Consider the following 72,089-nt stretch of genomic DNA (forward strand, 5'->3'; position numbering starts at 1 on the left):
TTTATGTGTGTTGGTTACTATTAGTGGAGTTATCTCTCAGATAGGCAGCCACTCGCGTTGCATACCAGGTTATGGGAACCTTTTGAAAGAGCTTTAGTACGCATACACATCCAAAATGAAATTCTAGCATATAAAGCAGTGGTACATGCTAAGTCTGCTTGTGAGCGAACAATTCACATATGGCATTTTTTCCTGTGTTGATCCTGGTGTTGCTGGCCACTGGACAGCAACTTCTCAAACTGTATTAGCAGAATTGTTTAGAAAAGGTTGTCTTGGTTGTATGAAGTCTTGACACCCTAAAACTGTGTTGTAAACTTAAGCAACCTCCTAGCACAGGAAGTTGGTTTACCAGATGGAAAAATACAAGGAGTGGATGCTTGAGGGGAGTACTTTGTTTTCTGGGAAGATACAGTAGTAACATCTTTGGTAAAGTGGGCATCTCCAGAACTGCAATGGTGAATCTTCATAGGCTCCTTCTATTGTCAAATCTAAAGCTACAGAAATGAATATGGAGAATAAAGCTATGTAAATAACCATGGGCAAAATGCTTTGAACTGCATGAAGTAAATGTTACTTTGAGGCAGTGATCATAAAACAGGCCAGTTTCATCCTTCTGTGAGGAGTTGCCAAAGGCTCCTCTGAGTACCATTGAGCTGGCAAAGTAAAAATCCTTCTGATGGACTTTCGTCTTTACTGCCGCAGTTGGCAGTAGCTGAAAATGGTGACATGGGGTTAGGACTGCTGTGTGGTCTAAATTCCTGGCTGAGGGTGAAAAGGAGAGCTGGGGCTGCCTCTGCCACCTGGCACATCTACCGGTGTAGTGGAGTGGAGGAGTTGTGTAAGAAAGGTATTGGTCACCCTGTGGGACAGGGAGCTTGAGCCAGCTGAAGGGCTCTCCTGTGCTGGCAAGGACTGGCCCATACTGGACTGCTTGAGCAAGAGTGTGACCAGTGGGTTATTGCCCTCAGTCATGCTCTTGAGGCCACATCCAAAATGGTGCCCCGTTTTGCACCTCTCCTGACAGAGTGAGGCTGGCAGAGACATCACTAAGTTGATAAGGGACTGTCCTATGGTGTGTGGGGGGAGGTGAAGAGAGATGGCTTTGCTTGACCTGGAAGGGGGAAGGCTAAAGTGGGACCCTGGTGACGGCTCTGGAGTGGGGCCTTGCAGAGAAGGTACAGTTAGGCACTTCTGTTTCCCAGGATGAATGTGGGGGTGTGGAGAAGAGCTTCTGTGATTGACTTGAGCTGGTGAGCCCTGTACTGGCTGGAAGGGGACAGTCCTCATCACCGTGTGACCTTCAGGAGGAGCTGCAGGTGTTGCTGCTGTCGTCTTCCTTGTCACTGGTTCTCATCTAGGGCTGTCCCCTGACCTTGAGGTCAGGTGAGCGGCAGTGCTGGCGTAGGGCTGTACTTTCTGGCTGTAGCACAGGCTTGGATATTCCTAAACTAACTGTAAAGCCACATCCTTCCTCTTGCATGTGCCTGCTCTGACATGGTAGTGCAGCTGCTTGATATGTGAGTTCAGCCCAGCCGACTGGCAGAGCAATCCTGGCCGCTTACATAAGCATCTTAAAAACTGAAGCTGGTCACTCTGGGCCTCTTCTGTTGCTGAAGTGACACAAGCACATCTAAGATGAGATTCATGTAACTATTTTAGATCTTGTCCTAAGTGGCTAAATTTAATATTTTGGTATAGAAGTTATAATGTATCCATTGCCTATTTAAAAAAAAAAAGGCCTGAAGTGCCTGTCTTAAATGTAGGTGTTTGCATTTGGTCAGGTGAATCTTGCATATGATGGGAGGAATGTAAACTTGAACCATGGAATGCACACAGTCGTCAGAACTTCAGATAGGCCCTCCAGGTGGTGAAAGCAGGGCATGGGCATGGAGAAGGGCACAATTTCAATATTGACTTCTAAAAAACTCTTGCATCTGCTGCATGCTGTCTGTTACTAACTGTTGAAGTACTAAATCTTGGGGAGTGATTAATACTGGAATCAGTAATTGTTCAGCTGTGTACTAAATGAAAGGTATTTAGCTTTTCAGGTTAAAAATGGAGATAACAACAAGCCTCTGTAGATCCATAAAGGCAGCTCTAGTAATTTTAAAGTGTAAAGTTCTGTGGAATTTGCTGTAGGCACTTAACTGAGAAGAAGGATTCTTTAAATATACTCAGATTTGAAGGGGCTTTTCGGCCCTTTCCCCCCCACCCCACTTAGTCTATATAAATGGATCATATGTTTTAACTTGCTGATTAGAAGCCTAATGTCAGCCTCTCAAATGTAAAGGGTGTTAAAACATAATTATTTGGGAGATTAACAAGGCTCCAGTTGCAGGATAAATTAGAATTGTGGTATATTTCCTGTAAGTATGGTTTTGTATTTCTTTGACTCAAGTAGGTTCAGTGCAGTTCTGTGCCATGTTTTGAGTTGGCACTTGTTTTGGATTATCTGTATGGTGAGTCTGGTTAGATAACCAGTCTGCTCAAAAACCAGCTTTTTTCCTATCTGGATAAGCTTCTCATATACCTGCAGAAACAGTCACAAGAGACTGCAATAACTTGGAGAAGGGACGGATGATCAGAGTGGTTTGGATGCATCTGGATACTTGATCATCACCATGTTTGTGATGAAAAAAGCATGGCTTTTCTTGCTGTGGTTGCTCTATATAAAATGTACTGAGCAGCCTGGCCAGAGTCCTGGGAACCAACCAAGCACAGCACACAGATAGAGAACACTGCTGGAAGGAACCCTGATATTCAACAGCAAAACTGTGAGGTGCTCTCATTGCATGCTAGGGGTAAAACAACTATAAAATATCATGTAAGCTCTGTAAGATGGGAACCAGTTCAGAATGGACTGACTTACTAATTTTGTGAATCTACTGTTTGAAAAGCTGAGAAGTGAACACCACTTTCCTGTAGATGGGGATTAGAAGCAGCCATCTAACTTGCTGAAGGGTGGTTCTTCTATTTTTAAAACTTAAAACAAGTGAAGGCTAAATTACGTAGCTCCAGGCACATTTTTTCTGGTAAGTAGTAATCAAAATCTAATGATTCAAGCTGTGAAAGCTTTTTAAAGTTCATATGAAGTTTAAGCTGATGGAAATTTATCTTTTCTTTAGGAAGAGGAGTGTTTTGCTGCTCTTCAAGAGGAAACTTTGAGACAAAGGCATTTATTTCACTTGTGTGTTTTTCATATGCAGACTTTTAAATAGTGAAACTTAGCCACCCAATAAAATGATTCCAAAAAAGCTGAAGATTTGCAAGAATTTTGTATTAGCCTAGCTTCTTACCAACAGGTTGGGATATGCTGATTTTATTTAAAAAAAATCTCTGTAATTTTGCAGTCTAAAAAAGAAGGGAGTGTCTGTTTGTGGAGCTTTTGCCAGGAAGGTATGTTGTCTCATGTTGGCCTAGAGCTTTGCACTTACCTCCATGAGATGGCAAAAAGCTATCAGTCTGTCTGCTTAAAGCCGATTCCTCTTGCAAAAACCGTTTCCACAGCCGCCACTGTGTCAACACCATTCAGTCATAAGTGCCAACTCCAAAGCAGGCTGATCAATGGAAATGCTAAATAAAGCAGCAGAGCTCTTGCCTCAGAGGATGTGTAAAACCAGCTTTGCCAGTAGATGTGTGCCTCTGTTAATGCCAGCAGAAAGGTTTGCTGTTTGTTACCTTCTAGTCCAACACCGCTCTGTGCCTTCCTTGCTCCTTTGCTTGTGGGTCATCTTAAACTCTGAGTTTCTCAGCTTGTCTTCTAGATGAAGCTGCTTTTTAAGAAATGAATAAGCAAAAGGGTTTAGCTTTTCTGAAACTGAGAGCAGAATCCATAGGAATAAAAACTTCATTGTCTTAAATTGTAACTAAATAACAGTTTTGGTTGTTGGGTTTTTTTAATGTGTTTTTGTTTGGTTTTCTTTTTTGTTTTTTTCTTTTTACATATAAGGCATCAAGTTTATGGTACTTTTTAGTACTGTTAGAATTGCTCCTGCCTCAGGTATGAGATTTTGAGATGTGGCAGCTGGTTGAGGATCAGAAACAAAACACCAAGTCTACTGCCCATTGACATACATGTCTGTGAAAGCCTGAGGAAGTTCTTGGCATGCCTTAAATTAAGCGCATTAGGTTTGCAGGCACAGCTCTTTTAGTGCTTTCTTACAAGGTATCTCTTTCACAGCTGATAAGTAAAATGATGTCTGTACTCCCTCTGCTGGCTCTGCAAAAGTAGCTTTCATGAACCTAAATCATCAAGTATCACCTCTTACAAATATGCCTATGTGAAATTCTGAGTTAAGAACAGTTAAATGAATGGAGGAGGGATTTTCCTGAAAAATGGGTCAACAAATAGTTACTGAAAGCTAATCAGGTGTCTCAGATGCTATCTCCTGCTATAATGGTAAACACTGGTGTTGTATATACCTTTGTAATTGTAGTCTGGTCTGTTTTTGTGTATCAACAATTGGATGTGGCTATCCAAATTAAGATACCAAATACTTGTACATCTGGTCATACGTCTGAGCCCTGTTTTTGTAGGCATTGTATGCTAAATGTACGTAGAGGTATGATACCTGGAAGCCTCCCATGGGGGAAGAAAACTTATATACTTCCATAAATTACAGTGCTCCGTACATTTATTTGCTTATTCTGAGACTACTTGTTTTTTTCTATGTGAAGGGATAAAAATTCTCAGCCAGAATGGAAGAAGTTCGGGGCTTGAACAAAGTCTTGGTATAGATAGGTGTTATGTACATAATCAAAACAATTGCTCTTGGAAGTCAGTAGACATCTTTACATGCCAATGTAATTAATTCTGTTTTCTTGCTTTCTGATATGATTACTCTATTATACTACTATTCTAGTTAATTTTGGTTTGTGAAATTCAGTGATGTTTGACAGCTTCAGAGGACTGAAAGGATAACCTACCCTGATATACTGGTTAGTAACTAGATAAGGGGAATAACAAGCCAAACTGCCTTTTTACCACCCCTGAGCCTTGTGGAGAGTCTGGCTTCTTCCTGGTTGCAAAGTCTGATGACGTTTTCTGGATTTTTGTTCCTTCAAGGTACATTTCTTGGAAAGCACAGCCTTTTGTCCAGATGTTTTACTTGTATAATTCATGACTATCAAATGTTCCAGAACAGTAAGACTACTGTGCAAACCCAATTTAAGAATTCAGTAAACACAATTTAAGAATTCAGTGCAGCCAAACACTGTGGTTCCTCCTGTTGAATTTCTCTTTGGGTATGCTTGTGGCTGTCTGCAGATGTCTTCAGGCACTGCTGTACTCAGATGGGACTTTTTAGCTGTATAAAAATAGGCCAGAGGTTAGAACAAGTCTTCCTCTCACAGCAAGTGTGTTCCCCCTACTGAATATCCTCCTCTTCCACATGCTATTGTGGATTAAGGTCTTGAAGTTTATCCCTATGACTTGATTATCCTCCACTTAGTATTCAGAGTGGTTTTTTTTAATTTCCAAAACTGTATTTTATAAATGTTCATTTTAGTTGACAAATAAATCAAAAATTGTGGACCTCTGTAATGTAGGCCAGAAAATATAGCTTAACAATGTCTGCCTTCGACCCTAGTCTTGTCAAGCAAGAACAACTGACGATTCTCAGTGCACAGGGAAATGCTTCCATTTTCTAGGAAAACCTAGTGGTGTATTTCAGAAACCTCCAAATTCAGGAGTCAGAGATTCATGATCTTAATATATCTTAAACTAATAAAATAGCTTAAAATAGCTTGATTTAGGCTTCCATTGGACAATTTTGCCATGATGCAATTGTTTAAATACTTGAAAATATTTGCTCTGTGAAAAATACTTTGTGACAGCTAATGGCTTATTTTAATAATAGTTGCTCAACAACAAGGTGGTGTTTTGGTAACTACACACTACTTCAGTTTTTAGGAAGAAAGCTGTCTTGAAAGCTGTTTAGCTTAATTATGTGCATAAAGCGTCACACATCAAACTTGATTGTGATTTTGACAGACAGCTGTTTAACTGCCTAAAATTGTTTGTCCTTTTACACTTTGATTCTGGATTCTGACTATATATTGCTTGATCACTTTGCTGAGCTCCTCTAATTATATAACTGCTCTAAACTGTTCAAATACCGGTAAAATGAGTTATTCCCACCCTCTGCCCCCAAGCCCCCCCGCCCCAAAAAAAAATGCCAACCCCCCAAAAAACAAGAAGAAAACCCAAACAAAACCAACCTCCACTCCAATTTCATGCTGTATTGGTTAGAGTGAAAGATTTCAAAGGGAATGGATACATATTGAAAAATCTCACCCCAGTAGCAGGGCTAGAGCAACTTGCTATTAATAATCTAGAGAAAGCTACTACTGGTATCAAGTCTATGAGTACAACATACAAAAGTGCATATAAATATTAAGTGTTTGTTCTGAAGGGGAACTGGGACCATTGTTTATAAGCTGTGCTGTTATATCTGTGAATAAACATGAAGGATAATTAGGATTCTGCTGGTATAAATTTTTTTGTCTATTTTGAATCATCCCTTTTCTTTAGAAAAGGAAGAAACGTAAAATAATTGAAATAAAATAAAACTAAGAAGTCAATGGGTTAGCGAGCATGGTAGAATTTGGCTGTCAACCTGCTTGTCATGGTGTACAGACTTGAATATGTGTTTAACTTAAGGGAGCCACATTCATAACATAACTTTGAAATGAGGTGTATGGTTGGTTTTCAATGTGTAGAACTCCTCAGTAAGAGGTTTCACTTCATCTTCCTGACTAGTGTTTGGTACCATCAGGTCTGAAAGTGTGAAAAACAAGTCTGTTGTTACTAGCAGACTTCATTTTTGCACCAGTTTCTAAATCTTGTCTCTCTCAGGTAGGGTTTTTTGGAAATGCTGCTAAAGTTATCCTCAATTATAAAGATTTTCAGATACTTCTTCCTGTATTTCCTGTGACAAACTAATTTAAGTAAATCATCCTTAATGGGACTGACAAGCAGGTTTTTGGAGAACAGTTCTAGCACAGCTGCTTCCTAGTAGTCTACTTTCTCTTCTCCATCAGAATTGGAGATAGAATGCTCCTTTAAGCTACAGTGTATTGAAAGTGCTGAGAAACCAGGTGATGGTATACTGTGAGAAAAACAAATACAGACTTTGCTTAGGAAAGTGCAGCACTGGGAACAGAGAAACTTCTATGCATCTTTCAAAATTTCCTCTAGAAAGACTAAATCCCTGTCTGTGGGAGTTTTGGTAATTCGTGCTATCTTTTGTTTCATGGTACTGTGCTCACTTTCGTTTTTGTGATGTTCTTCTCAGTCACTTCCCTCCAATGGGGAAACAGGTATTTCCCTGAGTCTTGCTAATCTCAGGCTAGCTGAAGCTCTTGTCTTCCATACTCTGCTTAAACCTGCATTCTACAATAAGAGAAACTTGTGAGTTGCAGGGTTTTGATTAAAAAATGTAATTGGCTTCTACCTTAACAGGGTGTGGTCTGTGAGCCCCTACTTGGCTCTAGGGGGAAAGTACGTCATGCTGAGCTGAGGTGTGCTACAGTGAGATGTGCAATGGCACTGATCCTTTAAAGAAGTTCATTGGTAGCCATGAGCTGGACATACAAATCTTGGTTATTTAAAGAGTTTGTTTCTTCAGCAGAGACCAGTTGGAATTAGTAAAACATGCATAAATGCAGCAGGATGCTTGAAGTTTGTCACTTGAGTGGAGAAGCTGATATTGCCCTTCCCAATTCCCTGTCTTCAGAGATACTGTATGCTATTGGTATTGCTAGAAACAATGTGATTGCAAATGGTGCACAATGTTACTATGTGTCACTGTAAAACAAACATTTGTGGGAAAAAGCTTTATGTAAAAGAAACAAAATAGGTCTGAATTTGCTGAGTCAGAATGATGATCTGTAGTCTTCATGGTTAGGTAGACGTGGCCCTGAGGCAATTAGTTCAACTGCAGCTGAACTAATTGCATTAGGCTCCCCATTCAGAGGCCATTTTTGGAAGGAGGAGTATTAAGCTTATCGAACTAGCCGCTAGCAATTACTGCTGAGAATTCAGAGCTGCCTTAGCAGAAGACTGACACCTTGCTATGTATGTCAATGGTAGTTATGCTTCAGGCGCCTGCTGGTTTCCCATGTTAGTTCTGATAGCCTTGTGCTTTGATAGGCCAGGGGAGTTAGGGGAAACAAATATCCAGTCCTCAGCGCTGGAGAAGTCCAGTTGGTTGGTATGAAGATTTTCAAGGCATGGCCTTTCCCTTCCTAGGGTAGCATTGTGCCAGAGCTAAATTAGACACCTAGTTCACCTCATAATTTTAATGCTTGCTGATTAAACTGGAAGCAGAGCTGTCTGCAAATTGCATTAGGATCCACTGAGGCTAGTGAAGACTTAAGACCTTTGGTTTATGGGAAACTGGAGAAAGGATTTCCTTTACTGGGTGGAATAGCAGTTTTAAATATTATCATGGAGCATTGTTTCGTTGGAATTTTTCCCCAGTCACTTTTTTCAAGTTAACTAATCATGCAGCTGATGTATTTGTAATCTCAAAAACCTAAAGAGTTATGAACAATACAGTTCTTCACACCTGAAGACTTCAGAAATGAAGCTGCAATTGTTAATTACACATAGCCAGTTTGTACAGCAATTTTAAATAGCCTACAAAAACTGAGAAAGGAATTAAACTTACTAAATCTTCTTGAGCCGTTATCTGACAGTCAGGTGAACTTGCTGTTCGGTTCAAATGGTGTTTGCCCTTGACCAAAAAGTGTTGTATCGTGCTACTTGTTAAGTGGCATGTCACTTTATGTGAAATAACAGAGAGAAGATGAACCTTTCCTTGAATGGAGATTAATGTTATCTTAAAGGAGCTAGCAACGTAGCTCCATGATGAAGGTGCTTCCAGCATTAGCTGAGTGTGTGTTGCTTAAGTTGGCATATCCAAATTGTTTGTATAACTTGTACAAATAAATCAGCAATTCTGGCATCTTGTGAAAAAACTTCTTTAGATAGTAGAAATGCTGATATTTAAGTTTTTTTGGCTGAAGGAAGGAGATCCTTTTTGGACAACTGCTTTCTGCACCAAGCTGCTGTGAGTAGCCTGCTCACAGATGAGATGTGAAATGCATAGCTACCATCACAGCTAGCAGAAGGGTGGAGACTTGGGAACATGCATGGTACGTATTTACTTCTTGGATCTGGAGGGGCTGAGAACAAAAATTGTTTTTAAAGGTCATGGAAGTGCAGGGAGAAGGCAAGAGCAGCGGAAAAAAAAGTATTAGTAAAGGAAGAAGTGCTAAAACGGTTTAGAGTGTTGCGTGTCCCATGAGAGATGGATTTAGAGCAGGACCGAAAATGAAATACCATCTCTCAGTGGCTGAGATGCTGTAAAGAAAAATAGAAAAGAGCACAGGAAGTTACGGTTCTGAGCCTCGGGTTGCCTGTGTGACTGTTGTGACAACAGACTTTCCACAGTCTATTACTTCATTAACATAGTTGCCAATTAATGTAGGTGGCTTTTCCCAGTGCAAAAGGATAAGGGTGGCAGGTGTAAGCTGTAGTGTCAAATAATGAGAGCTGCTTCAGGACCTCTGTGGGTAGAAGTGTTATGCCTTTAAATGTAGTACAGCCATACCTTTGGTCACCTGAGGATGTGACAGACTTGCTGCTTTCATTGTTAGAATTACAAAGTGCTATGATGAGAATCTCAGCTTTGTGCATCCTGTCTACTGACACTGCTTTAACATTCCCTATGTTAAAGAAACAAACTGCCCAGAGAAGTATTTATTACCTTATATTGAGTGGTGGATGTATACTGATCACAGAGCATTTAATTTAACATCATTCTACAGGCAGATAGCAGTATCTATATTGCAGTAACGGTAAAATGTGTGCAAAAAACCAACCCTGCATAAATGAGAAAGTTTGGAGTAGCTAAAAGTGTGTGACAGTGCAGGGAGCATGACAACTTAGTTTTTAAGTGGGTGTCAGACTTCAGAAAGATCGAAAAGTATAATCGTTCGGAAGGACCAGTTTTGAAACTGGAGATGTACCTGAGGGATAAAGTCATATGTAGCCTCACTAAATGGCAAAACACATCAGATAATACCATGAGGCACGACCTACTGAAGATGCTTCTTATACTGTATAGGAGAGAAGGCCCAGTAGAATGGATTAGTGCACTAATGTCTCAAAATTTACCAAAAAGAGCTAAAGGGAGGACCAGTATAATCATAATGAAAATTTTGCAAGAAATTCCACACTTGTGTTTCTGCAAATCTGTGCAGTGGTTCTCAAATTCAAATACTGAGGTAAAAAACCCAACCAACCAAAAACCCCACAAACAAAAAAGAACCCTTGAATCTCTTGCCACCACCAGCAGAAGCAGTAAACTTGTGCAGTAGTTGTGAAAGTGCTACTCAAGTGTATAGAGTCGTTATGATATTTGAATTGAAATCCCTCTGGTTTCTTATGAATAGAAGATGGCAAAAATAACTACCGTTTTTGAAAGGAGTTTTTTCAGAATGGCTCTTTAGCCAGTTTACTTGGTGTATTTCTGGCAGGCAGGGATTAATAACATGCAGGGAAAGCTAAGATAGTTTTCAAAATACAGATTTTTCAAGAAGTAAGGGTTTTTAAGGGTTTGAGGATAAGGATAAATTGTGTTCTTTTATTTCTGGAAGGCTTGTGAAAAATATGAATATGAAGGTTCTTAAACTGGCTTGTTACATGCCACGAGAGAAGCTTCTTAAACTTTGGCCACAAGAGGACAAAACAGACATCCAGCTTAGCATCAGAGTGTGTGCTCATTGAGATGGGTGACCACAGCTGATGTTTGTTTTATTTTTTTTTTACATTCCAAACCATTGCTTGGTGGGGATGGTGATTTTGAGGATCATAAGGGGAACCTTTACCACACTATCACTATTTGTATATAATCTGTTTACAGTTCAGTGAGCATATAGGATATTTTGTTTTACTGTTTATATATAGCAGTAAATTAGTGCCAAGTAGCAAGAAAAGCTTTAACACTTACCTAAGTTAATTTCACTTACCTAATAGAAAGGAAGTGGTCATGTTCAGAGTGACTTTATGGAAGTAATTAGGCTTAATCTCATAAGTATAAATATTTCCTAGTAGTTTTAAAACTACTCTTAAATTTCTCTTGCAGTTTTTTCAATACAAGAAGAATCAGGTAGGGATGGACTTTTGCCCTTTGCTTGAAGGCTCACAGCTCTGGGGAGCTTTTGGCACCTCTGATATCAGGAGACACGGTCACAGTCAAAAGCATACTGCTCTGCTTATATGGATATTAGCATAAAAGAATAGTTTCTGGAAGAAAGAAAGGGGGAGTGTTCAAATCAGGAGGAAATGGTAAATGTCTAGTTCTGGATGAAGTGCCATATGCAATTTAGCTCAAAAGGTATTGGAAGCAAGGTTAAGAAGAAGTAGCAAAAATTAGAGGTTTTGTGAAAAAATGTGAAAAGATTTCTGAAGACTAGTAAGGTTTCTCAAGTAAGAGAAAGTAAGATTTCTCATGACCTGTAGGAATAACTGATGAAGTCAGCTGCTGTTCTGCTCTGAGTCATAATTATTGTCAGACCTGACCAGCTGGATGCATTGCTTACAGGCATGTACTAAGCTTTAAATGCGACAAGTAACTGAAATCCAGGAATCCATTTCCATCTCTGTTGGATGAAATTTGGTACCATCTCACTTTACCTTATCTTGAAACTTAGTTGTGTATAGTGATGTCGTATGCCTCATTTAACATGCACCTGTCAGATTTTGTGACCAGAACACATCTTGCAGTTTTTGGAATGCCAGTAAACTCTGCTGTAGTCTCATGATGCATAATTTTAGTAAGTAGTTTGCTATGCTACCATCCTTTTTTTTTAAAAAAAAAAAGTTCAGCTTTTTGTCTTGTCATTTTTGCCAAAATGGTTTTGATAAATATTGACGAGAAAAGTGTGGTAAGTTGCTCCTGAATTTATTAATGTGAATATCTGTCAATAGATAACTTACTGCACACTTAAAAAAAAAAATCCACTTTTAGGCTTATATATTAAACAGTGTAATTATCCTAAATAAACATTTTTGTCCCAAACTGTGCAGGATTAAGCAACTTTAAATACTCAGTCATCTTATTTAGGACTCAGTGGATCTGAAGTAAAGGAAAGTATCAATGGGCATTGGGAAAACACTTTTTTTTTTTTTCTTTCACTTTAAACACCAGCAGGTTTGCCTTCAACCATCAGCTGCCTTAGTCTAAATTTTGGCAAGTCTACTCACCTCAAGTTAGCTGAAGTAGCTGACACACATAGTAAATGCATTTTAGGTACTTGAACACGTTTAAAATTATGCTGGATGGGACAGAGTCCTATCTAGAGGTTAAAACTTTTTTCCTCCTGGGATTATAGTCTTAACTTGGAATAACCTGTTATTGCAAGCAGTCCTGTCAAATTTAGCCTTAGTTTAGTTTGATGTCATCACAGAGCAAAAAGTAGATGAGCATAGTAGAAAGAAGTTCCAGGGCCTATGGGTGGAGAAAGGAGAAGCTACCTGAGTGTTGATGAGAGCTGTGGACTGCAGAGACCCTTCGAGACATGGCTCTGTTAATGGATGTCTGGAATAAGTATTTCCAGTTTCCAGGAAAGTGTTTTAAGTAGTTAAAAACTTAGCTCTTTTGCATGATTTTGTGTCTTGAAATGTTTAGCTTCCTATGGACAACTCAGCATTGTAATATAAAATAAGAGATGATGAAAACCTAGTATTTCAAATACATGGGAGACTCAATGCTTTCTCTAATGATCACACTGGTTTTGTGCTCTTGGGTTTTCCAGGATCTCTCAAAGTCTGATGATCCTTGAAAGCGTTCACAGGTTTTTCTGAAGCCCTTCTTGTTGGATCGATTTGTCTGTTGTTGGATCAGTAATATCTGTTTAGTTATCTCAGAAAGCTAATTATTAGTTTAAGCTTTTGATAAAATAGTTTTCCTACTCAGAGTATTCTATACAGCACATTCTGATCTTGTTTCTTAATCCAGCTGCCATTCAACTGGAGTTGAGTTGTGTTGTGAGTGTGGAAAGGCTGTGGCTTGGACAAGGCGGGGCAGTACGGACCTGTGCAGCTGGTTGACAGCATAACACAATGTCTGCTTGCTTGCTGGGCTCCTTGCAGAGGCTGTGGAGCAAGCCACTGCATAAGAGGAGGTCATTGAACTCACCTTCAATACTTAAATGATTTTTTTTTTCTTGCTGGTACCAAAATAGGAGGGAAATTATGCAGAAACCTGTGTGGGAACACTGCTAATTTGTATTACTACCAAACTGACTTCAGACTACTGAAGTCCTAATTTGTTAGCCATCATTTCAATAAGAAAAAAAATTTGGGGTCTTAAAGCCAGGAAACCACTGCTGGATGAAACTGCTACTACAAGTCTCAATCACAGTAGGCAGCAGCAATCCATAAGTGCCATAAATCACAGAGTATTTTCGGTTGCAGGGGACCTTTGAGGGTCATCTGGTCCAATCTCCCTACAATGAGCAGGAACAATACCAGTGTTTACATCCACTGGAGAATCTAAGCCAATTTTTATTTCAGATAGGTAAGTGCATCTGCTCCCAAGAGATTAAGCTTCAGAATGAAGTCAGATTTCTCTTTGAAAACTAAGGAAAAGTCATGACCTTTGGTGAATTTAGCGTTTATAACACAGAAGCTGTAATAAGGGAAACTTGTCATTACAACACATTGGGCACATTTGAGGCTGAAGATGATATGTTAAACTTTGTTTGTGCCCTCTCCCTCTTAGCTCTTCAATCTACTTTTACTTGTCTCTTCATAAGCTGCTTGCACTAAAACAACAGCATGCCACTGAAATGATTTAACTCCTAGTTGTTCAGTTAGGCACATTTTAACTTATGGGATAGTGACCTGTAAATGCATACTGTTTTGTATTAACATTTTGTTTTGTTAGCATTCATTCATATTTCTTGTGAAACAGATGGTGAGTTTCTGTAGCCTGTCAAGTCAGTGTGAGGGTGTGTCTTTTACACTAAGACCCTCTAGAGCAGAAGACATCAGTCATTTTCTGTGCGATTCCCAGGTTACTTTCTAAGTTACAATTACTTTCCATTATAATAATATTCTATTTTAATAGTATTCCGGATAACTTCTTCCCCTTGTCTTTCCTCCCTCACCCACAACGTTATGTGATGGCTTGAAGCTGTGGAGCATACCTACACTGAAGTCTGCCAAAGGCATATTATATATTTTTGGTATCTTAAAAGCTGTATTTTGAAACAGGTTAAAAGGCGTGACAACTGAAACATATGGGACAGTTTTTATCACAGCAACCTTTTGGTATGCAGATCTGTCTGGTACTCATTGAACTAATTAGATTAAACAAAGGCTTTCCTGAGATAATCACTTTGCAAGCCCTTTCCTATATTACAGTGCCCAGCTTTTTTAGTGTGTTGTTGAGGGTCAAATGCTAGTACCAGCTAATGCTTAATATCTGAATGCATAGTGTTTGAGCAGATGTATAAATTAAATTGAATTACACAAGATCTATAGTTACCCAAGCTTTGACTTTTGAGGTATGAGTTTACCTTGTTTTAATATTGATTAAGAAAATTGCATTTCCTGTAGGTTGGTGAATATTACATGTAAATCTAACTATAGGAAAGGCTTGGGTAGGGGTCCAAGGTATGCTAGGTCCTGTGCATCTGGGTAATAGTAATTGTGCCACTCTTAAACTCTACACTTGTCAGTGCATGGCCTCTGCGAACTATCTCTTCAAGGCAGCCTTGATTTTAATGACTGTAAAACACATATTATAGCTTTCTTTCAAATAGACGGAATGACTAAATACTAAATCACTAATTATTAAATACTTTTACCTGTTATGAACTCCTTTTTGAAGCCTAATTAATGTTCAAAACTGTCTTGATGGTAGCTGCTTTTTGGGGCAGGAGGTTAATGTGAGTCTATGTTTAAAGTGTCATTACAGGAACGCTTTAAGAAACATGTTGCAGCTTCTAGCTTGATCAACACAGTGGAACTAAATAGGCTTGTAATCTATAGTCTCTTCATGCTTTGGTAAGCATCTCTACATGTAGACTTCTGTTTAGAGCTTGTCCTTTCTCCAGTCCAACTACAGAGGCTTATGAGGTAGTCAAACTTCTAATATTGACAAAATTATCTAACCTTTGTTTCATGGGTTATGGCTTTGAATTGTTATCTTTGTCTGGTAACAAAGCACACTCCCTTAGCAATAAATATTAATTTGATTTGGATAAGAAAGTTAAGCTGCAGTATTCCTCATAAGCAATTGCAATGACATGATATGTCACAAAGTTATTACAGCCACAGAGCAGCAGGGTCTTTTCGGAGAGATTTGCATAAGTAGCCAAATCCTGCCTATGGGAGTAGGTGCTGCTACTCAAAGGTGCCTCTGCAGCTTAAGTTTTTTAGTCACTTGAGTGTGAGAGACAATAGCTTTAAAGTTGTTCCTTGTCTCAGTGATATATAGACGAAGGATTATCCAAAAGTTGATGTGTCTAATGAAAGACTCCTCTAAGTCATCCTGTGTGCAGCTTGTTAAAGCTGGACACTAACACATAATTTCAACTGAATTAAACTTTAAATAGACTGGAACTTCAGCTAAATGACTTTTAGCTTGATAATTGTTCTTTGAATTTAAAATTTGAGATATTAGCAGATTGGAATTTAAGAGGTGAATTGCTTTGAACTGTAGTGCTCCAGAGCTCATGCTACTCAAATAATGTATTTCAAATGGCTGCTGCAAGAATTGAGAACTGGAACAGTGGTCAAAACAAATAAAGTATTTCATTAGTTGATAAGGTAAATGCTATTAGATGATCTATGTATTTCAAAAACCACTTTCTTTTATGATACTTGAATTTCACTGTAATGGTTTCATTATGCATCGCCACTAATGTTACAAAAGTGGACTGTTGAAAGTTGCTTCACAGGAAGTGATTGGGTGTTGCAAGATTTTACATCAAACTGCATTAAGAATATTTCTTAAATAAAGTTTCTTTGCTGTTTCCTACAGAAAAATGCATGTTAAACTAAGTCCATTCTGTACCTGTGTGACAAGAAGCTATTGTGCTGTCTGTTGAAATGCTTGGTGAAAACGGGCTACCGAAGCAGATTTCTTCTGGAATTATTTCATGTAACAATTGATAATGTTTAAACAACTTTTATGATTTGGAGCAAAACTGCTCTTACTCAGTATTAAGAATTTGAAGAGTCTTCATGCTGTTCTTTTCAATCTTCCACAACTCTTTCCTAACATGGTTGTGCCAAATAATCTGTAACACTGCTAGCACTGATCTGCAGAACCGCACTTTTTTGTGGTGTTGATGTAAGCTTACTGAATTTGTCTGTGAACCTTAAGGGTTCATTGGTATGTTAGGGTGCTATTGAGGTGCTTTGGAACATCTGAAAAGCCCTTTCAGTATAAACACTGTACTATTACTAATAAAAATGGATTTAGATGCATAGAGAGGCTAGAAATTGGAGTGCAAAGCAAATTGAGTTATGATTAGGTAGTGTTACTGCTCTCAAGTTTACTTGCATATGAAAGCAAGTCTTGTCCACTCGATATACATGCAGAGAGTGAGAGAATAAGTCTCAGAACTTTTTGATGACATGTGAGCAGTGACTAGAGCTGTAGCTTTTCTTATCCTCATCTCTTGGATTTGGGTGTATTTGGGCATCAAGTGCAGGGCTCCTGCTAGAGGCTTGAACAGAGCTTTTCTTAATTAAAGTTGAATCAAATGTGATGTAATTGGTTGTGGGGCATTCTGCTTGGTCTATTTTTGCCTAATTAGCAGCTGCAGCATCTTCTCCATAGCTATACAAACTCATTTGCCTGATCTGCTTCTTGTTGTACTGTCATAGCTTATGATCAGATGCCAGCTGATAAATCCTCCTAGGCTACCAGCTGGCCAACAGCATCCAGCTTTTGGGCATTAGATAACAATGTGGTACGTCTTTAAAGAAAAATCTTTCATACATGATTTGCATGAATTTCTTCACTTGCAGGATACTCTAACAGGACACATTAGAGTCAGCTACGTATTAATCAAAACTACATCCTAGCATGCAGGTTAACACCATCATCATGGACTCTTCAGCTGTCGTAATATTTTTTGGCAATTAACAGAGAAAACAATTAAGATTTAAATTAATTTTTAAATTAGTTACTTTGATGTTATAGGATGTTGAAGTTTTTTGCGTATTAATATGGGTTGCTTTATCCTTTTTGTCGCTCTTCGGAAAATGGCCATAGACAGTGCTTTTCTCAGAGTCTCCTGTGATGGGAAGAGAAGAGCAGTTTTAGTTCTGCTGGAGACGAGACAGTCACTTGTAGTCAGAGGACATCAGTTCAGGGTCTTCCAGCATCAGTGGTTGTCCTCAGTGAAAATGAAGTACTGTGATACGGTGCTTTAAATGGTAGATTTACTGTAGCTGAAACTGATTGTTTCCAGAGCAGAGATCTGAGTTGTTCCTGGAACCAAGGCCTTAAATTTCAGGTAATTAGGTGCTTATACCTGGACTTAACATAGACACAGTGGTTCAGCTGAACAGTCCCCTAACTCAGCAGGGCAATAGCTAGGAATTTTTTGTTTGACTCTTTGCCTTTATAAAGCAATGCAGTCAGTGGTAACTATTTCCCTTTGCTAGGTATATGACACCTGAGAGTCTTGTTGACCTGGAAGTGTCTGAGTTATTGTTCATCTGAACCTGTCACTCATAATGTTTTGCAGGGCAATATATTGTTACATGTGCTCATCATGCACCATTATGTCGATAAAGCTGACTTACACAATCAGATGTCTGTGTTTGGCACACAGCAGATCTTTATATAGGCATGAAGAGTTTGTGTGTGCACTGTACCACTGTACTATTGTGTAGATACATGTGTACATGCAAGGTGTGTCAGCCGAGCAGGAATTATATATAGAATGCCTGTGCAAGTTTAGAGTCCTGTGGGTAATTGTTAATTTCTCAGCTACAGTGCATTGATAATCAGACAGAAGAACTGCTCTCAGTCTCCTTATCCCTTCTTTAGGAAGGTGGCAGGTATTATGCAATTTCCCACTCTGTTCAGAGAACTAAATGCAGATACTATGGGAAGCTTGAGTTGGGATGAAATGGGCTGGAGCAAGGCTAAAACTGTCTGGATGTGAAAATGTTTTAAGACTTAGGTCTGCCTGAAGATATAATCCTACTTATAATACAAGAGTACTGCATGGGCTAGCTTAGTGTTGAAATGGTTTTTCTTGAGGTTTGCACAAATGAATTAATGGGAACACACAAAAGCTTGCTCTTCCCAAACTATGAGGTGAAAACCTCATTGAAAACTGGGGATTTTTAACTTGAGTATGTTCTTACCCTATGTGATATCAGTTGTGGATGCTACAAACTTTATTTACATGGAAACGGATTTAATTTTAGGTGATTTTAAAGGCTTCCTCTTGATGATGGACTATATGGACATGCCAAGGAAAATGCAAGTCTTAAAGACAGCAGTTGTTCTAAGAAGTTAATGGTTTAAGGAAATAAAATAATGCAAGGTTGTTTTGGTATGGGAAATGTCCATTTTATACCTTGTCACTCTTGCCAGCTGAATGCAAACTAAAAATATTATAGGAAATTAAGAAATTTGTTCTGTATCCTCAATACAATGAGTAGGGTTGTCTTAGGTATTTCAGTGTAGCTGTTATGTAACTGAATATGTGTTTATTCTTTCCCTAGATTGTACATGCCTTTTGGTTTTGGGGAACAGAACGCGCCATGGGACAACCTCAAAGATCTCTCCAGATGGGATCTCTTACTTGGGTGATGTGTCTGCTCTCCTGACTGTCTTAATACCCAAAGGATTTATTTTCCTTTTGGAAATATTTTAAGTTGAAATCTTGTTCCTTACTGGAAATCGTCTACACTAAAGACTGCATGCATCATGGGTGACATGGCAAACAACTCGGTTGCATATAGTGGTGTAAAAAATGCTGTAAAAGAAGCTAATCATGGAGATTTTGGAGTTACTCTTACAGAGCTCCGTTCTCTTATGGAACTTCGAGCTGCAGATGCACTGCATAAAATACAGGAATGCTATGGAGATGTACATGGCATCTGCACAAAGTTGAAAACTTCACCAAATGAAGGTAAGCCAATTTTAACACTATTATTGAGGAAACTCCATTTAGGAAAAACCTTAGTCAGCAAACTACTTGTTTTAATATAACCAAGTTTATAGAAGTATTTTAGTTACCATAAGAAAATATTGCTTCTTATTCCTCTAAGGCAGAGGTATTCCACAGTAATAAATAAGTGAGAGTTTTTTTCGATTGGTCTAAATGCATGTGAGATGCTGTATTAGTGGTGAAGTTGCACTTTGGAACAAAATTCATTGGTGTAGGCATCCACATATGAAGTAGCAATGCAACATAGCGATGTTCAACTTATTGTGAAAGCATAAATTTTGTGAATAGCTCATATGACCTATAGTTCACAATTCAGATCATGCTGTTGTAGAGGCCAAGGTTTTAATAGTCTAATGCAGGACTTATTAATGCTTTGGTGTTGCCACCTAGTTCTTGCATTCCCTATTGCAACAATTTTTAAAACTGGTGGCATCTGTTTTCTATTTGTGCTACACTGAGTTCTTAATAGCAGGATCTAGTTTTTAAATCTATAGTATTTCTGTAAATTTCATTTGAGCTGTCCGAAATAACTATCAATACAGCTTTAAGCATTAACATGTACTGTCACTCTTAGTTGAAGGTTTACAAAGTGATTACACAATCTTATTCTCTGGAAATAAGCATCTTTAAAGTCTTTGCCGTGTTTGACTGAAGTAGCCTTCTGTTGTGTGGCTACCTGATGCTTTTGCTCTCTAGGGTTACTACTCCAAGACAGACTGTACAAATGTGAATAAATAAATAAATAAATTTATCAAGTCTTCTTCCTGAGAACCCTCCAGAAGTTTTCCTTAAGGACCTGGCCATCTCTTACTACTTTCTTCCAAGCTCTAAGTGTCAACTTGTGAAAAATGCAAGTCACACTTCATAAAATATTTAAACTGTAATATCTACAGTAAACTGTAGATAGATAAAAGTACTTAAAAGTAACTGGAACTTATTGTGAAGTCCTGCTGTTAGGAGTGATTGAGAATTACCAAAATCAAGATGTCAGCAGATTGTGGTGTCTCTGCATTTAAGCACTCACATAGCTTTTAACCAATGTATTGTCATGTTGGTGGCAGTAAAATACCTGCTGTCTTAATCCTGGAGAGCCGTTGCTTTCTGTTCTTCACAAATGCTATGGAAAGATTTGTCTCCTTGGACCAAGAACAGCCTACCAATGCCGTAAGGTACCTCTGGGTACATTTGCATTTAGCATGTTTTGTCCTGGTCTGCTTCTGAAACCAGATTTCCAGACTCCTGAAATTATATCAGTACATGAACTGGGTTTCTCTTACCAAACTGAAAGTAGCCAGCTGACATGGCTGACCTACCAGTGAATGGGAGTAGACCAATTTCAGGATGAGGAAGTTTGTAAAATATAAGGAGTGCAAAATTCTGTTCCTTGGCATTGGTGGAGTTGTGAAGTATGTGTGTGAAGCACTGCAGTGTACAAGCAGTGTAACACGTTAGATAGGACCAGTAGTCTCCTGTTACCCTGTCGACCTGCTGCATAATACTGAAAGGCAGTTTCCTTTCTCAGTGGAAAGGGATATAGTTTTCTATAATCAGGAGTTTAACCGAGAGTTGAATCCTGTTTTACAGTGATCTACAAGGTTTAAGGTTCATTATTACTAGGCGGGCATACAATTTTAGATAGTCATGATGCACTAAGCACCAAATACCTTGTAAACTGCAGGTTTCACTTTGTCTCTTAATGTAACAAACAAGTTGACACATGGGAATGATGAGTCTCAGCGTACTAAAACCAGAAAGGGTTAGATGACCTTTCCTGCAGATTGATTGGGCAGTACCAAGGACTGCGTGATCAAGGCCTTTCCCTTTCAAAAGGATTTGACATTTAGATGTACGCTGCAATCAGTTAAATACAACAACTAGCTTGATAAAAGGGCACCATCTTTTTAAGTGTGAGAGAAGTTCATAAACACACCGAGGCCTCAGCAGTTGAATATGTTAATTAGCTTCGAAAAGGTTAAGTAAGATGAGTTAGAGCAGTGTCCTCTACAGAGGTATCATTTTGACTCTGAATCACTGCATGAATCTTTAGAGAACCAGCCTCTCTGTCAGGTAAGCTGCTATAAATTTCTCAGGGAGAGTACTGGAGAGATCTTGTAAAGGTAGAACTAGGTCTTCACTTTGTCAAATTCAAGTTGTAAGTATAGAAAGGGAGACATTTCTAATGGAAAAAAATCTAGGCAAGATCTGTGCAGAAAACTGCTACGTGTTATATTAGTGTACACTAGAACTGTGTTACACTAGTTCTAACTCTTTGTAATCTTCAAGGCCCTATGACACTTCTTCCTAATTAGATGCTTTCCTTATGATATGAAACACTGACCACTACGCAATTACTACTGGCTTCATAGGAAAAATACAGGTAGTTCTGATGTGCTACATAGTGGATGAGTTCATCTTGTTACTATGAAGTTGTTGATAATGTAATATCTGTTTTCAGACAAAATTTGGGTCAGACCAATCTGATTTGAAATGAGAAATGGGAACAGTCCTTTACCAGTATTACTTAAAAAAAGGACACTGAGTAGACTTTACTGCTTACATGTATACTAATGTGCAAAATGAATGTTTGACATATCTTTAATGGCAAAAGCCCATCTTATATTCTGGACAGATAAACCACCATCATAGTTTTGATTGTCTAGTAACTTCTAGATTTCTGATAAAAACTGTATATGAATATTGTATATTAACTAGTCCCTTGCCTACACCATCTATAACGCTGCTGATGCTTTTGAGAAAGCACGCAGGATCACCCTTGAGGAGAAAAGGCAACGCAGAAAGATTCGTGCCTTGCAGAATATACCACCTAAGGAGTCTTTCTGCTGTACCTTTTACAACCAGACATGCCTGTCTCGTATTGGCCTTTTCAGCCACCAACGCGCTTGTAACAAACGTGGGTAGAGCCCTCCCCAAATCTTCGTTCGTGAAGCCCAGCCATGAGTCCCTTGCCTAATATTTTTCACACTTGACCTCAAATAGCATAAATTACTGTAGTTAAGACACATAATGAACAATATAATGGCAGTAGTTTTGACCTCAGGACTGTAGAGTGTTAATTGTGAAATTGCCAGCTGTGTGTTAAATGCACCAAGTTCATTAATGGTGCGTGGTGTATTATGGTGTATACTAAAATTACAAATAATTTTTGTCTTTGCTAGACTTACTAACATTTGCTAAGTGGTTCTGATAGTAGCCTAGACCTTATATGGCCTTGTTGAGAAATGCTTTTCATTCTTCATAGACCCGTGCTGTATTTCCAATGTTCTACACTGTGGTACCCTGCAAAGGGAGGAGGAAAGTGATGCTGCTGACACCATGTAAATAATCTTCCAAACTTTACCATGTTAAAAGGAATAGAGAAGTGATATCTATTGCAAAATCACAGCATGACCCAGCCATTTGGAATGACCAAGCTGTCCTGAGTCTCTGTAACATATAGCTTGATTTTGAAAATAGTCTTGTGGTGCTCTTTGAGCTGAAAGTATGCACCTTAAAGCTTGAATTGCAAGAAGTGTAGTGTTATGGCTGATGAGGACAATTGTTCCTTTGTATTAAACCTTCAAAGGCATGAATGCAGGGTGAATCGAAGAGTGTTAGAATAAATCTAATGTATTATACACACAAAGAGTATGATTAATACATTTCACTTTTGAAAAGATCTGCCCATAATATTTTGCTTTTCAGTTAAGTGATTACATAGCAGTTGTTAGCTTTTAAAAGTGAGTTTTGCAATTCAGTAGTCTTATCAAGGTGTCTTCACAGAATCACAGAATATACCAAGTTAGAAGGGACCCACAAGGATCTTTGAATCCCGCTCCTTGAAATATCTTGTGATGTCTTGAAATATCGTGTGATGATTCTAGTAAATGTCCATTACAGGTGTTAAGTACGCCACTTATTGTTGAGAGCAAGTTGCAGTGGCTACTGTTCTTATTGACTACCTAGTACATTTGCAATGCCTTTATCAATAAGCAGTTGGGTTAACTATTAAAAAAATTGTTTCTAAGAGAATAGTTGTCTTTAAGCAGGTACTGATAATCTTGGGGGCAATATGGTTGAAGTATTGAGATCTTTGGTCTGAAAAGCATGGCTGGATGTTTGACCATTTTGCTTTGAAAAATATGCCAGTGGCTTCATTCTGAATGGTGGGTGAGACAACTGTTACAGGAGTAAACAGGAGGGGTACTTACAGAAGACCTTGAGTGCATGACCTTGCACTGAATATTCTTGGTATTCCTTTATTTTTAAGGTCTTGGCATGCAGTACCCTTTAGTGAAAGACCCTTACTCTTGCCTGCTAGTGTCTCTTAAGGTTGGCACAAGAATTGAGATAGAGGAGGACTCAAAGAAGTATGCTATATAAGAAAGAGGATAGGTACAGAACTGAGGTGACAGACCCTGCACAGTGGTAAATACAGGCTCTCTCTGTGTGAGAGAAGATAGAAAGTGAAGCTTCAGAAGACTAAAAAACTACTGTCCAGGTGGGAGTAGCATCATAAAATAGTTACCTCTTTCCACATGATGCCTGGAGAGCTTCAACAACTGTTAATAGTATTTTATATAATAAAAAATACACTAATATAATAGTATATTATTATAATATGTGATTATAAATGTTTCATTAATTTTAGGATCCTAGGATGCTGTCTCTTAATACAGAATCCCTGTAGTGGGAAACAGTACTACCTTCACAGGCTGTGGTCTTGCTAAAGCTTTATGGTGCTACTCAGTCTCAATAGTTGTAACTACTAATGATCTTGTCTTGCAAACGTTTTTACTTTGAACAAAGGTATGAGTGTTACTATTACTCTGTTACTATGTCATATTAAGTGACATACTAAGCAGGTAGACCATCAACTTTGTTTTGGCAAGGTGAGAATTATAAAATATAGCTGTTTTTCTAAAGTGACTGACTTAAAGGTGATACGTACATAATTATATTTGAGATATGGCTTTTTGGTATTGTTACTGAAATATGGAGTGGGACTTGATTCCATGAATGGGAAACATCAGTCACTTCTAGTGGGAGGGAGAAATGCATAAAGTGTCAACTAACTTTGTCTTATTGTTAAACAGGTTTAAGTGGAAATCCAGCAGATATAGAAAGGAGAGAAGCAGTTTTTGGGAAGAACTTTATACCTCCTAAAAAGCCAAAAACATTTCTTCAGTTAGTATGGGAAGCACTACAGGATGTTACATTAATTATATTAGAAATTGCAGCCGTAGTATCCTTGGGCCTTTCTTTTTACCAGCCTCCAGGAGGAAATGAATCATGTAAGTAAACTTTTTTTTAAAAGTAGGTATCTACTTTATTGTACTATTGACTTTCCTGGTCCAGTGTGCCTGTACTGTAAATCTGATGGGAGACAGTAAGTCAGTGGAAAAGCAGCTTATTGTTCCTTATTTGAGAGCATACTACTAAAACTCTAGCTTGCCTTAAAAGGGCTACATGAGATTTCCCTGGTCATGATCTGGTATCATTCTGACCAGAATAATGCCAGAGGTAAATTGCAAGCAGCAGGAGCAAGGACTTTTCTTAAATCCAGCAATGTTTCTGTGCAAGTGGGGTTTTTTTTAGCTTTGCCTCAAATATTTAAGAAATTTATAATTTGCAGTCATGGGCTTTCTCTGAGGAGTCAGCAAGTCTTAAATTTTCCTTGATTTGCAATATGACACTGGTAACTTTCTAATTTAAGAAATGAAGATATATTTATGCTTCTAAACAGAAAATAAAGGGATCCGGCCTTCATTGAACTGAATTTTTGCAATGATATCTGACTTGTTAAGACAAAGTGGGATATGTTAAGAAAGCAGAAGGTGATTAACTAGTCTGGCATTCTTATGCCATCACTTAACAAGATAATAAGGACAGGTAACTTTCTATATTGACTTCTCTTGTGTTCAGATAAGCAGGGTGGTTTAAATTCCTCACGTTGCTCTAGCTTTCAGGTTCTTTAGCTTCTTTATGTGTTACCCTTATGGAAAATAAAGGTAAAATCATGAAGAAGGTTAGCACAGAAAATGTTTAGCAACTATTAGTAGTTTCTTTGTTTTGGCAATTTTTTTTTATTGTTGAAATAACTATCCATTTGGACTTAGTTAAATCTAAAACCTCTTTTCTGCAGTATGTGGATCAGTAAATGTTGGTGAAGAAGAGGAGGAATCTGAAGCAGGTTGGATTGAAGGAGCAGCAATCCTCCTATCTGTAGTTTGTGTGGTATTAGTAACAGCTTTCAATGACTGGAGCAAGGAGAAACAATTTCGGGGATTGCAGAGCCGTATTGAACAAGAACAGAAATTCACAGTCATCAGAGGTGGTCAAGTCATCCAAATACCAGTAGCTGACATAATTGTTGGAGATATTGCACAAGTGAAATATGGTAAACATATTTTTAAAGTTGAACTTTCTTTTAGTTTTAAAAAAGGAACAGCAGTCAACATACCCAGTGATCTTTTGTAGGTGACCTTTTGCCAGCTGATGGTGTACTCATTCAAGGAAATGACCTCAAAATTGATGAAAGCTCACTGACTGGAGAATCTGATCATGTTAAGAAATCACTGGACAGAGATCCTATGCTGCTATCAGGTGTGTAGCATATGACAATGCTTGAAGAAAGTGGCTTTTTTCTAGGGTAAACTAGTTTTTTAAAATGTTGAGGTTAAAATCTAGCGAACTGTACCTTGTTGACTCCTAGAAGTATCCCAACCCAGTGTTACTGCTACAAAACTGTCAGAGGGAACAGACTCTTAAAACTGACAAACATTTTGTGTAGCTGCTAATGATTTTCCTTTTCAGATAGCTTTGGCGATTAAAGCTTTAGAGGAGCACAGTGGTGTATATACACATTTTCATTTTGTTAATGTGAAGTTTGACTACTTATTTCCTTAAAGTACTTATGTGATCTGCCATATAACTGCTGAAGTCATGGTGGAAAACCTGATTTAATCTTTCAGGTACACATGTGATGGAAGGCTCTGGAAGAATGGTGGTAACTGCTGTAGGTGTTAACTCTCAGACTGGAATCATCTTCACCTTACTTGGGGCTGGAGGAGATGAAGAGGAGAAGGAGAAGGAAAAAGAGAAGAAGGACAAGAAAAGTAGGCATAATAATCTCAAATTCCTAGGGAAGGAGGGGTGAACTCTTGAATGTTACTAGATAAAAACTTTCTTTTTAGTTATCTGGAGCCAGAAATCATTTTTTAAAATTCATACTTTCTGTAGGTTTCACAGGAAAAAAGACCAACTCGAGTCCAGTGACCTAAGAGTGCTACTTTGAACTCTTGTTGCATGGATTTTTAATTAAACTTCAAATCTCATTGATCAAATAGAGCTTGGAAAGTTTACAACTCCTAACCAGCCATGCTATTTATAAATAGTTAAACCGTCATCTTCTGTAACTTCAAAGTACATTCATGTTTAATAGCAAATATTTGTTTATGGCAAACAGGTTATTATATAATTCAACCTAGTAAGGATCTAGTTCTGCATTTGACGGATAGAAAATGCCCCTTTTAGGGCATTCTTCTGGGACACTTGAAGGGAAAAATGTATCTTTTATACTGCTGTGGATAGTTTAAGCATATATGAGACTGATTTTAATAAAAGATGAGCAGATGGCTTCTCCTGCAGCTCCTTTTCTTCCAGAGGTGAAGTTTTGAATGCTCAGAGGCAAATCCCTGGTGGCACTTTTCTTTAATCCTTATTTTCGGAGGGATGAGGGGCTTATAACTGAGTGTATTTTGGAGCCCTTCCGTGAAGAGTGGAGTGGGCTGTCTTCCTTATTATAAGGTTACTTATCTAAGCTGTAGCCTTTACCCTTAGAATCAAAGCTTAGAAAAGTTAAGTTTTTAAGTAATGTTTTGATAATAATGCTTACAAGGCATGTTCAGGACTGGTACAAATGGTACAAATTTTTCAAGAAACTGCTATGAAGTCTACTGGATGGGACTGAGTCTGAGGGTTCTTGACAGCAGAACCAAAAAACATAAATATAAATCAAAATATACTTTTTCATCAAAGGAATATGAAACAATAATGGAAATTATACAGAAATGTGATTAAGAATCTCAAGGGTCTTCAAACTAAGGAGTCAAGTGTGTGGTCTGTGCAAGAATTGGGATTGAACTCTTGTCTTGACCTAACACACAAATACTTTTCAAGTTTCTAGAAAGATCAGAATTGTAAAAAGTAGTAAATTTCTTCAGAAGGTAGAAAAATGGTTTCAAGAAGAATTGAAAGTTCTAAATGAGTTTCAAGCATGATAGTGAAGACCTGCAACACTTCCGGGGATTAGTGTGAAACAGTTGACATCCTTTGCTCTTCCCCTTACAGAGGGGATGAAGCAAATGACAGTACCGGCTGCTACATCTGATATGGAGAGGATTATAGTTTTTATTAATATTCTGTCAGTGTTTATTATTCTATAAGCAGAAGTCTCTTTGACAAGTGGTGTTTTGGTGTATCCTAAGGCCTCAACGCTTGCAGGGGTTTTTTTTTTTGTCTCCCAAGATAGATAGCTTCCTCTTTCCCTTAAGTTAGGTGCATAATAAGATTCTCCTTGGTAAAATTCAGGTTAAACTAAATTAGCCTCTCTGTGAATGTTAAGGAGATTAAAGGGACTATATTTAGTTGGCTGTGTATGGCTTGGTGCAGAGTGAAAGCAAATGTACAAGGAGATAATGTATGAACAAGGAGCTACAAGTAACTCAAGTGTAGAACTTTGCTCTTGTAAGAGAGAGAGGGTACCTAGGAAGGAAAAAATACTAAATTAGGAAACAATGACAAGTTCTTTAGAAGTCTGAAGTGGTATCTTCTGGAGAAAATGAACATGCTATTTTTTTTTCCTCGGCTGTTGAGGGAATGCTTGGGGGGAAATCTTAGTTATAGAAATCAGACTATGTGTCTACAGTAATAGTGTAATGGAGGTGTTAAATGTCGTGCCACACACACTTGATAACTTGATTTTCTTCTACCTGAGTACTCTTGTAAATTTCAGTCTACATAACCTAGGGCCAAAATTTGGTGAGTTATCAAAGCTACTGAAAATTTCTGGGTTTTGTTCTAAGTTCCTCAATTAGCCTTAGAAGTAAAGTTTGTCACTTGCCAAGCCCCCCAAACAACATAAGATGTGTTGGTCTTCCAGTTACCTTTAATGTTTCACTTGTTAAATTCTTTCATTATTTTGTCGTCCTTCTTTATGATCTCTTGTTGAACTCTGTTTCTGAACACAGGTAGGAGTGATATTTTATTATGAACTCAAGCTAGTCTTATAGTGATGTATCATATTTGCTTACAGATTATGTTCATGTAAATAGAGTTAGCATAGATCAATAATCCAGTGGTATGCCTCTGTTAAACTTTGCTGTAGATTTATAAATATTTTATACTATGGTAGCTTCTGCAATGTTGTACAAAAAAAGCACTGATTCTGGAAGTGAGATCCTGCAGTTCATTTGCAGTAGTAATCAGATACTGGTGGCAAGTGTTAGAAAAGCAGAGTAAGATGGAGGCAACCAGAATCACTTTTATATAACAAATATATTTCATAGAAAAACGTATCAACAATCTTTTTAAAGCTTTCCTCACAAGCAGTAAGTGTCTGTGTCAGTAATTTGTGCAAACTTAACCATGGTAGATTAACACTGCAGCAGTTTTGTATGGGAAAAGTAAAGTCCAAAAAACTGATAAGAGCTGTTTCTCTGAGCTGACTTACGTTTTACTTTTTTTTTTAAATGCAGTTGCTTGTTTCAGCAGATTAATGTAGTCATTATATATAAACGTAAACTTTAAAATGAATTCTGCACAGCCAATTTAAAACACAACTTGTTCCTCTCTCTGACAGGTAAAAAGCAAGATGGAGCTGTTGAAAACCGTAACAAAGGTAAACGCAGGTTCTCTGATCCTTTCTTGCAAGTCTCTATTTTCTGAGTGTGTATGTAATGAATACAGACTTTCCTGTAAAAATACATATTGAATCCATAGATCCAAAGTGCTTATGCTAAGGATGGCATTAAGTGAAACTGCCCAAAAAAAATACTTAACTGAACTTTGGATTCCAGCACCTACACCCAATACACTTCTTTAAACATTCACATGTAGTATGGCCTGTCTGGATACAAGAATACACAGTACTGGTGTTAAACTCTTTAAGTACCACTGATTTGGGGGACTCCTCAATGGCTAATTTTTTTTCCTACCTTCTAGCTAAAGCTCAAGATGGTGCAGCCATGGAAATGCAACCACTGAAGAGTGAGGATGGTGGGGATGGAGATGAGAAAGACAAGAAGAAAGCAAACTTGCCAAAGAAAGAAAAGTCAGTTCTCCAAGGCAAACTCACAAAGCTTGCAGTTCAGATTGGCAAAGCAGGTATGATGTCTCAGTACCCTCCTTATGCTGATGCTATGTTGGAATTAAGTTTGAACATGCATAGTTTGTGAGGAGATAAAATAATCAAAGCACTCAGGGCTAGCTACTTACCTTAAGTGCAAAGTTCTAATGCATGGAAATATGCTGTTTGCCTGAATATGCTTATGGCCTCTCAAACTGTGTCATGTGGATGGCTTTTATTTTTCCTTGATTTAAATAGATTCAGGCTTTCAAGTGCCAGCTTCCAGGAGAGAAAATTCCAGCTTCATAACATTAGACAACTGTTAGGAGTGATCTTTTTAGATAGGATATGGCAATTAGCAATGTATCTAGAGAATTACAGATTGAGTGAAATCTAGGAAATGTGGTAGGGTCAACTAGGTTATCTCTGGTACTTTCAGAGGCTTAGGAATTTCCACTTAACATACGCCTTGCTGATATGTAACTTTTTTTTTCTATGAGATAATATTCAGCTTTCTTGTCAAAATATTTAGTAGATTGTTGCTGCTTGAAAGTAGACTAAAAGAACAGTGAAGTTCAGTGTAAATTTTAGGCTATATTATCTAGTGTGTGGTGGTTTAATTCAAATATTTCAGGATTTATTTTTGTTCAGTAGAATTATTGAATGATTCAGGCCAGAAGCAACTTCTAGAACCTCAAGAAGGGCTGACTTCAGCATCTGTGTCATTAAACTGCTACAGTCTGTGGACGAAGCAATTAAACTTACAGCTGTAGCACTCCATAGTTATGTATAGCAATGTTAATTTTTCAGAGGAACTTGTACTAACAAATGGTGAATAAAGCTTCCATGGTATGTTTAGTATAAACTACTGTTCTTGTCAAATGTGTTTTTTTCATATATTTCAAAAGCTCTTGTTTTCCTTTATGTACCTTTTGACCCATTGTAATTACCCATGTACCCTTAATACCCATATACTTCATGTATGGATTTTTCTATCCTGCTGCTTTGAGACAGTGCATGCACTGAAGCACTCTTCTGAATCAATTAGCAGTACAATCATTGAAGGCCTGCTGAATTTTTTCACTTCTTATGTCTGCTTAGTCAATTGACTTTATGTATCCTGCTCATAATTAGCTGTATGCTTTTCAATTAAATGGAAGAAAAAATTATTTTAGAAATTGCTAGGTGAAATGCATGAGGAAATACATGCTTTGGAAGTTGGAACATCCATGAGAACTACCTCAATGTTTTGACTTGGCTGTTTAAAATCTTAGTTATAAACTAGCTTCTATAAAGGTAGAAGTATTTTGTACTTGACTTACCTAGTCTGTCTTGCCAAATATTTGAGTTAATTTCTGAAAACTTTTTATTCTCTTTTTAACAAGGTTTGTTGATGTCTGCAATCACAGTCATTATCCTTGTGTTATATTTTGTAATTGATACCTTCTGGGTTCAGAAGAGACCTTGGCTTGCTGAATGTACACCAATTTATATTCAGTATTTTGTGAAGTTCTTCATTATTGGAGTTACAGTCTTGGTAGTGGCAGTACCAGAAGGTCTTCCACTTGCAGTCACTATATCTCTGGCTTACTCTGTTAAGGTAAGTGGATAGAGGGGGAATAGATATTAAAGGTAGATCGGTGTATTCATCAGCTCTTAAATCTAAACTGACTTATGCTGCATCACACAGATATAATAGACTGGGAAGAAGCTTTTCTTGTTGCCATAAACTACAAAGAATTCTACTGCAGTACTTTTCCTCATCTCTGAATACAGGCTAACTTGAACAGTGAGGATTGCCAGCCTGTTGTCACCAGCTAAAGATGAATGGGTTCAGTACATAGCATTGTACCATTTATTTACAATAAATAGATGTTTAAGAGTTTGCAAATAACATTCTTCTATAAGCTTGAACTTCTACCTAGCTGAACTGTTAAGCAGCTGCTACAAAAGCTTCCAGATTGATTCTCCGTGAAGATGGAATACTGTAAACCACTTAGCTTTCTGTTTATTATACAGCATGTTTTTTAACTTAAGCTCTTTGTTTTCTTAATTTTCTTACTGTTTCAGCATGCTGAGACTATTTATTTGAAAATCTAATTATAAAGACAATCAGTTCTTAGGGTATGTCCTAAAACTTAACTTATATCACTGACTAGTAGTGGCCTTGTTGTATCACTTGAACTTAATCTGCCTCTTGGAACAGAAAATACTATACAAGCCTGTTAAGTTAAGAATTTAAAGCAATATTTAACCTATGAAACTTGTGTAGTCCTCACTGTTTTAGTTGAAACATTAGGCTCCCGGTTTGTACTTTGGTTTAAGTCTGAACCTAGTATCTTGGTAGTCTGTATTATCTGTGGTTCATGTAAGTCTAACACAGCTTATTTGATCTTTCTTGTAAGCAGAAAGACTTTTTAAACATTGTATCTGGTAAAGCTCAAACTTTACCTCTCTTTCTAAATGTCATCATAAACTATTTGCTCGTAACAGTTGGAATAGTATCAGTAGTCCGTGTGACATGCAGATACGTGAGATTAAGACTGTCTTTATGTACTTTGTTCAAAATGAAGTTTACTGTGACATAATAGACTTAAAGGAATCTGTAGTGAATGTGACAGCTGCAAATTCTTCCTCTGAAAGATGCCAGATAACTTACTGAGTGTTTTCTGAAACTGCTGTGTAAGACTGGACTTCTTAAATGAGAATTTCTGAAGTGTGAAGTAATGGTTATGAATCGCTGCTAACTGCTTTTATTTCCTTAGAAAATGATGAAAGATAATAACTTGGTGAGACATCTGGATGCATGTGAAACAATGGGCAATGCAACAGCGATTTGCTCAGATAAAACAGGAACATTGACCATGAACAGAATGACAGTGGTCCAAGCCTACATCAATGAAAAACATTATAAAAAAATTCCAGAACCAGAAGCTATTCCAGAGAAAACCATGGCTTACCTTGTGACAGGAATTTCTGTTAATTGTGCTTATACTTCCAAAATACTGGTAAGTGGATTTCTTCATTCCAGTCAAGATAACTAAACTTCCTCAAAAGATGCAAATTGTCTGGGGGCCATGTGGTAGGCAGTTAAGTTGTGGCACAATGCAGCATAAGGTGTTTTGTACCTGCTGTAAATTTCTGAACTCTTCATTTGAGACTAAATGGAAGAAAAATAGCTTATTTCAGTTGCAATTGGTAATTCAAAGATACAATCTCAGGAAGATAACTTCCCCTAAGTTCACAGTTGTGTCTAAGTTTGTTTTTATAAATGAGACTCTTTACCTTACTTGAAGAGCGTCTTGGCTGGATTTGAGTGCTACTTCAAAATAAATATATAAGCGTAGTACAACATTAAGCAGACTGTAATGAAAAAAAGTAAGTATAGCTGAGGATCTACATGGACTTTTTTTTTTCCAGATACCATTCTATAAGTTTGTAGGCTTTAGAATTGTACTATATTTGCTCAAATCTTGAGACTTGCAAAATATTTTGAAATTTAAAAAAATTTTTGAAAATCTTTGAAATTTAAATACTGGACTATTTAGCATTTTTGCGTGCATTATTTTCTAAAACTCTGAACATAGCTTCATTGCTGTAAATATTCCAATGCATTACCTAACATTTTTTAAGGCAATAAAAAGTAAAAGTAGTAATTAGGATTTAGTAAATAAATTAGTACTTCAAGATTTAGTAGAAGCCTCCACTATAAATGCTTTGTATACAAACTGCAGCAAAAACTCCGTCCAAAAGCTGCTTTTCAGCCAATAAAAATGGTACTTCTGTAAGAATTTCCTCAATAGCTGTACTTGAGATAGCAAGTCAAGTTTAACAGCACTGATTTTTCTGAAACAAGATGGAAATACTACTGATGAGTTTATAGCATGTGAAGAGTTTCACAGTCTGTTTTCTAAAGCCAGGGAAAAAAAAAAAAAGGTAGCTGCATGTAAATTGACCGAGTCCCTTCCTGCTATCATTTTAACCAAATTATGTCCAATGCGGTCAGAGTTAGTCTGCTTTACAAAATCAGAGAGGGCTAAAAGAGACTGCTTGAGATCCTCTGTCCCAGTGCCCCTGATCAAAGCAGGATCAGCCAGGGCATGTTGCTCAGGGCTATGCCTAGTCAGGCTCTAAGAATCTCAAAGGATGGAGACTCTGCAATCTTTGGGCAGCCTGGTCAAGTATTTGACTACCCTTAGAGTAAAAAAGTATTTCCATATGTTAAAATGGAATTTCAAGAGCTTCGGTTTGTACCCATTGCCTGTTGTCCTCTCACTGGGCATTACTAGGAAGTCTAGCTTGGCTGTCTTTACATTGTTCCACCCACCTGCCTTATTCAGGCATTTAATACATTCTCATACGTTTCTTCCCCATAGTCTTCTTCAGACTGAACAGTCTTGGCCCTTTCAGGTTCTCCTCATATGCCAGGTGCTCTAGTCCCTCCCTGTATTATCTTTGTGTGCCATGGGTGTACTTGTGCCTGGATGTTGATACCTCTCATACTGGGGAGCCCAGAACTGGACACTTTAAACTGCATGTTATAGTGAACATTTTGAAAGTGCAAGTATTCAGTATTGCCAAATTCAAAATCTTGCAGCTCTGAACAATGCAAATGGATCACTGGCTTACAATTAATATAGTTCAGCTCTAGCTGCCTATGAGTAAGCACTTCTCCCTTTTTGCTGCAAACTACACTGCAGTGTTATAGCTATATAAGCTCAAATATCTCAAAAGAAATACTCCTTTACTTATAGGACTAGTATGTGCATATCCCACATTGTTGAGATAAGAAACTTGTTCTGGTATTAAAGGGTTGGAAACTTGATTCTGAACTCTTTCCAGTTAAGTAGGCCATGGCCTGGAAAACAGAACTTGTAGTGAGACTTAAGAAGCTTAAAGACTTAGTTTGTTCAGAAGAAGGCTAACCGGTGATGTGATCGTAGTCTAAGTCATTGAGGAAGAATTATTACAGGAGAGGATACTTTAATTTAGCAGAAATAATGCAATTTAGCTTGCTTAAATCAGTTCATGTGAACTTACCTGTATTTTTAGAATCGAAAATAATTGTTCAGGGCCTACAGTTGATCTGATAAGTATTTCAAGTAATAGAAAATGCCTTTTAGAAAGATTGTGTTGATTGATACAAATTTAATGGGTGATTTTTGTTTCTGAGAAACAGAGTGAAGGATCCTAAACAGGTATGGAAGTTACTTTTAAAAAAGCAGCAGTACAACTTTGGATCATGACTCGTAGAAATTTATAAAGTAATCATTGAAAAAGTAAAACTTCCCCATCCCAGAGCTAAACTTGGCCTTCCTTGTTTTCTGAATCCTGTGCTTCAGTGGTTTATAAGTTAACTTCCTATTCAATGATGGCTCTTGTTCTTCTCACAGCCTCCTGAAAAAGAAGGTGGCCTACCACGTCATGTTGGAAATAAAACTGAATGTGCCTTGCTGGGATTGCTCTTGGATTTAAAACGTGATTATCAGGACGTAAGAAATGAGATACCAGAAGAGGATTTGTACAAAGTGTACACCTTCAACTCTGTTAGAAAATCTATGAGTACTGTGTTAAAAAATTCTGATGGCAGTTTCCGGATATTCAGTAAAGGTGCCTCTGAGATAGTTCTTAAAAAGTAAGAACAACTACTACTGTGATTCAGCACTTAAATTTGGCTAAATGTTGTGATAGGTGAGGAGACTGACCTGACGTGCTAAATAACATTGTACCATAGTCTGTGAAATATTTATCTCCCTAATCACAAACAAGTGCAGCAGTCCTATACCCTTAGGGTTGCAGCCAGCATCATAGCTTGTCTCCTTGGATTGTTTGACTTGCTACAGTAAGGTGGGCAATTAGCACTTCAAAACCCCTGGTGGTGATTAATTGGAACTTGTAAACTCTTCTCTGATAGCATCTATGAATTGATCTATTCTTTTGTTAACCTATTTTACTTTTAGGTGTGACTGGTCAAAATGCTCACCTGTCTTCCAGTAAAGTCCCAACAGCTGATTCTAACAGTCCTAAATTCCAGGAAGGACTTGTACCTTTGAACAGTGATTACTTCTAGCATACTGTTAGTTAGACTGTGCAAGTTGATGTCCAAGTTGATAATTTTAATGGGAGGTTGAACATGAATGAAGAAACTTGAGGGGCTTTAATGTGACAAAGCAAATTGCTTCCTTATCCATCTGCCCATCTATGGAGGATTTATTAGAATGAGATTAGACTTAGTGAGTGATTAGACAGCACTGAGACAAACCTGTATAGATGTGAAGGCAGCTGTGGTAACTCCTAACTAGGTAAAGAGAGACATCAAACATGTATGCCTCATGTCTCTAGGAACAGCAGTTTGTAAGGAGGCTGGTTTTGGTTCTAAGGTCGAACTATTTCTAGTCTGAGTAGCACATTGATTATGTTAATCAGTTCAATGTACCTTTTTGCTTGCTAGTAACTCTCCAAATCTTTATCTAGGAAAGTTGTAATGCACTTAAGAGAAAAGATTAATTCTTCCTTCTCCTCAAATTAGTGCTTAGAATAAAATGTCAATCTGGAAAGGACTCTTGTTCCTTTTGATGTGGAACTTAAAAGTCCATGCATTTTTTGCATAGCTAGGTTTTAAACCAGATCTCATTGGTGAATAAGCGTGCCTATATTTGCATTACTTCTACCTTCAGAACTATTTTGTAAGTTATTATATTGAACAGTTGAACTGTAGAAGTTGCTAGATGTCATTCATCCCAGACTCATGTGGCCCACTGAACTTCATAACTGAGTTAAAAAATAAATAATAAGGGCATTTGTCAAAGAACAAGAAAACCTAGACTGATTTGAATACTATTGGAATAGTATCCAAACTACTTCAGAGTATGTATCAAATAGGAAAAAGTCTTGTCATCATAAGCCACTTGCTATGCGGTGCTTGTAGCCTGGTTTGTCAATTGTGCTGCTCCATCTTTATTATAACAAGTATGACTGTTCTTGAACACTGAAACTTAAACATGAGCATTTATAAGATGTAAATGAGTTACTAATAAGAGTAGAAGAAATGCAGAAATTCTTTCAAGTAGAGCACTTTTCTTTTTTCTTTCCTTAACATGAAGTCAAATATTTCATAGAATATCCTGAGTTGGAAGAGACCCACAAGGATCATCCAACTCCTGTCCCCTCACAGGACAACCCTAAGAATTACACCATGTGCTTAAGAATATTGTCCAAATGCTTATTGGGCAGGTTTGGTGCTGTGACCACTTCCTTGGGCAGCCTGTTGCAGTGCCTAACCACTCTCTGGGTGAAAAACCTTTTTCTGATATCCAACCTAAACCTCCCCTGACTCAGCTTCAGGCCATTTTCTCGGGTCCTGTCACTAGTCACCACTGCCCTTCCGGTTTCCCATGGGGGAAACTGTAGACCATGATGAAGGCTCTCCTCTCTTCCCCAGGCTGAACAAAAGGAATGTCCTCAGCCATTCTTTGTACGACTTCCAAACTTTCACTCCAACATATCCAGTTTATGGCTGCTTTTTCACATAGCTAATGAACAGTAATTCTCTGATATAAAACTGTTTACTTAAGCCTCTGATTCTGCAAAAGGTTTCACTAGATGCTTAAGTTTAGTTAACTACTGAACTACTAGACTACTATTGGCACCTGTTTCTGTAAATGCTGTGCTAGTTAGGGCCTAATTGCTCATTTCTACATGATCTGAAGACACAAAGACACCTCTGTCTCCATCTCAACCTGTAACATCAGATAATAGTTTTCTAAAAACTAAGCCAGACACCTACTGAAGAAAAATTTGGCCCAAGAAAGTTTTTTTCTGAACAAAACCACTTCCTTCTTAGAAAGCCAAGAACTGAAGGCATCTTACCAGACCAGAAGAATTTGTGGCACATGGAGTTTATAGTGAGGATGTGATTCAGGTGAACATAGCAGTAATCAATGGGTGCTTCTGGCTCAGCCTTCCACTTAAAATCATTCTTATGTTGAATATGCCCGTGTTTCTTCTAGCAGCCTGAGTTTTGGGGGCTTTGTCTCATAATTACACCTGATGTAAGGTTTCAGGACCACTACATTTGAACAGATAACGAAAATCAGGAAATTCAGATGGACTTCAAATTTCAGTTATGATGGATATTTTAAAACTCTAAGGGACTGCTTCATTTTAATTTTCTGTATGAGGTGGAAACATTCTAGGGAATTCCCTAACTCCTTGGACTTAAACACTTAAATGTAATTGTAGTCATCTTGGCAGATCTGCCAGGTCTGAACTTTTTTTTGTTTGGTGCTACATTTGTACTAATTTGTAAAACAAATATGTATGGTGTTGCTTTATGGCAAAACTTTGCAAAGGGCACATGAACAAGACTAATTTTCTTGTTCAAAATATTTGATAGTGTTATATTCATGGCACCAATATAGATAAAGTATATATGCTGTCTATGAAAGCAATGGCATCTTTGGCATGAAGAAACGTAACTTAAAGAACATGTGCTGAAATGCTAGAGTCTATAGTGTTAAATCTAGTCTCTTATACAAACATTTAAATCAGTTTAAGTATTTGTTTTTAATTTAATATTTCACATTACCACATATACCAGATGCTTTCTGAATTCTGAATTTAAACGGGGGAGGAGGGGTGCAAACCTTTCTACTCTTAAAGGTTAGCAGTACCAGAGTTTGCTTTTAGTGTTGTAAGTTTAGTGTTTACAGCTGTTAAGCAGCATGTGCATGTTCTAGAATCGTGCTGTACTTCTGAGACTTGCATAGCTGTTAACAAGGTGAGATTATTTTGTTGAACTGGATTGCCTGACTCAACCAGCGCAAACACCGCTCTGTTTATATGCAATACAGAAGTGGATACTTCTGGGAGGTAACTAATGTTTGTATCCTAAAGTCATTAGCTTTACTTTCATCCTAGGATGACTGGCTCAGTTCACTTTCTACAGAAAGTACGTTTTGCATTTGGGAAGAAATTACGTGCGTATGAAGATTACCTTACAGATGCCACTACTGGCTTTTTTTTTTTTGTGTGTGTGTGTGTCTTAATGAAAACAAAGCTTATGGAGACTTACTGGACTTGAGTAATAAGCCATTGAATAGGCTGAACTTCTGGTTAAAATTTGATAACTCTTTAAATCTTTATTTCCAGGTGCTTCAAAATACTGAGTGCTAATGGAGAACCAAAGGTATTTAGACCTAGGGACCGCGATGATATTGTGAAAACTGTAATTGAGCCAATGGCTTCTGAAGGTCTCAGAACCATCTGCCTGGCATTCAGAGACTTCCCAGCAGGGGAACCTGAGCCAGAGTGGGACAACGAAAATGATATTGTTACTGGTCTGACATGCATTGCTGTTGTTGGGATTGAAGATCCTGTGCGACCTGAGGTAGGGTCACTAACTAAGCTGGAGTAGTTCTGTTACAAGAGATTCATGTTTTTCATCATGCGGAGAGTACAAGAAAATAAACTGCTATTGTATGCCTTAAGCATAGTTAATAAATGAAAATCTAATTTCTTGAGGGGAAAGTTAATGGAGCTATAAAAGCAGATTAAAACTACTTAATGTCACTTATACTGTGTTACTGAAGCTCTGTAGAAACTAATAACTTAAGGTGCTTACTATGCAGGGTCTCAGTAAATGGAACAACTTGACATTTTTTTTACCTCTTGGAATATTAGGACTATTTGGTTAGGATAATATTAGTCTTTGTGCTGGTTGCCAGCTTCTCATGGGAGATGATGGAGAGAGGTGAGTTTGTCGCCTGAGAACTGTGGGTAAGGAGTTTGGCTTTGGTTGAGGTCTAAGGAGGTTTTTCAATAGTGAAAGCTTTTATGCCACATATAAGCTGATCTGCACTGTTGTCACTTTACAGTACAAGTCGTGGGTGAAGTAGTGGAGTATGAGCTGTAGTTTATTTCACAGAATCGTAAATGAAATGCCAATACTCAGTACAGCTTAACATATTGTGAAGATTTTTGTAGTATTTCTGAATACTGCAGTATTTGAAAAATTGCAGGGGGAAGGGGAACTGACATGATAGAAACACAAAACCTCTTTACCAGAATTGCCATTTGTGTGTTTTCAGGAAAAGAATTGTGATGTGCTACTTAATTTTTTAAAAAATTTCCATAACTACAGTCTTCATTTTAAAATAAGAGTTATCCTGGCCTGAGCCATAAACATTCTTTTCACTCACATGTCTAGATTTATTCAGCTAATGTACAGTCTCTGAGCCTGTGGGGTTTTTTTTCTTTTTTACAGGTACCTGATGCAATAAAGAAGTGTCAACGTGCAGGCATAACTGTACGTATGGTCACAGGTGATAACATTAACACTGCTCGTGCTATTGCATTAAAATGTGGTATTCTGAATCCTGGTGAAGACTTCCTGTGTTTAGAGGGCAAAGACTTTAACAGGAGAATACGCAATGAAAAAGGAGAGGTAAACATACTGACTATGTCAAGTGCATCCACAGATATCTAAAGTGTCCTAACTGTAAAATATAACCAATGCTTTTTTTGCAGATAGAGCAAGAGCGAATAGATAAAATTTGGCCAAAGCTTCGTGTTCTTGCAAGATCTTCTCCCACTGACAAACACACTCTAGTAAAAGGTAAGTAAAAACTCTGAGCTTCTAAGTAAAGCTAGATTTATTTTTTTCCCTGCTTCTAGGGGAAAAAGATAGGACTAAGTGGTGGGAAACACCTGTTAAGGTGTTGCCAACTGATTTTTTTTTCTGCTTGAGAAATAGAACCAAGTATAGAACTATATTTTGTGATTGTTGTTTTTTTGTTAGGGGTTTTGGTGTGTTTGTTTTTTTTGAGACTGAAGAAGACAAAAACTGGCTTTCTCTTTCAGGTTTAATCTTTGCTGTGTTGTCAATTTAGAGCTGTAACACTGCTATGTCATTTTATTGCAGGTATAATTGACAGCACTGTCTTTGACCAGAGGCAAGTTGTAGCAGTAACTGGTGATGGTACCAATGATGGTCCAGCTCTGAAGAAGGCAGATGTTGGATTTGCTATGGTACGATTTTTTAAAAATCTTCAATATTTTATCAATAACTTACCAAATCACTTAAGATTAAGAGCTTAACATACAACGAAGTTAATGGAGTCAACTTCTCTCTCACCTAATATTAATTAGTTTTTCTTCCAACTTTAACATGTTTTCAGTTGATGGAAAATGTCCTTGTGGCATTTGCCATTGAATAAAATTTTAAAAATGCAGATTTGCAGTTACTTGCAAATCAAAAACCTTTTACACCAAAGCTTGTTACAAAGTGTCAGAACAGAATTACAGATACTGAAGATATCTGAAATGAGATATGTTCAACATAAAGGGACTTACAGCAGTAAAAGCATACTGTGTTGACTTAACTTAAGCTTATATGCAATATGGAATGAACTTAATCATCTTTCCCATGAAATGATACATAGGAACAGGGAGACTGACAGTTGATGTTTAAACTGGCTTTGGAGGCCATATCAAGTACATCTGAAGCTGCAGCATTTTATGACAATTTAGGGTCTGCATTTGTCTGGATGATTCCTTAGATTATGTGGCTTTCTCAGTTTAAATTCCCAACTACCCTTTTACGTGGTTGCTAAACCATGTCTTGGCTTTTAAGCGCTAATACTAGATAGACTCATGCCTTAAGTATGTAGGTTTCATCTTTCTTGTGCTTCTTTCAAGATACAGTAAGATAGATTCCTCAACCTTCCCTTTGCCACAAGATTCCGTCTCAGTCTTAAACTGAAGACGTGCAGTTTGGTGCTAGCAGGTTACTGTAGTCTTTAAAAAGGCATTATTAAGCATTTGAAGGGAAACAAAATGAAGACCACACTCCTCCTACACCACATGCAGATGCACTGACTCAGATTCTAATCTTGAGAGAAAAAAATGGGAAGAGGAAGAGCTTCACATCATTCTCAAGGAGCATTTTTCAAAAGCATGACTTACAAATTTGACAGCTACATCTGAAATTTTCTCTAAACTGTAACAGTGTTGTCTTAATGAGTGTTCTGCAACTGTATAGCTGTTGTATTTGCCACTGTCAGGGGCCAATTTGTTTTCCTCTTCTAGAACTTAAATGTTTCCTGCAGTTGCTGTCTGTGTTCATCTGTGTAAGAAACTGTTTTCCATAACTGCTTATCTAAATAGCACTTAAAGTATACCATCCACTGTATGATATCTAAACGTGTACACATAGCTGTGCAGGTCACTCATATCATTGACAAAGTAATATATCAAGAGTAAGGATCATTAAATTTGCTATCGAGTTAGAGGTTTTGGAATGCCAAAAGCAACATAAAGATCTTTGAAGTAGATGTTACACAGAAGTCATCTTAGTTGTTTGGATACTGTAGGAGACTACAGGTGCTTAAAATTTAAGAATGTCATATTGCATTGCAATGCATATGCAGTAACATTGTATATTCCACTGTTTGATGCCAATGTTCTTCTGCAAAAGGTTTTTTGTGATGTTTATCATTCTACTGTGTTCCGAGCACTTGTGTTACCTGCTGCTGGAATCCATACAGGAAACCGTTTAGGGCAGAGCCTGAACTGTGTAGCACTGCACCATCTGGTGGCGTTCAGCTTGAACAGGGTTCAGCAACATTTCTTTGGGGAATGGGTGTGTCTTTATCATCAACTTGGGGATTTCTATTAAGGTCTTTATTTTAAAGACATGACTTCTTTTGTTTATTTGTTCAGATTTTGCCATGCTTGAGTAGAACTTAATTCAGTAGGCCTTTAGATACTTACATTAAAGGGATCCTTCCAACATGGTACATCAAAGTGAATGCTGACCAAGGATGTAATGATAGCTTTTATCACATAGGTCTCATAGGTTTTATCACTGGCATCTCGTTATATTTCATGGTGTTTTTCTTTTTCTACCAGGGTATTGCTGGAACAGACGTAGCTAAAGAAGCTTCTGATATTATCCTTACAGACGACAACTTCACAAGTATTGTTAAAGCAGTTATGTGGGGACGAAATGTCTATGACAGCATCTCCAAATTTCTTCAGTTCCAGCTTACTGTCAATGTAGTAGCAGTAATTGTTGCTTTTACAGGAGCATGCATAACACAAGTACGTACCAGTAGTGGATTGTTTCAGCTAATAAATGTTGAAAATGTCATGACTGATTAACTCTTGTCAAACTTTCAGTTAAATTGTAGTCCAAAGAACATAATGCTTTCCAGATCATGCCAGTGTTTTATAATAAATGCCTTTAATGGTTGAAACTTGTGCACTTCTACTGCATGGTTTATGTATCTATCTTTATAGGATTCTCCGCTCAAAGCTGTGCAGATGCTGTGGGTAAATCTCATAATGGACACATTGGCTTCGCTTGCCCTGGCAACAGAACCACCCACTGAAGCTCTTCTGTTGCGAAAGCCTTATGGTAGAAACAAACCTTTGATTTCTCGTACAATGATGAAGAACATTTTGGGTCATGCATTCTACCAACTTGTTGTGGTATTCACACTCCTGTTTGCTGGTAAGAATACTGAGGCTTTATGAAGTTATTCTCAATGTTGTAGAGAGATGTGATTTTTTTAAAACTATTTTTTGTTGTAGTGTGTGTAAAGACACTAATTAAGCTGCTGATAAATGCCTTTTATACACAGGTGAGAAAATTTTTGATATCGATAGTGGAAGAAATGCACCTCTGCATGCTCCTCCTTCAGAGCATTATACTATAGTATTTAATACATTTGTGATGATGCAGCTTTTTAATGAAATTAATGCCCGAAAAATTCATGGTGAAAGAAACGTTTTTGAAGGAATCTTTAACAACGCTATCTTCTGTTCTATTGTTCTGGGGACATTTGTTGTGCAGGTAAGTAAATTCTTGGAGGGCCGGGGAAAATGCATCTAGTACACTGATGTACTTGCTTGCCTGAAATGCCAGTCAGCTAGTGCCAGGGATTTAATTTCTGCAATGTGAAAAAACTTCGGTGTTAGACTTGCTATAAGTCACTTGCAGCTTCATGGTGTTTTCAGGTAAGACCTCTTTGAAACTGGTAAAACCAGAATGTAAAAGAACTTGTACCTTTTGAATTTTCTAGTCCTTCAATTTGACTTTAGTGTTCTAGTCTCTTGGCAAAATATGAAGTTGTGTGTGTCATCTATCCGTTCATCCCCTGCCCCCAAATCTTCCTTATAGTATCTGCCTGTGCATCTGAATGACAGTCCATTTAAACAAGCATAGAAAAAGTACAACTTGTATTTTCTTAATGAGATTAGGACATGAATAAGCTTTAGAAACTTAAATATCAGTCTTTATCTTACTAGTGCAGAAATCAGTTATATGTATTGGTATATATTTTAGAGTTATCTGTAGAGGTGCTGTTTTAGGTGAAGAAAACTGATGTCCAGGTGCATGTACGGGGATTTGTAAAAGCTAAATAGTTAACTCAGTATATGCTAACAAATGAAATGAAATTATCTTAAATTGATTGGGTTAACGAACTGGTGTTGAGAAACACCCAGTTAAAATTCAATCTAAAGAAAATAGTTTACAAGAAATAGTTTCACCTTCTAAAGGGCCTTAACTTTAATTAATCAGAAGAAATAACAAATCAGTATACTACTTTATTTCAGAACACTTTCATTTTAAATTAACTTATTGCAGATGTAAGATTTAACCTACCCATTAATCTTATTTTTAGGGTTGCATATGCAGCAGATTAACTGTTGTGCAGCAAAGCCAAACATTTAGAAATTACTCATACAACTGTGTTCCCTTTATAAACTTGGTGGCCTTCCCAAGTCCTGAGTTTTTGTCTGTGTTTTATTCTGTGTTAATAAAAGAAGATACTCTTTGGCTTTTCAGCTGTCATGTGTCCTACTTAATGGTCAATACTGTCTCCTTTTCATGCCTGCCCTGTTACTTTAAATTGTTGATTCTCCAGGGCAGACTTTCATGCATATAGTTCCTATACAGAGGGATACCTTGCTTATTAGAGTTCATACAGCTTGTTGTAACAGGTAAGTCAGTAGGAACTCAGTTAAACTTTTCTGCCCCCTTCCCCCACAATTCCTATATAGTTGTCACACTGCGGTGATTTAAATCTGACATTTAACACTGATGGGATACATAGTAATATCCTGTAGATTTACTTCTGAAATATTTCATGTCTTACACATCTATGATTTCTATTAATACAAGTTTATTAATCAAATTAGTTCTGAGATGGGTGTTTATAGGAGAAATAATCACTGTAAATTTGTAGCATCAAATACATGCTGTAACTGTGAAATGAAAAAACTGCAAGCAATATGAAGGACTCAACAGGTTTTTGTGAGTGTGACGTTCAAAGAATGACTGAGTAGTTCTTGAAAGACTGAAAAGCCTAAAAGATGGCTTAGGTTTGGAAACCTGCTCAAACTGCTGAGATAGTGGAAGAGTATGCTTAATAAGATGAGAAATCTTATGTTCTAATGCAGAGTTGCCTGTAGTGATCTTGACACATTAGGGAATTTTTTAGTAACAGGTCACTGATACATGTTTAACGATGTTGCTCTTCACAGATAGTTATTGTGCAGTTTGGTGGGAAGCCTTTCAGTTGCTCAGAACTCTCAATTGAACAGTGGCTGTGGTCCATTTTCCTGGGCATGGGCACACTACTCTGGGGCCAGGTAAATTAGCATTTTTCAAAATGCCAAATATCTGCTTGTATTAGTATACTTTACATAGAAAATACAAATACACTAGCATTCAGATCTTTCAAGTGTACTGTATGTGGGTATGTGGAATTAATGGTAAATGCTGATGAAAATTGACTAGTTCAATAGCTAGAAAGTCCTTAGTTTGAATACATTTCATAACTAGGTTCTGTGGCTGATTTGTTGAGTATTTTTAAACTAGAATCAGCTGTAGTTACCTTTTAGATATGAAATTATATCTTCAGCCAGATGAGTGCTAGAAAGTTTTGTAAGAATACAAGATGGAATGAACATGTTAATGTTGAAATACGTTTAACTTGGTGTTAAATTTTTTTTTTTTTAAAAATCAGAGTTGTTAGACTTGCTAATATTTTCTTGATTTCAAAATGTCCTGGAGTAGCAAGAAAGGCAGCAAAACTCAAACCAACTTTCTCTTTAATCTTCACTTGCATAATTGTGAAATAATTGGAAAGTCTTTCCATGTATTAAGCTATTACATTTTGACTTACCCCCTCTTCCCCAGGGTTTCATTACTATTGCATGTATGACAGTGCTTGTAAGCAGCTAGCTTATTTACAGGAAACTTTAGAGTTATGGAGTTTTCTGTCATTTAATGACAGTTGTTTAAACTTTTCATACCACATGAAGAGTTTTTCATTACAGTTCATTTCCTTCTGTTATGTAAAAGAGACTCCATGTTTCAGCATAATATTGGTAGGGTGTGTTTTAGTTGTAAATACATACATAGATGCATATTCTAAAAGTGGGTACGCTTTTTAAGAAGGTTCTCAAAAAAAATAATTATTTAAAAAATCAAATAGAGTCACTCTGAGGTTTAAAAGTAGCCTAGAAGAGAATTGAGACGGCTTGAAATACCTTTGACCCAAAATGTCTTGCGAGGGCAGAGCTTCCCTACTGCAGTTTATTCTGCTCTAGCATCTCATTAAAGTCAAAGAGCTGGGAGCATTCATAGTAGCAGTTTCAGCATGAAGGGCTGTTTATCTTGCTTTTGGAGCAGTCTTTTTTCCTCTACAGCTGTGGAAATGGTCCCCTAAGTTTGCGATGATCAAGGAAGGCAGACTTGGAATTGATGTGGAGCTGCTAGATGGGATGTATGAAAAGATGACGCCCCCTAACTACATAGTTCACCAGAATAGCCCTGAAGGTGGGCATGAAAAGGAAAGCTGGAACAGCCAGATGCAGCTTTTGATTAGCTTAGGATAAATAAACTGCTATACCCCAAGTAGCAAAGTAACAGTTTGGGATACATGCAATTTTAAAAACATCACTCGTCTTGGAAATGGATTCATAACTTCCAGGTCACAAATGAATGAGTGTCTGTTCTGTATTTCTGAATTAATTGTGGCTACTTTAGGTCTCATTTGAGGTAACACATCATGCTCATTAAACTGGTGGAGCTCTGAAAGCTCTAGATACAAGTATAAGCTACAGAATTAATGACTTTTTAGCTTCAGTACTGCTCCTTCCTGGCATTGTCAGGTAACGTTAACATGGAATTCTTTGTCCCTGGCAAGGTTTTTTTGTAGTCCAAGTTTAATTTCACACCTCATTTGAGGTGGTAAGGATATTCACAGCTTTGCAGCTATTCAGCTGGAGTGATCGCTCTACGTTGATGCATTTATGTAATTGCTGTTTTCAGCTTTGCTAATTGTATGCAGGATATCATGCTAAGCCTTTTTTTTTGTTGTTGTTAAAAAAAAAAAAAAGAACAATCCTGATTTATATATTTCATTCACTGTTAGTTGATTTCAACAATTCCAACCAGCCGTCTGAAATTCCTCAAAGAAGCTGGTCATGGAACACAAAAGGAAGAGATTCCTGAAGAAGAACTAGCAGAAGATGTAGAGGAGATTGATCATGCTGAGAGAGAATTGCGTCGTGGTCAGATCTTGTGGTTTAGAGGCCTAAACAGAATACAAACTCAGGTATGGTCTTGAAAAAGGTAGGACACAGTGGGTTTTATGAGGGAAATCTCTCCACCTCCAGCCCTTTTGACTAAGGTGGCAGTTCTAAGTGGTGTGACTGAGACTGTCAAAAGGGGGTATGGGTGGATGCGTAATCCCTCAGGGTCCTCTGTTTTCTTCAGCTTTAAATGCAACTCTTGCCTATGTATCTGCTCTATTTTTAAAAAAGTGCCTTTTTTTCTTTACTTTTTTGTGTGTTATAGATGGGATGGTCCTTTCTCTTGTTCTCTCTCTCTCTTGCTGAGCAAGCTGTCACAATCTCTGATTCCTTGCAGATGGATGTAGTGAATGCTTTCCAGAGTGGAAGTACCATTCAGGGGGCTCTAAGGCGGCAACCCTCCATCGCCAGCCAGCACCATGATGTAACAAATATTTCTACCCCTACACATGTAGTGTTTTCCTCTACTACTGCTTCTACTACTGTGGGGTGTGAGTGTGTGTTCCTAAAGTGCATGAAATTAACATTTCCTAATTCACGTACCTAACGTTTCTCATTTTCTCCTTAGTACTTAAAATCATCGTTCAGGCTTTTATAGAGCTCTTCCACAAAGTGGAGTCCTCGAGACTTTTTTTTTCTTAGAGGGCTGAGAACAGGTGGAACAATTTCAACAAGACTTTAATGTGAAAGCTGTGAGCCTGCACATCCTGTGCCTTCATCCATTCGTGTACAGAGGGATTTTTAAGATAAACAGGGAAAACTGTTGTAAATTTTCGAGTATATGCCTCATAGGGTGACTTACATTGTATAAGTGAATTAACTGTATAATCGTGGACCCAGGCCAACAAAAATAGATCTCTTACACTGCAGTACAATACTTAAATAAGCAAGCTGATTTGGAAGCAAATGATATGTTGAAAATATGAATGTAGTTAGAGCATGGAGCACTAAATGCATTTTCTTTGTAGCATGTGAGGAACTTTATGAATCTCTGCTTTCGTTGGACCTTATTTACTGAATAACAGCTTTCTCAACATCAGGATTCAGGTGGCAAAACAAGGCTTCTAAAATGCATACAAGTCAGAAGAAATATGTTATTAGCTAATATAAAAAGAAAAAAAATGTTTAAGCATTAAATGGGGAAACTTCCATTCAAATCTGAAGGGTTTTTTTTCCTCTCTAGGTTCTTCGGGGAGCAGTTCATAAGCCATCAGTGAAAGAGAAGTTTGTGTCACCTTAATTCTGCCCTCTCTATATTGTGCTATTAAGTGGCGTTTCAGTTTCAGCCTTCCTCTCTGTAGAGGCTAGAGATTTAATTACTCTTGGATGTAGGCCTAAACTCTGGAGCCTGAAGATGCATAGCAGTTGTAGTTAAATACTGATAGCCAATATCTTTGCTAAAAGAATTTTCCATCTTAATTATATATCACGTTTAACTTCCTTCTTTTAACTTCCTTCTCTAACTTCCTAGAGATCTGGTAAATAATTGTTTTTTAAAATAGCTCTGAGAGGGCTTCTTCTCCCTCTTCCCCTACCCACTTAATCTTTCAGATTACCAGGTGGATGAAGACCCTTAATTTCAGGAGCTGTCTTAAATGAAATAGTCTCTTCAGGTTTTTTTTTTAATTTGTTGGTTTTTATGTTTGGGCTTGGCCAGAATTTGCGTGTGAGCTTGCACAAGTGTTTGACACTGTATTTGTTCTCCATTGGTGAGACAGCTATTTCCCTACCTTGCAGTATTATTGAGAAGCTCTGCTCACAAATTTGCATGCCTCAAGAACACAAAATGAAGCACAGGATTGCATCTCCTAGTTAAAATGCTAATTAGTAACCTGTATCCCTAACTACACTCCAGAACATTAATTAGACATTCAGAATTCTCTAGAGAGCAATGTCATTCCATGCTGCTATTTGAGCAGAATCTACTGGGCACTGCAGCATCTCATTGCATCAAATGACCAATGCAGATACAGAGCTACATTGGGAGAGAAGTAGTTTTTTATCCTCACGAAGTGGTACAGCCTTCTGCTACACTCTCTAGAAGGACAACTTTTGATAGCTAATATATGTATTAATGGGAAGCAGATGTGTTACCGTCTCTCTTTTGGAACTATTTGTTGGAAGAAAGTTCAGCTTTTCCTATGAAGGTTGCAACTCTTAAGCAGCTGTCTGGCTAGGACGACTTGGAGTGCTTACTGCATTCCATGCTATTCTGGTACTTATATGAGCAAGGCCTGATGACAGTATAAATTACACTTAACAAATTGTCTTGTTTGCTCCTCACTTATGCAATTTATTTATAGTTATCCCTCTAGTCTAATTATTGTGAGTAGTTGAAAAGAAAGCCTTAAAAATGCTAGATTTTACCCTTTTAAAATATAGCTTAAAATGCTGATAGTTTGATTTCTGTCTTTACGGCTGGACTCTTTGATGGTCCTAGGTTTGCTGGAGTGTCTAGTCCACTTAGGTAGTATGCATTTTGCATGGAAACGGAACCTTTATTGTGGGTATGTTTATATTCTATGATAATTACAGCTGTCCTGTTAAGCCAAAAATTGTTTTCCATTACTACTGATGTTCTAACTTCTCATCTGTTAGCAATAAAAAAACGTCCCAGGAGACATTCATATTTCATGTTGCCACATAAATGGCACAGTGGGATGCAACATGCCAAATAAAGGCATTGCAAACTTTCAGTCTGACACTGTCACTGCTAATTTTCTTGGTAAGTGCCAAGACAGTTTATGCAGCTGGCTGGACTTGTTTAAACCTCATGTAACGCACCAACTCCTTGACAGCGTGCTCAATTTTTTCATGGGATGAACAGTTAAGTACTAGCTGCTCTTGTAATCTTTTCTCTAGCACATTCAGCCTATTGCCTGTCATCCCTTTAGTGATAGTTATGTCCTCCCCCTTGCGTGCGTACCCCACCCCTGTATTGTCCCCGCACCCCCTGTGCCCTCTTCCCCGTCTCCATGGTGAATTGGGCTCAGCATGAACCTGTAGTATAAAAATGGGGACACGATAGCTTTTGAGTAAAATTCTTTGTGCAAGTGGTCTGAGGGAGGAGCTGTGGGGAAACAATGCTATTTCTAGAGGTCAGGACATAAGACTTTATCATGTGCAGTGATTCTGTTTAACAAATTTGATTTAATGCATTGCTTTTGGGGATCCCTTCTCTGTTTACAGTGAACTTCCTTGTTGTATCTTAGCTGCTTTGAAGTCTGTGCTCTTGATCTGCTTGACCTTCCAGCCTCATTCCTTCGCCTGGAAGTCACTTTATTTTTACTATCACGGAACAGTATGGAAGTACTAGTCATGATGTATTTCTCAGCTTGAAACAGGTCATCTTGGATGTGCTAAAAAAAGCTTTAAATTTGACTTGCTGTTTGTAACAGTAAGTTCTTATTTACTACGGAGTTGCTCTGCTGCTTACTGTTTAACACTATTTGACACTGCTTTGCTGGAGACTTAAGGATGTTGAGATTGAATGGGGAGTTAACAGAAGGCGGAAACTGTATATTGGCAGAAGTGTTGGACAAAGAGGTCACGGACTTGGTTTATCAGTTCAAGAATGAATCCTGAATTCCTGTAGTTGGTCAGGGAGATGTGGGACTTTAGAGAAGGGGGGTGTGGGCAGCTGGTTTGATCATTCAAATTACAATTTGAAATTCAAGTCAACCTAGACATGCACAATTAGTAAAATGAAGCTGTTCTTTTAACTATGAAAGGTTTAGCTATGAATCTGTAAGCTTTCGGATTTGAAAAATATTAAACAATATAAAGATACAAAACAATACTCAGCCTGGGAATTTCATCCATGAATTCAAGGTAAATTGAAGACTCGAGCAAAGGCTGATCACCCTGCTTTTCTCATACTTGTTGGCACTTAAGTAGTCTCTTCAAAGTTACAACCTGTCCTGGCTACTAAACTGTACAATACACTGTTGAATTTCATAGTGCTGGTCTTAAGTTTCTAAAGCACTATTCACTAAGGAACTTTCTATAGTGTGGTAAATGGGTATATACTCGAATTTTTACAGCTGTTATAGTGCTATCCTTTTTTGCATGACTTCGTTAATGTTCAGTCATTGTGACATTGGCTTACACTTGCTTGGCTTTTTCATAGTCAGTTGACATCCTAATTCCTAGCATGAGAATTAGTAACCCTTTTTATCCCCTAACTTATTTTCAGCATATCCCTCCTTCTGTCCCTCCAATCTCCCCCAAGTATTCAATAAAACACTCATTAAGATTTATGTAATTTGTAAAGAAGTAAATAATTGTTGGCCTCACTTCTGAAAAATGCTTAGCCCATGTTAAATAATTGAACAATTCTGGTGCCACGTCTGAATTTTTAGGGCCCTTCAGCTTTTTGCATTACTTTCACAATTTTTATTCCTACTGTGTAGACTGGCAGTGCTCTACTGAAATGCTCTTCATTTTTTACAGTTTATTGCAAGTTCCACTGCATCATACAAATTCGATTCACTCATGTCTAGCTGTTTGTGGATTCAAACTCATAAGAACCATGCCATTACCAGTAAATCTGCAGCATTTTAACAAGCTTTTTTTCTTTGTTTGCAGATCCGAGTGGTGAATGCATTTCGTAGCTCCTTGTACGAGGGGCTAGAGAAACCTGAGACACGAAGTTCAATTCACAATTTTATGACGCATCCTGAGTTTAGAATAGAAGACTCCGAACCTCATATTCCCCTTATTGATGATACTGATGCTGAAGATGATGCGCCAACAAAACGCAACTCTACTCCCCCACCCTCTCCCAATAAAAATAACAATGCGGTTGACAGTGGAATTCACCTTACAACAGACATGAACAAGTCTGCTACCTCTTCATCCCCAGGAAGCCCACTACATAGTTTGGAAACATCACTCTGATTGTAAGCTGAATGTTAACACACTAGCTGCTTTGTAAAGAAATTGAAACTGGGTCTCTTCACACATTATGATGGACAAGATGATATTCTTGTCTTGGACTTCAACAGAAGACACACTTGTACGAATGTAGATTTATTTTTTTAAAAAAAGCTTTCTGCCAGACTGGAGGGTGCTTTTCTGGGGGTGGGAGTAATAATGAACTCTGACAGATAAACAGTAACTCGGCATAAGTGACCTGTGGATCATCTGTTGTACTTAAGAATGATCCTGAAGAGTGTGTTAGCAGAGCTTTAGTTTATCATGATCCTTTTCTGAGGGGAAGGCTGGGAAGGTCAAGGAGGCCCTGGATCATTGAATTGATACTTTAATTTCTGCTGTTGGCTGTTAATAATTTGGATTATTTATGTTTATAAATGATACAGATCTGTTTACAAGGTTTGTAGATACTTTTTTGTTCCTGTTCATAGATGGGAAGCTTCCTTATAAATGATGCAGAGAAGAAAACAAAAGAAAACAAAAAAAAATAAAAAAACAACAAAAAAAACTAGTCCTTCAAATACTGCTGTATTTTCAGGAAAAGGGTGTTTCTATTGAAACTGTACTAAATTTTGCCTGCAATTTACCTTGTTAAATATTGTAGATAAATTGCTACTACTAATAGCCAAATAGATAACACTAATGCTTTGTAAAAACATGAGCAGTGGTGTTCTAATGAAGTTATGGCCTCTGTCCTAATTAGTTTCTTAAATACATTTACTACTTAATGGTTTTGAAACAACTGTTTAATTTTTAAAAATTTTGAGAAACTTAATGAATAACTTTTGTTCAGAACTTAGGATTGTTTAATGCAGGACATCAATATGTGATGGAACTTGCTTGAAATATTTCTGTTATCTCGGGCAAAATGGATTAAATCAAAATACATCAGAATCTTAGTCCTTTGTTTTTGTCTAATCATGTTAGTTTAGTGCTGTCTTGGTGAACTGTGAGTGGAACTGTGATTTTTTTCTAATCTATAGAATCCTTCATGCAGCATGAGGGCTGTTGGCATTTTGAAAGGTTGTTAGTGGGTAGCATACATGTTCTCCTTTTTGTTTTTGAAACTTGTTTGTAAACATGAATAAATCTGCCCTTTTGTTAAAATAAAATTGCAGCAATGGTTTCTTACAGATCTTTTTTTCTCAGCTCCTTCACTGGAAATATGGAAAAGTACTCTTCTGTATTACTGGTTAACTTTAAACTGCAATTTCAAGATGGTAACAGCCCCACTCCAGATAGTACTTTGGGTAAATGGAATCATGGCGGCTGCCTCCAGAATGAATGTGTAAGCTAAGATACTCAAAAGTCTTCACTGAACAAAAGGATACTCCTTGAGAATGAATAGGTCTGCCTGAAATTCCGAGACTTCCTGTGAGTACTGTGTAATAAATGTATCCCTGACAATTTAAGTGAGGGGAAACTGAGAACTGACATATAGCATGCGTGAAACGCACCAGAACTGACAGATTGACTGAAGTAGTTACGGTGTTGTTCAAAGACCAAAAGATGATCGAACAGTACTTTATCTGGCATTTTCTCATGCTTTCTAGGTCTAATACTGCTTAGAAGAGCAACAGAAGGGAGGAGTCATAAACTTTTTTTTTCCCAGTTCTGTATTCTTTGAAATAGCGAGTGAATTTTTTTGTCAAATAATCCAGAATTTTTAAAAGAGTCCTTTCAAAGGAGTGCAGGAATTAAGTTGGTAATGGGGAAGGCGATAATACCAGAGCAATCTGCAGAAATTAGCAGATTGGGAAGCTCAAGCAAATCTTTCCCTTGTGGTGGGATACATCCATGCTTGAGTTTGTCCTTTAGAGGCTAATGTTCAACCTGTAGCACTGTATCCAACTGTCAACCACTCCTGAATTCAGTCTTTTCTGTTGTACTTCAGTAAATACACTGAATTTTAGGCAATGGGGGGGGGGGTTTGCACTTGACACTTTGTATAGTAATTTTTCCCATGTGTTTCTAGCACTTTTCTTACATCATAGTTCTTATATAGAGTGCTTGGTAGGGGGATCAGTTTTTATATAAGCTGTTCACTTTCTACTACAAAAGTTGGATAAGCACTTGCTTAAAATGAGAATTTTCTTTAGCCATGAAAAACACTGCCATGTGAAAAAGTATCTTCATTTAACTTCATTAATGAGTAATAATTTGACTTCATTTGAAAACCAGACTTAAATTTTTCCCTCTCCTCTAGATGTGGTCATGACTGCATGTTATATTTTTGGAATAAAATTTGCACTTAAGTCTTTTGCTGGGGGGTGGGAGGGTGAATGTAGGCTTTGTACATCAGTAGTCCCTCTTGATTCTGTTAACATCAGTGTGCTGTTCCTACAGGAAAATTTCCTTATAGAAATGAGGAAAAGTTGTTTTAAGAGGGGGTGTGTTTTCTACGTCATCTCAAGAAATCATAACGTTGCCTAGATTATTAAGTGGTTTTCACTAAGGTCATGAGGCCTTCATTGCCTTTCTGGTTGTAAGGTTTACTTGTCTTTCTTCTTGTAATTGAAATAAATAAAAGTGCTGTTCATCTCAGTCTGTATGAGGACTGAAATTCTTGAATGTCAGTATAGTACTGATTTAAACCTGAAATACATGCCAATTCTATAAAATAGCTCTTGCTACAACTTTAAGCTCATTCGCTTTCAAGAGGTATATATGGTATATATGGTATACATGGTCAAGTAATAGCAACTTTGAACATAAGCTCAGTTCTAGACTGACTGCTGTTTTAAGTGGCTGAAAATGCTGTTTCCTGGGTAGGATGTCTGTTATAGTTGCGTATAAGGCAAATGTTAGGACACCTCATCTTGGCTTTGAAGGAGGGATGAAACTTGTCATATAAGAGCACTCATTTTTTCTCTATTGGTCTTAACAGGAAGAGGAAAATGCTGTATCATAGAGTAGTCTGGAGAGAATAATGCAAACAAATGCCTTAATGCCAAACCAATGGGTAAATGCAGAATTTGCAGCAAGTATAAGCAGACAAAAATATAAACTAACATACTCAGTGACTTTCTAAGAATAACAGGAAGTTTTCCAATGTGTTTTGAAGTAAGGAAGCAAGTGTAATATTCATGGAAGGATAATTTGTGTATGGCTGACTGTATTGGGAAGTTATTCCAAAGGCCTGATAAGTTCACTTGCTACTGCTAGTAGTTTCAGCCTCTGCAGAGCTCTAGAATAATCCAGATCATATTAAGAATTACATGAATTAAAGCAGAACGTCTTTATGTTCGTACTGCTTTTCTGATGCAAATACTTTGTTCCAAAGAGCTCCTGCTTTTTTCCACCTCCACCCTCTCCCCCAGTAGTGCATATCTTCTACTCTTACAGATTTCCAGCCCTCACCGAAGTGAGCCTGGCCAACATGGAGGGTCCAGCTCCAACTTATCTCCATTGGCCTCCTTATTCAGGGCCACGTAATGAGAAATTCTGGGCCAGAATAAAGAGCCTTAGAGCTGTTCCTACTTCCCTTCTCCCCTGAACTGTATACAGAGCTACCTAACCACCCTCCTCAGGAGACTGCAGCATCCATCAAGGAGACATGACTTACACAGTGTCTAAACCAGAAGCCTCCTACAGGTACTACTTGTCCTTTATGCTCAAAGAAGAGGGTATGCTTAGAAAATTATGAGATGGGCTTAGACATGTGAAAGAGGACAGCATGTAAAAGGTAGCTCACTAGACAGTGAGTCTTTACTACTGTTAATGTGCACCTAACATCTAGTTTGCTACAAAATCTGTACAATTATTAGGCTGAAAAGGGTTCCTTGGCTTGCCCCTACTAGAAGACAGTGGAAATTAAGCCTTGGAAAAATAACTAGCAGGAGTATTTCTGGGAATTAACAGCTTTTGGTGGAAGTGTACATTCTGGAATACTGGAAGATCACCTGACATCTCATATTCTGGTGTAGTGACAAATGTCAATCCATATGTGAAGCAGTAGTTGCTCACTGAAATGGAAGTATGCATCCTGTATCCCTCTGAGTCATTGCAAAGCTAGTAGTAGCATCTAACTCTTCGGAATATCTTCATTGGCTTTCCTAGGCTGCCTCTCTTGCAGGGCATGAAGCTGAAGTAAGCTGGAAGACTATGATCATACAGAAAACTTACTATGTCTTCCTCCTTGGCAAAGGCACAATCTTGGCATTGCCCTATGACGACTGCTAAGGCACAGAGTGAATATGACTTTTCATGTTTTAAAGTTTTCAGTCTCTTGCAGAGAATCAGAGTGTATAGTTCAAATGCTTTGTGTGAAAAGCCTCCTAAAACTTCTGATTTAGAGTACAACAAAAATCCAAAGCCGCCCTACAAGTAAACCCTAGAAGACTTGTTTGTTATCTTTGACAATTTCGGTTGTACAAATACAGGATTTTAACTTGATGTTCTCAGTCTACCACAAGTTGTTTGCTCTGACAGCTGAAGGTATGAAGCCTCTTCAGTTATGACCTAAGGTGGTCTCAAGATCTCAGGAAGGTAAGCCTCTATTTGGCTGATGTTTGTGGGGAAATCCATAGCTTATTTTGTATACTGTGCTGGCAGCTACTGCATAGTGTTTTGTGCTATGTACTTCAGGAGAGAATCTACAAAATGGACTTTACAACATTCTATCCTTGTCATAGGACCTGTCGAAGGATACATGAGTTAGGCACAGATTACATGAAATAGGAAATTCTCTGAACTGATATTTTGGTAGGAAGCAATAGGATTTGCTTTTGGACAACACTACTTTAAAGATGGAAGGTATATCTTTACTCACTTGCCATGTATTTCTCATTAATATTCTGATCAGGGCAACAATTTAATTCATTGAGAACCATCATCCAAAAAGCACTCAAATTAATGTTTTTAAATAAAAAAAAACACTCTGGAAAAGGTAGTTTCTGTCAAACTTAAATTAAAAAAAATGGGTTATTACCAGCTTTTTTTCCTTTTGCCAAATCAATTAGGCTCTGTTCTAATAAACCTAGCAGTATATAGACATGACATAAAATATCTCCTTCCTTTCTTCTCCCTTCCATTCTGACAAGGACGATTATAGGGAATCAGTGAAGGTGCAATTGTGGATTTGTCTCCTTTTTCATCTTTCTCTCCTGACTTTTGATCTTCTCTTCTACTTTCTAATCTTGCTTAATCTGCTTCTTCCACTCTTTAGTTGGTGTGAAGGCTTGAAGGATTAGGTTTTAGACTAAGAATGAACATAGAAGGAGCAGTAGAGAATGAACATTTAAGACCGAATGATTCCCCCAGATAGTTTGTAAAATACCCTTTACCTAGCTGGGACCTTGATGTTCATTCATAACTCTGAGCCTGCTTATATGAAAGCACTTTGGTATACAGACATGGTTCTGCTCTACATTGTGGTACTTTTGTCATGTTTCAAGATGTACAGAATGCTGAGAATTGGGGTAACACTTTCAATTTTAAGCCTTGGGCAGGAAATCATTTTGTCCTGCCAGGTATATCTTGAAGATCCACTTCTAAAGACCTAAGGGCAGGGCTTTTGAAAATATGCATAAAAGGCCTATGAGGACTTAATAGGCAAAATACCTATGAAGGCCTTGTATGGTAGCCAGCTAATATAACTTCTGTTTGAACAAGCATAGTGATCCTGACCTGCAGCCCCTGTACACAGAGGAGTAATCAATCCACAACTGAATTAACATAAGCAGGCACAGGCTGTGCTGCACTGCACAGATTCCCCTGCTCAACAGCCCCTCTTGCTCTCCACCACCCTACCCCAAGAACAAACCTTAAGCTCTTCAGTGGTATAGGGCTCTATTTGGCCACAATTGTGCATGTGTGATGGGTAGAATCACAGGAGGGAGCAAAGCTCTTCTCAGTGGTGCCCACTGACAGGAGAAGAGGCAACAGGCACAAGTGACAGCATGTGAAACTGCCTGAACACAGGAAAATACACAGAGAGGTTATGGAGTCTCCATCCTTGGAGATGCTCAGAACCCAACTAGACACAGCTCTGAGCAACCTGCAGTAGCTGATGCTGCTTTTAGCAGGGCTTGCAGTAGATGGTCTGCAGAGGCCCCTGCCAGCCTTGGCCATTCTGTAATCCTGAAATTCTTGGAGGAGGTGTAATTCTATAGGGTTTTTCCATTAGCTTCATGGATATTATTTGTATACTTAAATGGAATTCAACAAAGAAATCAGTCATGATCAAAGCTGAGCCAAAGCAAGAAAGAAACTGACAGTTTCCTTTCTCTTACCTTAAACTGACCTTACCAATGGGCTTGCTGATACCTGCCTGCTGTAATGCTTAATGTGGCAGCTGGTTCTTTCCATACATCTTGTCAAAAGAGCTCTTCTATGAGTTGCTCTGATCTACAGCACTGAAACATGCTACCGTTTAAAAAGTACTCCCAAAATTATATGATTAAGTATAAGCAATCTTACCTGTCTTGTTTTTTATCTAAAATGCTACAACTTTCAGGCTTTAAGTTACTGCATGCAAGATGATGTCCCGTGTGTGCTGGCCCATAGGGTTACAAGACAAGGACTTGTTATCTGAAATGTCACTAGTGCCTTTGATCTTTTTTTGAAAGATGGGACCATTAAGGGCAAAAGAAATGGGATAGCATAAGTGCATGGAAGAAAACTTGCTGTGCCCATTCCTCTGTAGAAGCATCTTTTATTAAACAGAAGCGTGCATTTTTGTTTATTCTAGCAGCTCTTTTTCATATCATCTTATTACAAGTTGAAAAGAAACTAAAAATAATTAAAATTTTGTCCTATGATTAATGTAAGTAACACAAAGCTTGGTGCAAATAGTGCTCTTTACAGTTCATACAGTTGTTCTCTAGTGAGTTGAACTTAAGCTAACATCTAATCTTGAAGCCTTCAGTGGTGATATTTTTAAATTTCAGAGATGGTCAGGATTAAGTTACTGGTCATGAATAAAAAAGCTCATTGTAGGAAGCTTCAGATGCCTTGGCATTTTGGTTTCTTCCAGTGAATCTTAGTAAAGATCAGTGAAGCTTAAACTGTACATGAGCTTTTCTCATCTCCTGTTACATGAGAAACCCGCAGGAGAAATAATACAGAGCTTAGGTTTTACTGTTCAGTGCTGAACTGCATAGATTTTGTGAGGCTTCTAATCCCTGCCATTCCCCTCCTTCCTGAGTTTATCCCATCACAGTGCAATGCAGTTCTGCAGGCAGCTGTCTGAGGAGATTTCTGAGCTGTGAAGAGGAATACTGGGTAAAATCAGTATTCAAATGTTACGTGTAACAGCTTATTCAGTTATTCTTTTGTGCAGATGGGAGACTATTCAGCAGAAAATAACTCTTTAGTGAGGAAAATTCACAGCCTTTTTGTCTTTGCAGGCATTAAAGGAATGATACTTCATGAAATAATATGAAACTCCATGAAGTTCTACTGCTTTGAGCAGGAGTTTGTGTTAGGTGACTTCCTGAGCCCCTTTCCAACCTGAATTATCCTGTGATCCTATTTTTAAACTGCCTTCAATGGGTAACTAAATTTTGCTTATGCCTTGTAGCATTTGTGTTTTATACTACAAGCCAGGCATGCTTAGCCACTGCCAAGTAATAGTCTGTAATTCATAGGGAAGCCTGGAGATTTTAACATGATCTCCAGAAAGCTATGCTGCAGACGTGTGGGAAGCAGCTGCTCCTTAAGGAAGAAGAGGATTTCTCATCGTTCTGTTATTTGTCTCTTTCAGGTCTATAAAGAATAAAAGTTGTAGCTATTCCTAAGGAAAATTAAAAACTAGCTTATTTGGAGATTTGTGTGGTTTCACTGCCCTGCTGTCTACTTAGGAATCTGCTCCTTCTTCTTAAAGTTACTGTGGGGTTTTTTCTGGTTTTATGAATTTAAGATCAGTTACTAAAAAACGATTCTCTTACAGCTGTATGAAGTTAATGAAATCTATATTATTGTTCTAGTGGATCAAGAACAAAGAGCACTGAAAACATACTTTTCAGTCATAGAAGACTATAATTTACACGGAATTGATAAACTGACTTTTCTTCTACCTTAGTTCATGGAGCGGTGGTGTTACAGGCTTCTACCTAAGTTTTAGAGTTGCATAAAGTATCAGTGAGATTAAATGAAATGCAGTGCCAGTTCTGCTGTTACATACAAATGCTCCCTCTTTTGCCTTGAGTTCCAGAAATACTTTGCTATACTTAGACAACTCAGTGTTATATCAGGTTTGGATTCTCTTTTTAATGGTTCTCTCATAATTGCCTATAAAACTTTTAATGCTAATGTAGGAAGCATAACATTATGAAACTGTCATTCTGATCTTAAAATCTGTGTAACAGGAAAAAGCTTCTGTCAAAGAGTCCACGTATAAGCTGTATAGTAAAACTAGCTGGCTCACTGACTAAATGTTAATGTGAGATGATTCAAACAGAAATTCAATATTCTACCTATTGAAAAAACAGCCAGATTTATGCAAAACAGTTGTCACGGCCTTTTTTTTGTTAGATAAAGCACATTGCTTTTGAAACTAAAACAGATTTAAAATAATGATATTTAGAGGATGTGAGGGAGTGCCTACAACACTAAGTTTCAATATGCTGTGTTTTAGCTCCCTACCTTAAAGGTGCAGAATTTTTTTTAAATTTTCTTCTGTAGAACCAGTATATTGCAACATGTTTAATTTCAAATGCATTAACGTTTCAATAAAAAATAAACCTAACAGCAGGAGGTTAAAAGTACTTGGAGCTGCCATTTTTAAAGAGCTTGGGATAGCAGGAGTGCCTAAGCAATTCTGCAGGCATGTCAGTACTTCAATATAGTTGTTATAGCTTTAAATCTTACTGACTTCAGTCTTTTTCAAAAGGGCCACAAACAGTCCAAATCTGAATATCAACTAAATGATCAAGTGTCATTTTGATACCAATGAAGAAGTGCTACAGGCTTTTTGATCACTGGATGAGGAGTTGAGCTGATAAAATGCTACTTCAGAACACTACTTTACATTGCTTTCCTCATTACTGTCCCTGAAGGCAGTCAGCATAACCAATAGACCCCTCATGTTTGTTTTCCAAACTCATGCTTCATCTCTGACAATCATTGTCAAAAAGATTGGAATGCTGGAACATACTCATGCATACTATCATAAAACCAATGTGAAACATTGCACTTGGAATTGATCCAAGTCCAACAGTTAAGCCATAGATAGCTATTTCCAAACTGACTATGTTTGGGATATTGCCAAATACAACAGAAGTGCTCTTGTGGCTTCCTTGCATTGCTTCAATCTTGTAAGGTTTGATGGTTGTAGTGTAGCTCAGAAATCAGGCCTTTGAGGAAACTTCATGGAAAAATATATTTAAGTACTAACCACCTTAATAAAATTATACAGCTCAAGAGGTTTGCTTTTGTGTTATGAAGATTGATTTGTTATTTTTCTGTTCATGCTTGTTGTTGCTGATACTCTACCATCTCCAAGCTTTTGAACAAGCTTTGACACCTGCCAAGGAGGATCAGCTGGTGTTGGGGATCTCTTTTGCTATCCCAGGGGAAAGCATGGACAAGTTGCAACTTGTTAAATATCTATACAGTCAGCCTTAGCTTTCCAGCAAAACTGTTCCTGTTCTGAGCAAACTGCTTGGTCTAGTTGCAGGGGGATGTGATCAGTTTGCCACTGAGCTTTTCACACAGTGGGATTGTAGTGCCTGATGCTGGCTCAGGTTACCTCCTCTGCTCTGCTCCTCTCTTCTTGCACAATCCCCTCTCTTATGCCATTTCAACAGCTTCTGTGACAGCCTTGTCAACCACACCGGAACTGCTTCTGGGTAAACTGCTGCTGCAAGCTGATGCTTATGGAATGCTATGGCTGCATTAGCTGTTCTCTGCATAGCAAAACTCTAGCAGAAAGGTGCTCCCCCTGTGACTTCTAGTGCCCTAGTCTAGAGGTGGAGGAAAGAACAGCTAAAGAACTGCAGATGAAGGGAGTTAAGGAGGAGCTAAAAGGAGAGAGTGGAAAGAAAAGCGTAAGCAGCAAGGAAGTTGCTGAAAACTTATAGGGAAGAAAAGCAGGGTAACAGGGTAGGAGTGAAAGGAGGAAAAAGAATGAATATGCAGGTTGAAAAGCTCATCTCTCAAAGCAGATTTATCCAGCTTGAGGCACTAATGTCAACAGTGCTACAAACTATGCCCTCTATCAGTTCATACTATTGCTTGAGTATTTCAGTTACCTTCTTGTTTTGGTTGGGAGGAGATTCACTGTGCTGTGAATCTGAATACCAAAATTTGACACACACTATGGATTCTAGGATTTCACATTAAGTGATGATAGGTTTGAGGGAGTGTAACAAGACTAGAACACCAAATATTCTTGGTAAACTTATGTAAGAAACCTAATCTAGTGGGTTTTTTTATTTAAAATACCAAAATTAAATGTGGATAACATAATTAGGTGGTGTATCACAGTAAAGTGTGCCTTTTTGCAAGCGTTCATATATTTTTGGTGAAGACATAAGTTTCATGATCATATTGAATACTAAGGCAGAAAAACTTCCTTGCAGCAGGAGTGATCTTGAAGGCAGCTCTTGTAGCAAGCATGTAGGACCCTTTTCTGACAACTGTGAAAATCAAAAAACAGTGTCTGTTTTATGGTTGCAAGAACAAGCTTTTTATACTAACAACAGGCTGTGTTCTTCATAATGAAAATCTGGTTAAAGATGAATTTTCTTAAACTAGACTGAAAGTAGCCAGCAAACAATTTCTAAGTAAGAATTAGGGCAAAAATATAAGGATTGCGCAGAGTAAATCAGGTGCACTCATCTCTAAGAGGCTGCCTTCTGATTATTTTAGCATGAGTTTAATATTTTGTCTCCATCAGAAAGATTGTGTGGTGTGAAAATACTTGTTAGGTTGCAGCCTCGCAGCATACTGAAGGAAAACTGCCTGGGTTAGTTCTGAATGGGCAGAAGCCATCAGAGTATGTTTCCTGGGCAATTCCTGTTACTGCATCTGCAAAAGCTGTGGTGCCCAGGTATTCCTACTATCTCTGAAAGGCAATTGCAGTCATGTGCTGCATATCTTGTCTGCTATGTGGCCCTGTTGACTCTCCCCGCAGCTGGGACCAGTCTCCACAGTACCTGAATTGCTAATTGCCTCTGTAAAACACCCTGGGGAATTGCAACTGGATTGTGATGGATATTCCCAATATAGTGTGTCCATATGCTTGCAATTAGTAGTGAGAAAGATGATAAAAACAAGTAATGTTCTGTGATACAAGAGAATGCTACAGGGAACCTTAGCAGTGTTCCTGTAAACTTGTTCTAATGAGGAAATCGGGGACACCCTTCCCAGCTTCATTTTGTGATATTAAGCAGATGCCTCCTTCTGCCTCACTCCACTCTACTGTACATGGCTTTTTCAGCTATTCAGAAGTTGTCTTTCTCTGAAATAAAACCTGTCATTATGCTCAGATTAGCATAAAATTTCAAAATATTAGATCCCCTGCAAGAAGGGTCTGACATAATCCGACACTCATCTAGCTATGCATGTATACAGCCTTCCTGCAGGAGAGGGAGTTTTAAAAAAGGAGGTGTGCAACAGGGAAAGTATTTTCAGTTTGGACTCTACCCCCAAAATGACCCACTATGTTCATATGCCTCATCAGTGGAACAGGGCCCATTGAATAGATTTTTATCATTTTACAAGCATCATTTGACAAGATGGAACTGCACCGCTTTTTGAATCAGATCACCAATGTCTAGCTGTCTCATTTATAGTGGCAGCTTTTGTACTCAATACAGGCACACAAACAGAACAATGCATTTAATAATAAAACTTCTGAGAGTCTGAAACAAATACCACCCCCTTTATTTTTCTGTTTGCATCAGCCACACAAATAATATTAAAGAGAAAATCTATACAGTAGCAGCAGGAAGCATCTGTGGTACTCTGTCATGTTGTGGGTTTACTAACTGTCATGCTGGAAAGCACTCTTCCTGCCCAAGCAGCCACTGCTACAACAGAAAAAAAAATAAACAAACAAAAACTCCCACAAACAAACAAAATAAACAAACAAACCACCAAAATTGAGTACAGATGCAGGCTTTCCTTGTCCAGACACGGAAGCCTGTGCCCTGCTCTGGTACAGCAATGATGAACACAGATCAATCTAGGGCTGCCTATGAAGTGACAAAAATGTAATCTGTAATGTTGTCTCTCTCTCTCTCATGTGACCCTGTCGTTTTTGAAACAATCCTGAATCTGAGCAGCTCCCACTGCTGGCCAGAAGATACAACAGAAAAACTAAAGCAAGTGCTTGAAAGCAATGACCAGGACTGCCATACTCCTGTCCCACTGGACAGGTAGTTACCCTAAGGGAAGAGTGGAATCCAGTTCTACTAGTTCTTTTAAACATGTTAACAAAAATCTAGTTCAGCCCTAGTAAAATAACCTGGTGGCTCAGTCCTTAGATACATGCCACAAAGGGGCAGCAGAGGAGAGAGCAGTGGCATTTCTAATTCAGTGCCTAAGTAATTTCCGGATCAGTCATGAGATACAGAGTGAAGGATCCTTTTTAGAGGATGCATGGTTGCTGTAGAGCTGGAAGACTTGCATTATGATATTGCCAAGCAAATGCATATAGCACAGCCCTGTGCTAAGCACCTGAAGTTTCTGGTGGGTCAGACTTTGGTCTTCAGCAAGCACTTAGCAGAAGAAACTAACATCACAGATCAAATGTGGTATGTGCACCAGGCTGTTCAGCCAAAACCATTCCTGCTCCACTGACTGCACTCTTCTGCTTTGTTCTCCATCTCTCTGGGTACTATTTTGCCCCTCTTTTGCCACTATAAACAGAGTTGTTAAACTGGACATCATAGTGGAGTTCCCAGAAGATAATTGGCCCACTGACTTCCCCTTGAGATGTTTTAACAGCTACATACTCCCTTCCTTCTCTTGTTAGCTGCAGATATTCAAGAACCATTAGGTTCCTTATTTTCCGATAATAGTGGCATATTATTTTTCCTCACTTGTTTTTTAAATTACGTTTGTTACCATTTCTCTTATTTGGACATGGCAGTCCTGGTCATTGCTTTCAAGCACTTGCTTTAGTTTTTCTGTTGTATCTTCACTGTTCTCTCATATTTGATATATTTATATGTGTTTTCCCTTAGTCCTCCTTGGGTAAGTGCAGACAAGCAAGCTTATGGAAGACAGCAAGTAAGGTAATCTCCATTTTCCCCTCCCATCAGCAGCAGAAAAAATAAATTAGTATAGGAATTGTCATGGTGGTTGTTACTGGTTGAGCATGAGGTAGCTGTATGCTAACAAAACCAGGAAAACTAGTCATCTAAGTGTGTAGTTTCACAGCTTCTCTAAGACAATGTGTTGGTTATACATTACGAAAAGAGCAGTCCCTCACTTAGCAGCAAGCTGCAACCACTTAATGTGTGCCAGGTACCATTGATCTGATCCTGAGAAGAACCAATTCAATGCACTAAACTAGCAGAGCACTAAACCAACAATAAATAAGCAACCCCACACTAATATTCATGCTGGTTTAGCTTTTTAAACCACTTCACTCTTAGGTCAGATGACCACTAATGCCAACACAAAAAGAAAGTGGGATGATGCCCCTTTTGGTAGCAGCTCACCACTAGATTTGTGTCTGTTTCAGTACTATATCTAAGTCTAAATATGGGACACAGACACAAGAAATTCAAAATTAACACAGCAACTTGATTTTAAAAACACTTGAGATGAGCTATTTTTAAATTGGCATATACAGACATACTGTTAATGCACAAACCTTGACACTCCTTGCTGATACTGGACTGCCTGTTAAGCTTCAGTGTGAGCTAGGAGACACCTAAACCAAATTTAGAATTTATCAACACAATCAAGACGTATTTAAAATACCCTTTAAGTTCTGACTTAGGCCCAAACCACACTGTAAATCCAGATACTGCTATAAATCACCATATCAAAGGCAATGCAAGAAACACAGAAATGGCCATTCCCTTGTTCTTCCATGTCTCCGATACCACCAAAAAAATCCCCAACAAATAGCTAGTGGAAAACAAGATTTTCAGATGTATGTTGGAACTGGATGATTTTTAAGGTTGCTTTCAATCCAAACTATTCTATGATTCCATGACATACACAAATACAATACTGCTGATGTGAATTTAACCAGCTGACAGAAGTGACTAATTCTGTCTTAAAGTTAACATAATGAAAAAGTACAATAAGAAATAGGATCTGAACAAGTCATGACACAAAACAAAACATTGGTTGAATCTGGAATGATATCAGGATTATTAAACAGAAAATGTAACTAGCCAAGTGGGACTGTGTTATGCACTTTTATAGGCAATTTTCACAAGCGGCCTTTTTGACAAAAACTCTTATAACTCTGAATTTTGGGGTAAGTATTCCTTGGAAACACACTAGTAATTTCTTGGAACCCTGAAATGAGTATTGTGAGTCAGACATTAATACTCTTTCTGATTTTTCTATAATCCATAAAATTAGTTTCTTTAGAGTGCACATTTTCAACAGCAGTCTTCCACCTTCCACAATAGCCTTCACCACCATGTATGCTTTTATGGAAATGTGAAAGCAAGTACAGAAAAAATTGCAACATTCTTTTCCTTGGTCTTCACTGGTGTATCATCAATTACCTAGCCTCACTGATACACTTTGGATTATTACACAGCCTCCAGTTCATGCTTCTGTCTCATACCCTGTCTGTCTATCTACGTACAAAGGAAAATTTGAGGTTTTTTTCTGAGTGTTGCTAACAGCTTTTTGGGTTCCTGATCAATTGTAACTGAAGCTGATGAAAACAAGTGCTCCTCTACATTGTCGTACTAAAATGAATTCCACGATGTACAAATACCAAGTTCCTCGTTAACACCCAGGAAACAGACTTATTGCCACCTTTTATTCATAAATTTCTCAGCTAAGCCAGAGTTTGGTTTCATAGAATTTGGACTCCAATAAGCTGCAATTTTTTCTCAAAAACTAAGTGAGCCCTGATATCAAGAGTTCATTTTTCTAGTTAGATTTCTTATTTTAGATTCCTTGTTCATGTTTATTCTATTCCCTATTTCATTCTCCTTTAAGTGAAATGTTGCCTTGTAATACATACCTAAACAGATACTTCACCAAACTAGGCATCTCCATACAAGACCATCAATTTTTATCTACTCACTCTTGCAATTAATATCCACATTACAATAGATGATGCTGTTGTCAAGCAGTACTAAATGAAGATACTCTATAAACATCATTCTATGTAGCATCTGCTGAAGAATTAATAAACTTGTACTAACCTTTGCTACTAAATGTAGCTACCTTAGTGTACTAAATTCTCCCAATCTTCTTCTAGCTCTCATGAATCAGGTAAAACACATGAATATTTCTTTATTTTTAAACATACATTACCAAACAATTTTGCTAAAGTAACTTGATTCCAATACATTCAATTTTGCAACATGACAAAATTTCAGGTATTGTAGACAGTGGCAAAGAGCCACCATACGACAAATCTATTTAGAAAACAACTGCTTTATTTATTTTTAGAAAACCTGGGTGCAAGTGCATTGAAATAGAAGTACTTACACACATACCCATCTTACTGGCAACACAGCAAGTATTACTGGTATCTATCATCCATTAAAACTTTCGGAAAAAAAAAGAAAGAGAAAGATGCTCTTTAAATTTGGAATTGCACGTGGGTATTCAACTATGTAGTGACGCCACTGCTATAAAACACCATAATAGGATTATTCCAGAAAATTTCATAGTAAAACCTCTCTCATCATCAGAAAATAATCAGTGACTGCAAGTTTTCTCGGATTGAAATAACACACATCCATCATAAACAATAAGAGTTGTCTGACATTGAAGGTAACACGAGAGGTTTAAATGCAGCTCAGCTCATGCTTCAGCTGCATATTACTACGTCAGTATTTTTACTGAGGTGTTTGGGTACTTAAGGAGGAACCTTAAGGGATTTTATCCCCATAGTCATTAAAAAGATATGTATCTTTTATACAAAAGCATCTAACTGAAAGGAACAAACAGAAGAAAAATCTTAGGATAACACACCCACTTTTATACAAATTCTAATTACTTTAAGGCAAGTTCTTTGGCAGAGTAATTGTCACTCTCAGCTTCTAATCCAGATGGTTGTTTTAAAGTGCTGGTTTTAAATTATGCATTTTTCTTTCACATGTGTTTCCCTTCAGGCACTTTGAGTTCTCTTATTTATTCTTCAATACAAATGCAACCCCTACACTGAATAAGAGAAAATCTCAAACATCCATCAGCTACAACAGCTCACTGGCCATTTTTGTGGCTCTCCTCTGGATCTACTCCAACAGGTCCACATCCTTCTTGGGGGTCGCAAAGCTGGATGCAGCACTCCAGGTGGGGTGTCACGAGAGCAGAGCAGGGTAGAGGGGCAGAATCACCTCCCTCGATCTGGTGGTCATGTTACCTTTGATGCAGCCCAGGATATGGTTGGCTTTCTGTGCTGTGAGCACATATTGCAGCGCCATGTCCAGCTTTTCATCCACCAGTATTTCCTTCTCCACAGGACTGCTGTCAATTCATTCATGTCCCAGTCTATATTGGTACAGGGCGTTGCCTCAAGCCAGGTGCAGGACCTTGCACTTGGTGTTATTAAACTTTATGATGTTTCTACAGGCCAATCCTCAAGCCTGTTAAGGGTCTCTGGATGGCATCCCTTCCCTCATTCCACCACTCAGCTTGGTGTCATCCAAAAACTTGCTGAAGGTGCACTCAATCCCACTATCTATTTCATTAATAAAGATATTAAATATTATTGGTCCAAAAACAGACCCCTGGAGGAATACCACTCAGCACTGGTATCTTTCTGGTTGTGGCCATACAATTCCCTATTCTTTTAATAGTCCATCCACCAAATCTATGTCAATTTAGCAGTAAAAGCGTTAGGGGGCAGCATTAAAGGCTTTACAGAAGCTGTAGGTAAGTAACATCAGTTACTCTTCCTTTGTCCACTGATGCAGTCACTCCATCACAGATCACTAGATTAGCTGGACATTATTTGCCCCTGGTGAAGCCGTGTTGGCTGTTTTTAATCACCTTTATATAATCATCTTCCATATGCTTTGACATGACTTCCAGGAAGACCTGCTCCATGACCTCATTGGGCACAAAGGTGAGGCTGACTGGTCAGCAGTTCCCAGCGTCTGGGTGTGATACTCCCTCTCCTCCAGTCACTGAGGTAGTTACTGGTAATACTGGTATTCACACTGTGAATGGTAGTCACAGCTTGACTATCATGACTTTTCAAATATGGTGGAGGATGGTTTAGCAGCTATATCTGCAAATTCCCTCAGAACCCTGCGATGTTTCTTAGACCAAAAGTAACATCATATATATTCCAAATCATCCTTGCATTTCAAATCTTTATGTTTGATACTCATTTCTTTTCCATTTTCTTGCTGCTGTTGGTAAAGAGCCTTTAATGGGATTTTGATAAGAAAATTTAAAAAGAACAAAAAACCCAACACTATTCCACAAGTTATTTTATAGGTTTAATATTTGTTTTATTTTCATAACCATTTTGATGGAGAAGGAAAAAAAATGTAGGATCAGAGGTTGGAAAGATCCAGAGGACATATGGTATAATGGTTCTACAACAGTAAGACAGCCTGTAAATCTTTGTGCCCTGAGACTATATTCTTTTCCTGCCTGTAGGTGGATGAATAATCAACACAGTGCTGGCAAAGCATATCTCACACTCCCCTCTAGTGCCCATGGAGCACCACCACCTGCCAACAGCCCAAGGGCCAAAGGCCTCTTGGCGGTCTGGACAGCTCTGTTGCTAACGCAGCTGTTCCCAGTGTGATCCCACATAATTAAAGCTGAGGTTCTTAGTTTTATTGTAAAGTAGGATTAATATTAAGTTAAAAGCCCTCATTTTAGACAGGAAAGAATTTTTGAAGGACAAGTATATTATTTTCCCCTTGTGCACATGCACTGTATTACATCACATATTTAATTATGAAATCATATGTGATCAGTGTTACTGATATGTGCATTGCAACATACATGCACCAAGGTTAACAAATTTGTCCATGTGTCCTTGAATTCTAAACATCCTTTTACTAGGTCCTTTCCTGCAGTGGCCATGCAGCCTGCGTGAACTTGGAATTCCAATCTTAAAGTGTTCTTCTGTAGACATAATTTCTGTCTGGACATGTACTACCTTAACACAGAGCCTGAGAGAAAAAACTCCATAGCTGCTGAAACAACAGCCTACTGAGACACAACACTTGGAACATATTTTCTGAGGCACCATTTATCATTGTCATCACAGTGCCCAAAAACTTATTACAATAAATTGCACTTGCATATCACAGAACAGTTATTCTCAACCTTAAAATAACAATACCAACTCATAATTGTATTAAGAGTCGCAATAATCTTAAAATAATTCTAAAAATAAAACCTATACATGCTAATGAGGAAACATAATCAGCATAAAAACTATCACCTGCCAGCTTTATAACTACAGTCATTATAGATAATTAAATGGCTGCAGCAAGGGAATACTTTGCTTTCTACAAGTATTTGGGAGTCTTCAAAGCACTCTCAGGTGAAGAGAAACAGCAAGGAAGAGACTAACTTTGTAAGTCCTACAATCTGAGAAACACTCTTCCATCAATTTGTAGAAAGAGGGATGCCACACTCTCTCTCTCTGTAATTGCAGCCCTTCCTTTTCTTTATGTCTATCACCTGATATTTTATAATTCAGGACTTTCATGGGCAGGTAGAAACTCCAGTTTATTACTAGTACCTCAAAATTAGTAAAATATACTGAGCTGCTGCAAGCATAGCTAATGTGAAGAAGGCAAAAGGAAAAGTATTCAGTGTGGCTGTGAATTGTCATTTAGTTCAATGTCTAAATAAAATAACATGTCGACTGGGTTTTAAGCAGCTTCCAGAACAGATCTGAACCTGAAAACATAAGGTACCAGAAATACTGAAATACCACAACACACAACTAAAGCAGCACAGAAAGTAGTTTCTCTCATTCAGGAGACGACAAAGAGACAAGAAGACACGCAATAACTTAAGAGCACATGAAGTTTGGTATTAAACCTGTTTCCCTGGGTGATAAGATGTAAATGTAGCTTGGCTGTCTCCCTGACATCATTCACAGCTGATAAAACCTGGGAGAAAGAGGATAGTTGGAAAAAATGTTGAGAAAGGCTGGAAGACTTCAATAGTGGTGAAGAAGCCAAGTGAATCTATTTACTTAACTTACTGTTCCTGCAGTGGGGTAGAAAGTGAAACATTTAAGTCTTATCATTACCAACTTTTAAAATTCTGTATCTTACTTTGTGATAACTAAAACAAAAGGATGGGAGGATGAGCTGTGTAGGAAAAAAAACAAAAAAAACCAACCAAACCTCTACCAATAAGCCAAACCAAGAACAAGTAATGGCATAAAACTGTAGCTTTTGCTTGTTCCAAGTTAAAGTCAATGTATCCTGTCCCACACTTATGTTTTTAAAAAACTTTCATGTTGAGAAGCTATAATGGCAAATTATCAGCCTGTATAATGTCAATGTAAGGAGTGGCTAGTAGGTTTTCACAAAAACCTCCTTATATACTGGTAGTGATAATCCTGCTCTTTTCACCACTTTTAAAATTATTATTTTAAATGTCCATTTCATGGTTAAACACAATTGATTTGGAACTGTCCTATAAGTGACAATTCTTATACGTTGGCCTAATTACTGACCTGATTCTGTAGATGGAAGAGTTTAATGTCAGAAGAAACTATGAAATGCAGACTGGATTTAAAAAAGAAAACAGGGTAATTGCAGTATGAGTTACTTCTTCAGGAACACTTGTGTATCCAATGACAGCTTTGCTATCACAGTCCTCCGTTTTGCTAATTTACGTCATCCCTCTTTTTACTAGCATAGCTATTGGAGCAGTACTTTTCCAGTGAGGT

The 72,089-nt window shown here is 37.9% G+C and overlaps 1 protein-coding gene across 6 annotated transcripts; it reads left to right on the forward strand.

The window, feature by feature from the left end:
• The first annotated feature begins 18,746 nt into the window (after window positions 1–18,746).
• On the forward strand, window positions 18,747–53,223 carry ATP2B1 (ATPase plasma membrane Ca2+ transporting 1). Of its 6 annotated transcripts, none has more exons than XM_018080383.2 (21): window positions 18,747–19,182; window positions 24,315–24,512; window positions 25,364–25,618; window positions 25,699–25,824; window positions 26,193–26,336; window positions 29,081–29,119; window positions 29,443–29,604; window positions 30,952–31,166; window positions 32,332–32,574; window positions 34,960–35,201; window positions 38,717–38,954; window positions 39,831–40,010; window positions 40,094–40,181; window positions 40,488–40,594; window positions 42,476–42,667; window positions 42,866–43,079; window positions 43,210–43,421; window positions 45,116–45,223; window positions 47,014–47,196; window positions 47,439–47,664; window positions 51,761–53,223. In XM_018080383.2, exons 1-21 carry the CDS (start codon window positions 18,978–18,980, stop codon window positions 51,784–51,786), a joined length of 3,603 nt encoding a protein of 1,200 aa, XP_017935872.1. In that variant the 5' UTR covers window positions 18,747–18,977; the 3' UTR covers window positions 51,787–53,223. The 6 variants fall into 6 exon arrangements, with proteins under 6 accessions (XP_017935872.1, XP_008932912.1, XP_017935870.1 ...); XM_008934664.3 differs by having other exon boundaries at window positions 47,511–47,664; XM_018080381.2 differs by having other exon boundaries at window positions 18,748–19,182; window positions 47,439–47,597.
• The last annotated feature ends 18,866 nt before the right edge of the window (window positions 53,224–72,089 follow it).

The sequence above is a fragment of the Manacus vitellinus genome, unplaced genomic scaffold (genome assembly GCF_001715985.3).
Source record: "Manacus vitellinus isolate BGI_N305 unplaced genomic scaffold, ASM171598v3 scaffold_5_pilon, whole genome shotgun sequence".
In the NCBI taxonomy this organism is placed as follows: domain Eukaryota; kingdom Metazoa; phylum Chordata; class Aves; order Passeriformes; family Pipridae; genus Manacus; species Manacus vitellinus.

Coding starts and splice junctions, on each gene's coding strand:
- ATP2B1 (XM_018080381.2), top strand. CDS start 18,978: ATGGGTGACATGGCAAACAACTCGGTTGCATATAGTGGTGTAAAAAAT. Junction 29,605..30,951: donor AGTTCAGATTGGCAAAGCAG/GTATGATGTCTC, acceptor CTTTTTAACAAG/GTTTGTTGATGTCTGCAATC. Junction 40,182..40,487: donor CAAACACACTCTAGTAAAAG/GTAAGTAAAAAC, acceptor ATTTTATTGCAG/GTATAATTGACAGCACTGTC.